The sequence below is a fragment of the Dromiciops gliroides genome, chromosome 4 (genome assembly GCF_019393635.1).
Source record: "Dromiciops gliroides isolate mDroGli1 chromosome 4, mDroGli1.pri, whole genome shotgun sequence".
In the NCBI taxonomy this organism is placed as follows: Eukaryota; Metazoa; Chordata; class Mammalia; order Microbiotheria; family Microbiotheriidae; genus Dromiciops; species Dromiciops gliroides.
In genome coordinates, this window is record NC_057864.1 from 170,545,070 (window position 1) to 170,606,328 (window position 61,259).

At 41.2% G+C, this 61,259-nt stretch overlaps 1 protein-coding gene across 1 annotated transcript; it reads right to left on the reverse strand.

The window, feature by feature from the left end:
• Positions 1-16,998: 16,998 nt before the first annotated feature.
• On the reverse strand, positions 16,999-45,606 carry DGKE (diacylglycerol kinase epsilon). Its single transcript, XM_044000297.1, has 12 exons — positions 45,469-45,606; positions 43,163-43,634; positions 34,457-34,613; positions 32,849-32,968; positions 31,618-31,761; positions 30,738-30,895; positions 28,348-28,399; positions 27,889-28,002; positions 25,950-26,021; positions 24,695-24,822; positions 24,206-24,317; positions 16,999-21,441 (listed from the first exon to the last, which is right to left on the reverse strand). The coding sequence occupies exons 2-12, from the start codon at positions 43,618-43,620 to the stop codon at positions 21,241-21,243; spliced, it is 1,716 nt and encodes a 571-aa protein (XP_043856232.1). The 5' UTR covers positions 43,621-43,634; positions 45,469-45,606; the 3' UTR covers positions 16,999-21,240.
• Between the last annotated feature and the right edge of the window lie 15,653 nt (positions 45,607-61,259).

A 61,259-nucleotide genomic window follows, 5' to 3' on the forward strand; every position in this document is an offset into this window, starting at 1 on the left:
TCAATACTCCAACCTCCCTCTGGGAGGTGCCTTTCATTAGCATAACAAATGTTCTCTCTCCAGCTCCACACCAGTTTGACTTTGCATTGAACCCTACAGAGAAGGGAGTGATGATGGCCTCCTCTATTCTGTCCAAAGCCCTGTCACTGAGCATCCCACAAAGCCAAGATTTACTCCAAAGTTGGGGATAGGGAAGGGGTCATGTAGATGGCATTTGTAATTTTATTAGCAGCTAGCTTAAAAAAAAAGATAATAAACATTTTTATTTAAAGTATTGAGTTCAAAATTTTATCCCTCCTTCCCTCCCTCTCCTCTACCCTTCCCTGAGGTGGTAAGCAATCAGATATAGGTTATACATGTGCAATTATGTAAAAGATTTCCATATTAGTCATTTTGTATAAGAAAACTTGAATAAAAGAAAAAATGAAATAAAGTGAAAAATAGCATGCTTCAGTATATGTTCAATCAATATCAGTTCTTTCTTTGGAGGTGGATAGTATGCTTCATCATTAGTCTTTTGGGATTGTCTTGGATCATTGCATTGCTGAGAATGGCTAAGTCATTCACAGTTCTTGATCGAACAATATTGCTGTCACTGTGGACAGTGTTCTCTTGGTTCTACTCAATTCACTATACATCAGTTCATACAAGTCTTTCCAGGCCTTTCTGAAATCATCCTGCTTGTCATTTCTTATAGCACAATAATATTCCATCACCATCATATACCACAGCTTGTTTAACCATTCCCCAATTGATGGGCATCTCTTTGATTTTCAATTCTTAGCCACCAGAAAAAGGCAGCTATAATTTCTAATTAAAAAAAAATAAAGATAATAGAGACTTGTTGGTTTGGGCCAAGGAAGTCAAGTCATAAATAATATTTTGAAGGAGGATTGCTTCTAGAGTGTTGCTGCCATTGGTATACAGACCTTCCATGGAGCACTGTGTCAGTGGTGGAAGGCAGAGCCATTTTAGCTGCATGGGGATCAATTACTTAATGAAGGAGAATCAAGAAACAAAAGAGTTTTAGTTTGTTAATGAGTCATTGGGACAAGGAGGAATGTGTGTGTGTGTGCTTGCAAGCGATAATGAGCTAGGACCAGAATGTGAGACATCTAGGTTATTATTGGAGCCCATGGAGGATGAGAATCATATAGAATGGCTAGGAAGAAATGAGTTGTAATTCTCACTATTGGAGAGAATACCCACATTGGGTAGATCACAGACCCAAAGAAATAATAAAGCATTTGAGTATGTGTATGTGGGAGTGAATGAGGGGACATTTTTTAATTGAACCTTACAAATGACTTTTAGAAAAGAAAAAGCTGCCTCCCCCCAAACTGGTAACAAAGGTAGAGGTTAAGTGGTGGGGCTACAAATGGTTTTAGGATGTACTGATGAAATTAAATTATTGTCTGTTATTATGTGTGGTACACTGACCAAGGAAAGGGGGATATAAAGAGGGAGAGACAGAGAAAGAAATGTAGTAGGGATGGATTTAAGTGATCAAATTGATCGTGAGGTGTCCCAAAGAATTACAAGACTCAATGACTCATTTTCCCAAGTTTTATTGAAATACTGTGAGTGACCACAGGGAGACCCCCAGGAGGTGTCTCAAATAGGGGGATTGTGAGAAATGGGTTATTGTCTCCTCTCAATGTGGATATGACAGTCAGTCATACTCCCCTGACCTGTTTGTAGGACAAAGGTCTCAGATCCCCTCCTCCCCCTCAGGTTAGCAAGGTCACATGGTTCAAGGAGCCCTGGTCTCAATTAGGTCCTCTCCAGAGTTCTGTCCATATAAGGAAGTTTAAGGTCCACTCCTGAGTTATGCCCTTACAAGGAAGAGGGGTGGGAATACTGCGTTCCAATTAGCTAGTTTTTTGCGCGTAGATTGTAACCCCGACCAGTGATGAAAAAGGGGAAGGTCCATTCGAGTTAGGGACTAGGGTATAAAACAGGGCCTGCAAGTCCCCTTTCTGGGCACCCATTTAGCTGCATACTAGGGTGCCTCTTCGAGAGAAGGAAATAAAAGAGCTTTTGTTACTTTGCTGCTGAGTTCCTGAGAATTATTGAGAAGAGGATGAATTTTTCCCTCACAGGGATGAAAATAGTTATATTTATAGTGAGAAAAAGTAGGTTATCTCCTCATTATCTTAATCTCCTCCTTAAAGAGGTACATGGGAGGTCTTATCCTAATTTGGACTTCCTGGGGTCCTAAGACAACCTCCAAAGGGGGTACCTTTTTCCTTTGAGGTGTGTTTTTGGGGTTTACATGTCATAGGGGATACATTTGGTCCTTTCTGAGCATGTTCCTAAAGAACTTGTCAGACCCAGAGGGTCTCTGTGTTTTTGATATCTCTTTATTTAAGATCTGGTTTCTAGGTGTCCTGTCATCTAGGAATATTAATGGCTATCAATGGTTAATGGTCCCTGGTTACAGTTTTTGTTGATGGTGAGGGTTGATAGGGACAAAGCCTCTTGGTTACTGTAAGAACACAAACCTTAGTTTCTCTATTAACCCTTTTAGGTACTATCGGTAAGGACTCAAGCCTCAGTTTATCTGTTAAATCCTTTTTGCCTCCTCCATTGAGAGAGAGAGAGAAAGCACACATGGGAGCGAGAGCAAGAGCAAGAGCGAAAGCGAGAGAGCGAGAGATCGAGAGAGAGAGAGAGAGAGAGAGAGAGAGAGAGCGAGAGAGCGAGAGAGAGAGAGAGAGAGAGAGAGAGAGCGAGAGAGCGAGAGAGAGAGAGAGAGAGAGAGAGAGAGAGAGAGAGAGAGAGAGAGAGAGAAACAGATCAAGCATACCCATTGCCCCAAACCATCCCTATAAGCAGGGAGGGTCAGTTACATGTAATGCTAAAGCTTTCTTTTTGGAACATTGGAGGACAGAGAGGTAAAAGGGTGTCTTGCCCAGGGTCACACAGCCAGCATTTGTCAGAGGTAGGACATGAAATCCAAGTCTTCCTGATTCCAAGTGCCAACAATGTGCCTCTCTGATGCCAGAAATTACTAGTGCAAAAATAAGAGACTAATTAAATGTATTAAAAATTGAGTGAAAGCAAATTAAAAATTAGAAATATTAAGAACTAATATTTTTCTCCAAAGTCATTTCCAATTTCTAGGAGAAATTCCTTAGATAGTTGGGAGACTTGCTGGGGGCAGAAAGACTTTTCTTAGGGAACTGAATTAAGAGTGATAAACAAACTTAACTCTGGGCTAGATAAGGTCATTACCTCCCACTTATTTGATAGGATTGGTGCTAGGACTTCCTCCCCCCTCAAGAAAAGATTCTGATATTGATCAGATGAGAAGAGATCCTATTGTTTACTCCAGGGGCCCCATAGATCTCTCTTTTTTTTTTTTTGAGGTGACAAAGGCTTTATTTTCTTCTCATGAGAAAGAGGCACCCTAGTGTGCAGCTAGTGGGTGCCCAGAAATGGGGCTCGCAGGCCATGTTTTATATCCTAGTCCCTAGTGAATGGACCTTCCCCTTTTTCATCACTGGTTGGGGTTACAATCTACGCGCAAAAAACTAGCTAATCGGAACGCAGTATTTCCCCCCACCTTCCTTGTATGGGCATAACTCAGGAGTGGACCTTATACTTCCTTATATGGACACAACTCTGGAGAGGACCTAATTGAGACCAGGGCTCCTTGAACCATGTGACCTTGCTAACCTGAGGGGGACCTTTGTCCTACAAACAGGTCAGGGGAGTATGACTGACTGTTATATCCACATTGAGAGGAGACAATAACCCATTTCTCACAATCCCTCCTCTTTATTTTTGACTATTTGGCTCCTCTCATTCCATTTATTGAATATTTCCTCTGCCTTTTGGTCTAAATCTGTGAATCCTATGCTATCTAGGCAGATTAGAGCATCCGATGACCCTTTTTGCCCCTCTGGGCTGTGTTTCTTTCTTGATTTAGACTCAGATTTGGAGAAATGCTTAGATGCCATGGTAAAGAGGGTGGCCAGCTGCACCAACCCACAAGTCCCAGCCCAGTTAGGGGGTAAGGTTGATCTTCCACCACAATACCAACCATAGGTCGGCTCAGGGGAGGATCAGGGATGAAAAAACTACTGAGTTGTTCTCGGTTACTTCCCATGTTTGGACACAACTCATGTTACCCAAGACCAGAAAACCTCTCACCCATCTGGAGAGATGGGCAGGATGGTTTCCTGGGACTCCAACAAAAGTGGGTATGATCTTTTCTGCTGTCCTTTTTATCACAGGGAAGAGTAGCTCTAAATCCCTGCAACTCTTACCCTTTGCCAACCCGTTCTGGTATAATTGAAGGAGACACCAGAACCCCTCCAGGCTAATCTGGACTTAGAATATGGACAGCTGGTCTTCCCAAAGCAATGACCCATTCCATCCGAGCATTTGAATCTCCAAACCCAGTCTCTGTCTCCACTGCCTGTCTCACATCCTTAACTTCACTGGCCTGTAACTCAGGAGTTTCAGGGTTTCCTAATTTCCCTTCTGGACTTGGAGAGGTTATTTCTGGAGTCTTAAAAGGATAGGGGGATATAGGATTCATGAGATTTTCCTACGGGATCAGTTCTTCCTTCAGATGCCCATATAAACAATTCTTTTTTGCTCCTCCACTACTTGTTTGCCTGAGCAGCTCCCACTACCCCAAAATGTTACCTCCCTTCCCCCTTTTTGTACCAGGCTTGGTATATTGTACATTAAAGTCTTTTTAAACTTCACCCTCAGTTGATCAGATTCCTTATTCACAGTCCACTGCTCATGTTTTGGCTCTGGTTTTTCTTCTGGAAAAGATGCCCCTTTTACTTGAGAGTAGTGAGTCCAGTTTTGCCCCTCAGTCCTCAGTGCAATGTCAGTGAAAAGTAACACCAGGAACGGCCCTTCCCAATCAGGCTCCAACTTGTTGCTCTTCCAGGTTCTTATCAATACCCAGTCTCCAGGCTTAAATTGGTGAGCCGGAAACTCGAGGAGTCTGGGCCAGAAGTCCCTTCTGTCAGAGTAAAGAAACAGAGGCAGAGAGGCCAGAAATATCTGAGAAACATGCTTTTCATTTCTATTATTGGGAACTCTGTTTCCCTTCCCAAGTAAGGATCACATATACATTTAAGGCTTGGCATACCTGATTTTCATTAGACCCAAATTTAGGCAAAAGGACTGAACCTCCCTTGAGGGGAAACCCCAGCCCATATTAGGCAACAATATTTTTCTAATTTGTCTCCCAAAAGGGCTATCTTTGGGAATTTTAGGGAGTTGTACTTTCTTCCTTTTCTGTATCACTAGACATGGCATTCCTCATCTTTAATGAACCCTTTGAATTCTTGGGGACCACCCCTGCCTGGTACACTACTTGGCATCTCCTGGTACATTGCTTGGCACACCTGGTGCTTACGGACTCCAATCGCCTGGCACACTGCTTGGCCTGGTTGGCACAACTGGCACCTACGGACTTTAACCACCTGGCACACTGGTTGGCAATCTGGCACTCACGGACTTTAACCACCTGGCACCTTGGCACACTTGGCACCTACGGACTTTAACTGCCTGGCACCTTGGCACACTTGGTACCGACGGACTTTAACCACCTGGCACACTGGTTGGCACACCTCGCACCTATGGACTTTAACTGCCTGGCACCTTGGCACACTTGGTATCGACGGACTTTAACTGCCTGGCACACTGGTTGGCACACCTGGCACCTATGGACTTTAACTGCCTGGCACCTTGGCACACTTGGTACTGACGGACTTTAACCGCCTGGCACACTGGTTGGCACACTTGGCACCTACAGACTTTAACTGCCTGGCACACTGGTTGGCATACCTGGCACCTACAGACTTTAACTGCCTGGCACACTGGTTGGCACACTTGGCACCTACAGACTTTAACCGCCTGGCACCTTGGCACAATGGGCACCCATGGACTTTAACCGCCTGGCACACTGGTTGGCACACCTGGCACCTACAGACTTTAACTGCCTGGCACACTGGTTGGCACACTTGGCACCTACAGACTTCAACCGCCTGGCACCTTGGCACACCTGGCACCTACGGACTTTAACCATCTGGCACACTGGTTGGCACACTTGGCACCTACAGACTTTAACTGCCTGGCACACTGGTTGGCACACCTGGCACCTACAGACTTTAACCACCTGGCACCTTGGCAAACTGGCACCTACGGACTTTAACTGCCTGGCACCTTGGCATGCCTGGCACCTATGGACTCTAACCGCTTGGTACCTTGGCACACCCAAAACCAAGAAAGAGAATCCAGGAACCCCAGAATCCTGCATCCGGAGTGAAAAGCTGTTCCAGTGAGAGATGCCAAGAATGCCCCATGCTGTTTAACATAACAAAACATTCTATGTTACCCTCCTCTACTTCTCTTGAAACAAATTTGAGATGTTAAAACTTCCCCCAAGCCACCTGCAAAAGAGTCCATAAAATTATAATCCTATACCCTTCTAATTTAAAACAATTAAGAATAGAATTTTCATCTTTGTTTCATAAAGAATCTAATACCATTGATACCAGATGCCATGGCCAAATTCAACATTGTGTTTATCATGCCACCTGGGATGATCATGGGGGTTACCATAAAAGAACAAAAGTTGCCAAGCCTCATGGAATACAGTGCAGGGGAAACCCTCTCTCTCACCATGGATAGTTGGCACCTTGTTTGCTCAGATCTGATAACTCAGAAGAAAGGCAATTAATGTATTTAACCCTTAGCAAAATCACAAAACCAATTTACAATAGCGTACAACAACTGCTAAATATTACCGTAATTTCCATCTGTCAACAGTTTACCAATTAAAACATGGAATCAGTTTTCTCAGGATTTTAAAGTAGAATTCTCAAACTTTTTTTTTTTTAACTTTTTCTTTTCTAAGAAAAGGCACTGAATTCACACTCCCCTTTCCCAAGCAAATGAATTGCCTGGGGCTAATGATCTTTGTTAATCTCAGACTCTTGAAGGACCCATAGGCCTCCCCCACCTTTCCCAAGCAAACCCTTTTGTTTTTCTAATGGACCTAGTTTACCGGAGAAGTTTCCTGGAGCAAATTAAAAAGAACCCCCTCCCCACAAAACCAAAGCAAAGGACAGACACTCCCAAAGAAATACTGAGTAACTCCAGGACCACCACCCTTCACTCCAAGTCTCCTCCACCCCCAGGGAAGACAAGATTAGGTGTGGCTGTTGTCCTTGTGGTGTGAGGGGGAGAGAGACATGACCTGAGGGATCTGGAGCTGCCCCTCACCCAAATTCCCACAGCCACCACCAGTGGGGGATGGCCCTCCCCCAACAAGATACCCGTTCAGTCAGATGATGACCCCATCGGACTGAGCCACGCCTCCGCACCATGCTCTCTTCTCATGAGATGAAATTCAGGGACCTCTCTCCTGCCTTTCCCACCCAAAGAAAACATTATACTAAACCCCAATAACATTTTGCTCTATCCTCACAATCCTGGGAGGTAAGCTTTCATTCATAAATTCACCCAATACCCCTGCAAAAGACCTATAGCAGTGACTCCCGACCATGAGCCTAACAAACCAGAACACTGGCTTTTCCTTCCTCCCCACGGCAATCCCTGTTTTGATAAATTCTTACCCCCTTGGTGAGCCTGCTCCACCCTGCGTTTGCGAGGTCTCTGCTGAGTTCCTTGAACTCAGGAGTTGGAGGTGGCCCCCTCCGGGCTCCGACTCCGACCATCGCTGTTGAAGGGCATTGGGAGTGCTGGAACCCGGAGGGCCCCGCAGCTCCTTACATCTTGGTGGAACCTCCAATTGTGAGGGAAAAATCCATCCTCTTCTCAATAATTCTCAGGAACTCAGCAGCGAGGTGACAAAGACTTTATTTTCTTCTCATGAGAAGGAGGCACCCTAGTGTGCAGCTAGTGGGTGCCCCCCCCCCATAGATCTCTTGAGGGGAATGGTCTAGGAGGGACTCAACTAATTTAGAACAGGAATTCAAACTGTATTTTAACATACCCTTTCCTTGTTCAAGATTCTTATAAATATTTTCCCCAGTAACTTTGGGGAGAGAGTGGTGTAGGAGGGTATTGGGAACTATGCCAATTTGGACAACTCCGAGCTAGAAATAGCATGGGTATAGATTAACCAAAAAATTGTTTCTAGCATACTTAGGTCTAAAACTCCTCCGAGTTTTATTATTACAGTTATTATGAGTACTTATATAACACTTTGTATGCTTTACAAATGTTGTTGTTCGGTCATTTCAATTATGTCTGACTCTTCGTGACTATATTTGGAGTGTTCTTGGCAGAGATACTGGAGTGGTTGGCCATTTTTTTTCTCCAGCTCATTTTACAGATGAGGAAACTGAGACAAACAGGCTTAAGTGACTTGCCCAGGGTCACACAGCTAGGAAGTGTCTGAGGTCAAGTTTGAACTCAGGTCTTCCTGACTCCATGTCCAATACTACCCACTGCACCACCTCACATTTTAGTCTCACTACAACTCTGGGAGGTAAGTGTTATTTTTACCTCCATTATGCAGATGATAATATTGAGGCAGACATTGTTGTGGACTATGATACTGAGACACCAAATTGCATCCGATTGTGCCACAGGAATTCTGAGGAAAGAGGCAGACAAAACTAGGATGATAAGTCCAAGATTTATCAGGGGACTTCCTTACAGGAAACGCCCCCCCCCCAACCCACCCCCCCCCCCCCTCCACACACACACACACAGAGATAGCACCTTGCAAGGGATGGCAAGTAGCCAGCAATAGGTCTGTGCAGAGGCCTTGCTCTTAAGCTATTCATGTATTTTCTACCAAAACTGCTTAAAGAGGAAGTCAGCTGAAAAAATGCAGGATGTGCAGGGAGAGTGTGGCTGAAATAACAGGATGTGTAAATGTGTAAAATGTTCAAGCAAGATGGAATTGTCTGCCAGCCATACATCATTCTTGACCTAGCTAGCATGTTTATGAGTTTCTTGCCCCTAATTGCAACCATAATCCATTTAACCCACAAAACTACTAATTGTAACCATGATCCATTAAACTTACACTGAAGTTAAGTGACTTATCCAAGGTCACACAGTTATTAAGTGTGTGGTACAGAACTTGAACTCAGGTCTTCCCAACTTCAGTTCCATCCCTCTAGTTTCAGCAACACATAAAGTTGCCTAGTAATAATATTTTTCTTTGACAATTGGAAAGTGAAAGGAGGAGAGTAGCAGGAAATGCCAAAAGAACCCAATTGTGAGGGTGTATTAAGCTTGACTGTAGTTTTTTTTCCCCTTTTAATTTCCACTTAATTTTAAGTTGTGTTTCCCTCAGATTGTATGGGAAAGATCAGTGTCTGTGTTCAATTGGCTTATTTACAGTGATCCTGTATTCCAATCATAAGAAAAGAAAATGTACTTTATTGGGAGGGTGGGATGGGGCAATGAGAGTTAAGTGACTTGCTGAAGGTCACACAGCTAGTAAGTGGCAAGTGTCTGAGGCTGGATTTGAATTCAGGTCCTCCTGAATCCAGGGCCGGTGCTTTATCCACTGTGCCACCTAGCTGCTCTTGCCCTTGACTCTTGGTAGAGTCTTCCATGTCTTTGTTCAGAGCCTCCTGGCAAAGGGCCCTATAGACTCCAGTGAGATTTGAAGGCATTCCTCTGCCACGGTGGGAATATAGGCTTTAGGGCTGGAAGCAGCACTTAGTAATCAGGTAGTGTGACCAAGTCATTTTACAGACAGGGAAACTGAGACTCAGAGAGGTAAAATTCAATTTGATTCAATACATGTCTTTTGAGGCATCTACTATGTGCTCTCTGGAAAAGGAAATGGAAAACCACTCTAGTATCATTGCCAAAAATACCCTAAATAGGGTCACAGAGAATCAGGCATAACTGAAAACGACTGACTCAGACTTGACACAGGTGTCAGACTCATTACCATCTGGCTTGAATTTCTGCCCTATAAGCAGAGTCAGAGCCCAGGGAAGAAGATGAATGAGGTACATATGATCCAGGGGCACCCAGGGGGCAAGTCAAATGTTTGCTAGGACATGTGGCATAGAGTGAAAGTGGGGCCTTGTCACGGGGTTCCAGCTCTCTCCGGAGCAGGGAAGTGATCGATTTGGCCCAAGGCTAGGCAGATAGCGGGCACTGCAGAAGAGGGATCTGACTATAGGAGACAGAATGTTGCTATGTCCCAGAGGAGAAAGTGGCCTTGAGAGAGAGAGAGACAGAGACAGAGACAGAGAGACAGAGAGACACACACACACAGACAGAGACAGAGAGACACGGAGAGACAGAAAGAGACAGAGACAGAAAGAGAGATGATGATGATGATGATGGAAGACTGATGAGATATGATAGGAGATAACGCATCAAACACTTTGTGAACCTTATACCCTTATAGAAATGCTAGCTGTTATTTTGGTGATGCCAGCAGATAGGTGATTGAGGAAAAAGATGGGCAGTGTGTGTGTGTGTGTGTGTGTGTGTGTGTGTGTGTGTGTGTGTGTGTGTGTGTGTGTAGAGGGAGGAAATGAGTATGAAATATGCCAGAACATAAGGTTTCATTACCATATAGTAGGGGGTAGAGGTTCACCCAGTCTTACAGTGACTGGGGTGGAGGGAGACCCTTAGGCAAGGAAGGGGCTTTTGGCATTGAACCAAGGGAGCAGTATGAGGACAGATCAGTTGGGATGATGCCTGCAAGCATCATTTCAAGTAGAAGGGATCCTAGAGGTCATCTGGTCCTAAACCTTCATTTTACAAATGAAGAAACAGGCCCAGAGAGGTTATTTACCCAAGATCCCATTGGTTGTAATGAACAGAGCTGGGATTTGACATGACATCCATTATAACCTCTCTTCTGATTCCAAATCCAGTATTCTTTCCACTCTATCTCATTTCCATACGGAAGGATGATCACCTTTGTTTCTGGCTCTGACCTGGCCACCAAAGAGGTAGCACACTTTTGTTGTTGGTCAGTGGTTTCAGTCATAGTCAACTCTATGTGACCCCATAGACAAGTTTTCTTGACAAAGATACTAGCATGGTTTGCTATTTCCTTCTCCAGTGTGTCCCCATTTTATAGATGAGGAACTAGGCAATCGGGGGTAAGTGACTTGCTCAGGGTCACACAGCTAGTTAAGTATCTGAGGCTGGATTTGAACTCAGGTTTTCCTGACTCCAGGCCTGGTGCTCTATCCACTGCACCACCTAGCATCCCTGAAGCAGAGAAAACCTAGTTAAAAACTGATGAGGGGGGGCAGCTAGGTGGCGCAGTGGATAGAGCACCGGCCCTGGAGTCAGGAGTACCTGAGTTCAAATCCGGCCTCAGACACTTAACACTTACTAGCTGTGTGACCCTGGGCAAGTCACTTAACCCCAATTGCCTCACTAAAAAAAAAAAAAAACTGATGAGGGTTACATTGAATCAAACCACGGAATTACAGAAATCATAAGGACGACCTTAAAATACTGGTTCTGCTACTTACTAGCTGTGTAAATTAGAATGTCACCTTCTTGAGCCTCCCTTTACTTATTTGGAATAAAGTTTGCATTAAATAATCTCTGGGGTCCCTTCCAGCTCTTAATTCCTAAGGTTAACTCAGAAGCAGTTCATGCCACAGTCTTGTCTCTGCAATTAATTAGTAAATGATGACACTTTGGGCAACTTTGGAAAGGAGGGAATTGGATGGTCTAAGATCTTTTGGAAATTCAAACATTTTATGTTCTTTGTTCTACCCTTTGATGATCCCTTAAAGTTCTGACATTCAGTGGTCTCCGGCAACTTTTCGTGTTCTAATGCAGAATAAGCAGAATGATAATGAGAGAGCTGGGCTGACCTGATTGTTTTGCTAATGTTCAGTTTCAGAGTAGGGAAGGGACCTTCTCTCCTAGTAAGGAAGAACTGAATTGTGTAAATCTCTGGTTAGAGCATCTTGAAGTCTACTCTAAGATATGGCCCAGCCCAAGAATAGAGATTCTGATGAATCATGATATTCATTAAACAAAATATTCTGCTCAGGTGCCACAAGAGGGGGGGCCCAAGAAGTAGGGAGGACCCTTGGCATGATTTTTCTTTATTTACTTTGCCCTATAAAAGTTGGCAGTTTCTTTGCTTCAGGGAGGTTGAGATAGTGAATCTCTACCCCGGGCCAACTGCTCTATTGAAATAAACGGGGGGGGGGGGGGGGGGCGGCGGCGCAGCTAGGTGGCACAGTGGATGGAGCACCAGCCCTTGAGTCAGGAGGACCTGAATTCAGGTCCGGCCTCAGACACTTGACACTTGCTGGCTGTGTGACCCTGGGCAAGTCACTTAACCCCAATTGCCTCACCCCCCCCCAAATAAAAAAAATAAACGGAATCCTACTTCTATCTAAATTATTTGGTGTGCAAGTTTAATTCTTTAAATGAGGATATCCAAGAACCAGCCCCTTGTGACACTAAGGTACCTCTCAGTTGTTCCATTTCTCAACTGTTTCCATCCTTATTTAGGAAGACCTGAATTCAAATCTAGCCTTAGCACTTACTAGCTGTGTGACCCTGGGCAAGGCATTTAACCTGTTTGCCAGTTTCCTCATCTGCAAAATGGGGATAATAATAGCACCTACCTCCCAGGGTTACTGAAAGGATTAAATGAGATAATAATTGCAAAGTACTTAGCACAGTGCCTGGCAGATAGTACATACTATATAAATGTTAGATATTATTATTATTATTATGGAAGATTAGGTGGCACAGTGAGTACACTGCTGGCCCTGGAGTCAAGAAGACTCATCTTCTGCAAATTAAAACAACTCTGAGCTACCACCTGACACCTATCAGATTGGCTAAAATGACAAAAAAAGAAGATAATAAATGTTGGAGAAGCTGTGGGGAAATTGGAACACTAATTCATTGTTGGTGGAGCTGTGAACTGATCCAACCATTCTGGAGAGCAATTTGGAATTATGCCCAAAGGGCGATAAAGCTGTGCATACCCTTTGACCCAGCAATACCACTTTTGGGTCTTTTTCCCAAAGAGATCATGGAAGGGGGAAAGGGACCCACATGTACAAAAATATTTATAGCTGCTCTTTACGTGGTAGCAAGGAATTGGAAGTTGAGGGGGTGCCCATCAATTGGGGAATGGCTGGACAAGTTGTGGTATATGAATACAATGGAATACTATTGTGCTGTAAGAAATGATGAGCAGGAGGAGTTCAGAGAAACCTGGAGGGTCTTGCGTGGGGCTGATGATGAGTGAGATGAGCAGAACCAGAAGAATATTGTACACAGTATCATCAACATTGAGTGTTGACCTACTGTGATGGACTATATTCTTCTCACCAATGCAATGGTACAGAAGAGTTCCAGGGAACTCATGATAGAAGAGGATCTCCAAATCCAAGGAAAAAAAAAAAACTGTGGAGTATAGATGCTGATTGAACTATACTATTTCTTTTGTTTTGGGTGCTATTGGTTTTTTTTTTTCTATTTTGAGGTTTTGCATTACTGCTCTGATTTTTTTCTCTTATAACAGGATTAATGTTATTATGTGTATATATATGTGTGTGTGTATATATATATATATCTATATGTATATGTATGTAGATATATAGATATAACCTATATCAGATTACCTGCTGTCTAGGGGAGGGGGGAGGGAGGGGAGAGAGAAAAATCTGAAATTGTAAAGCTTGTATAAACAAAAGTTGAGAACTATCTTTACATGTAACGGAAAAAATAAAATACCTAATATGTAATTAAAAAAAATAAAAAGCTATGGAATAGGCCATAGCATGTTAAATATAAAGGCCTAATAACAGAAAAAAAAAAAAGAAGACTCATCTTCCTGAGTTCAAATATGGCCCCAGACAGTTAGTTATGTGATCCTAGGAGAATCATTTAACCCTGTTTGCCTCAGTTTCCTCATCTGTAAAATGAGCTAGAGAAGGAAATGGCAAACCTCTACAGTATCTTTGCCAAGAAAACCCCAAATGGGGTCACGAAGAGTCAGACGTGACTGAAAAATGACCGAAACAGAGACTGTAATAATAGCTAGCATTTATATGACCCTCTGAGGTTTGCAAAGATGATCAATGGAGGTACAATGGACTCAATTCTTGCTTTTACTGGTGTGTTTCAGGGGTTAATGCACAAGAAAGTCTCAGGACCCCTAGAATTATCATGCTTCAGCTTTCTGACAATTTTCTATGAGAAGATTCCAGTGAGGATGCTAGACAAGATATCCTGAGATAGATTTGGCTTTCAGTTTGCAGGTGAAGGCAAAGGCAGTTCATTATATTTAGGAATTGATTACAAAGCACAATTCTGTTGCAGGAAGGCTATTCCACATACTTTTCATGTATAGGTTTCTTCTACCAATAACAAATGCTATGAGCAACAATAAGACCAATGAACTTTTCTAATTCTGCTAATGTAATGGACCACTTGGCATCGCCTGTAACTCCCTGGCCCTTGGGAGTTGTACATTCCTGAATGTTTCTAAGCAATAACTCATTAAAAAAAATCCAAAAAGAAGAAATGGGACTTTTCCCAAAGACATGGGTTCCAGAATAGGTATGCAATAGGGTCAGCTCACGGTATAATAATATTTAGTTGTTGCAAGCATCCTCATGCTGCTTGGAGAGCAGTGGTCCATTGAAAAAAGGAACCATCTTTAGCCTACGGATATTGTGGTTCTTCATCTCTTTTGTCATGAACATGGGTCTAAATGAGCCATGTTGCTCATTGCCTTTTAGATTGTCAGCTGTAGAGGCAACTTCACTGATGGACTCATTCATTGTCACTGGAGTCAGAGGAAAGATATTCTTTCTCTGCCTGGAACATTTGTAGCATTTATATCATCAAATTCACTATGTTCAACGTCGGATGAATTGGGTAGGCTATTTCTTACTAGCTTTAAAATTTGTTCATCAGAGTCTTTCAGACATTTTATCAGAAAGGATGCAAGAAAAGCCATATGATCATGACAAACCTTCTGTTGTTTTTTTTTGTTTTGTTTTTTAGTGAGGCAATTGGGGTTAAGTGACTTGCCCAGGGTCACACAGCTAGTAAGTATCAAGTGTCTGAGGCCGGATTTGAACTCAGGTACTCCTGACTCCAGGGCCGGTGCTCTATCCACTGCACCACCTAGCTGCCCCATGACAAACCTTCTGACAGAGAGGTGATGAACTTAAAATGGAGAAAGAACCATACATTCTTGGGCACAGCCAGTGTAGGAAATTTGTTTTGCTGAACCTTCTAGTCTTCTTTTCTCCAGTAACATTGGCTTCCTTGAACAAAGATACTCCATCCTTTGGCTATAGCTATTTTCTCTGACTGTCCCCCTTGATTGGGAGGCTCCCCTTCCACAACTCTGCCTTCTGATCCTTTTCCAAGTGTAGAGGGCAGCTAGGTGGTGCAGTGGATAAAGCACCAGCCCTGGATTCAGGAGGACCTGAGTTCAAATCCGGCCTCAGACACTGGACACTTACTAGCTGTGTGACCCTGGGCAAGTCACTTAACCCTCATTGCCCTGCCAAAAAACAAACAAAAAACCAAAAACAAACGGATTGTACACTTCCTTGAAGGGCTTAATTTACTTCTTGTGTATGGTTGTCACTGGTAGTATGCTTCAGATTTTATGCTCACCATGTGCTTCTTTGCTGTTCCCTGGGCCACCCACAATTTTGTTTCTTTGTAGAGAAAGATGTTCCAAGATTCAAGGCCATAAAGGATTCATCATTGGGAGAATATTGATGTTTAAAAAAAAAAGTCTTTGTTTCAGGACGACTGAAAAGACCGTGCAGTTTCTCAGATACCATTTAGCCCATCCTATCCAGGCCTGGATGCATGTTATAACCTGTGGGCAGTCATCTTCCATTTTTTTCTTGGGTGGCTTTAAGCATCTGATCTCTTTTTAATGTCTGTAGAAATGATCAAGACCAGATGGTAAGGACCCAAACCAGCAAATACCATGAAACAAAAAGCCATTTAATAAGTTTAAAAGGTTGTTAATTCACTTATACTTGACACTGAGATCAGGATCATAGATTTGGGGCTGGAAGAGACCTTATTGGCCACCGAGGCCACACCCCATCCCCCATTTGTTGGATGAAGAAACTGAGGCACAAAGACCACTTACTAATCACATCATATTGTTTTCTATTAAACACATTTCATTCCCTTAGCCTCTCCCTTACTTAGAAAGAATGCTTTGGGCATCTGAGAATAAATAAAGTCAGCTTTTCAACTAAATTTTAAGTGTATCTTAGGTACTTTTAAATTCTGCAGTCCTTCTGCATAGACCTATGAGAACATAAGATACAGGGGCTTCAGACATTAAGGATAAGTACAGCAGTAGACAACTGACTTCCCTAGGGTCACTAAACTACAGTCTGAGCCAGGATTCGAACCCAGGTCCTCCTGACTCCAGTTCAGTGCCCTATCCATTCTAGTATGCTGTTTCTGATCTATCAGTTTATATGTATCTGTATTCTTGTTGTTTAGTTGTGCCCGACCTCTGACTTTGTGGATTTTTCTTGGCAGAGATACTGGAGTGGTTTGCTATTTCCTTCTCCAGTGTGTCCCCATTTTACAGATGAGGGACAGAGGCAAATAGGGGTTAAATGTCTTGTCACACAACTGCTGTCTAAGGCTGGATTTGAATTCAGATCTTCCTGACTCCAGGCCTGGTGATTTATCTACTGTACTACCTAGCTGTCCCACGTATCTGTTAACATATTGTTTTATAAGTATTTGCAAGTCTGTATGTACTGTAACGTCAACTAAATTGGAATTTTCTTGGGGAAGATTGTATATTTTATTTTTTTTCTTATCTTCTTCCTCTCCAGACATGTCACATAAACCTACATCCCTCCTCACCCCCAAAGTAGGTAACCTAGAACTCACCATGATAGACAATGTGCACTTATCAAAGCTATTGACTAAATGAATCCAAATCATTTTGGTTATTTTACCTGTGTCTGTAAAGATGTCAAAATATATCGCAAGACCAAAGTTGTTTTTTTTTAAAGGTATGTTTTATTCTCCAGAAGAAATAAGTAACTCATGCCTGAAGTTTAATAAAATGTCTGAATTCACATTTTTGCTGTTTTACTCATACAACACAACAGTATAGACTCAACATAACAAAAGCAGAATGCAGCAGTTAACTGATGGATAGTCAGTGGTATTTCAATTAAATAAATATATATTAATTTACACATCTAAAAATAATAGAAAACAAATGGATCACTTCTGCACTTTACTAGAACAAAGGAAGAAGGGGTTAAAGCCAGTGCTTTACTACTCAATAAATATCTTAACATTATGAAGTGGCCAATTGACCACTGTTCCAGAGAACCCCAAACAAAACCAAAGTGAAACAAGGGAAAAAATTTAATAATGTAAATAAAAAAAAAAATCAAAGGGGAAGTATAAAACTGGGAAGTGAAAATAACTATACACAAGTTGCCAGTCATACAATATTTTATGTTTTCTATTAAACACATTCCCCTTCTCCACCCTGTCTTAGAAAGAACACTTTGGGTATCTGAGAAAAAAGGAAAGTAATTTAGTCTTTCAAACAAATTTTAAGTGCATCTGATGTCCTTCTGCAGACTTATGGGAACAGAAGATGTGGGGGACACAGGCCCTAAAGGCAAGTACAGTAGCAGGTCTGTCAATTTCCTTAAAATACAAATAAAGCCAAACAAATCATATTCTTGGTACTTGTGTCTGGGAATGCACCTTTACAGAGCTGGGGCTTCTGCTTATTTTTCTTAAACTCTATTATGCCATACTCTTATCTCCTCAGATTTGCCAAAATCTCTAAATAAAGTGCAGATTCTTCCTCCTCTGTCAACATTCAGTGTGGGGGAAGGCATGGAAACTTTACCCCTCTCATTGCTCATTTGGGACAAACAAAAATTATGCATTCAGACCTACATTAATATGAAAAATGATACAGCTTTAAAAGTCATTCTATTTAGTGCAATATCAGAATTTCATAATACATATCAAAATAAAAAAAAGTTTATATTACAACTGTAAAGTATTTCCAAAAAAGGGAATACGTTTTCACTTCAGACATGCTGGTAGTTTCTGGGTTTACATGGCAAAGAGGACTTAGCTTCTGAATCACAGTATTTTACAATACCAAGTAAGCTACTGTATTTCAAAAGACAATTACTATATATTTCTGACAGACCTTAAAACAATAAAACATGAACCACTTTGACTGTAAAAATTTTAAAAAATGTTAGTAAATCCACTGCTAAGGATTAAAGAAAACATTTCAGATAGTAAAACAAAAGCTGCTGGTACTTTAAATACAGATAATCTCTTGGAAAAAAAAAAACAAAACAGTCCGACAACTTAAAAATCAATTTTAAATGACTATACTCCAATTTAACTAAAGCTTACAGCAAAGGGAAGTGTAAGTGCCTCAAAATCTATTTCAAATAACTACACTTATTAGGATTTAGGGATGTATCAAGACAGTGAAAGATGAGAGGAATTTGGATATGTACTAATTTTGTAGAAATGTTCTCTGCCTGAGAAATTATAAGTTGATTTTTTTTAGGAGGGGAAGGATTTTAGAATGAACTAGGAGAGTACATGATGAAGTTTTGTGAAATGAAACATCCCTTGTGATGAAAACACTTCTCCTTAAGACCAGGCTCTGTCACTTTGGACTTTCTCAATCAGATTTTCTGCAAGTGAAATTTACTTGTATATACCTGGCTATATGTCCAAAAACTTAAACATACTTTGTTAAAATAAGACAGGAATACTTTTTTGTAGGACACTTTCCCTCCTTAATACACAATAACATCCCATAATACCTTTCCAAGTATCAAATTTTAAAATGATCACTTGAGCGATGCTAGAAATGACACTGGAAAATGGTATGTCTAAGGAAAAAGAATGAATGGATGAACTATTTAAGATATAGGGCTATTTCAAAATCTACTTGGTGATTTTGCTTAAAGAACAGTTTTTAGAAGTTATTTTATGCAGTGGCTTGACTTCTGACTATGGTTGCTTGAGAGAAAATAACAGATGCAGGACAGTTTTGAATAAGAAAAACATTCAATTAACTAGTTCCTTTGTCCCTACCCTTTACACTACTTCAACCCTGTGCACCAAGCACAGGAAAACATGAAATATGCTAGTGGCCCAGGATAGAATTTTGATTATGGAACAAATCATATGCCTAATTTCATTATACTCATACATGATTACTCTGTTCAAGAAAACACAACAAAACCAAGCAATAAGCCAAACCTGTGAAATTCTACCACTTCCATGCTAAAAGTCCTTCACCAAATCTTCCAATGCTACAATCGGGACTCACTCCTTGAAACTCAGAAGAGATAAAGTTAGGACAAGTGAAAAGGGCACATGTAACTTGCTATCTCCCAAAGACAGTATGGACTGGAAATATCAGTAGGTTCAAGAAGGTGTTTAAACCAATTTACAAATGATATATACACTCATCTTCAATTATTAAAAGAAGCTAGGGGTGTTTGGGGTGTCAGGGGTACATTCCTGATATTTTGAGGCTGATGCCAAAGAGAAACAACCATACCTCGTCTAAAAACTGTCAGGACTTGGTCATGACACAATAGGCTAGAGGGAAAGGTGGAAGGCCCATGGGTTCGCAGTTGGAAGCAGCAGCTGGGGCAAAAGCGCGCCCCCTCCTGGACAACTCTGAGAACAGTCCTTTGGTACTATCCTCTCACAGGAGTTTGCCAGGCTAGACAAACAATACGATATTAAAAATGGTTTACAGATGTATCAGTTATCCGAAAGTCACTTGCCAGTGCTTTTCGTTGTTTTTTTTTTTGAGCTCTTAGGAAGGCTATAATTGGAGAACAAGAATATTTAGGCAAGCTGTGGTCTCCCATCCAAGCAAGGGCCCAACTGATACATTTCTTTTTTTGCAAGGCAATGAGGGTTAAGTGACTTGCCCAGGGTCACACAGCTAGTAAGTGTCAAGTGGTTGAGGCTAAATTTGAACGCAGGTCTGCCTGAATCCAGGGCCGATGCTTTATCCACTGCGCCATCTAGCTGCCCTCCCATATAATAAATTTCAATCCAACAGAAGTAGCTACCACAGTATATTAACTGATTAACTGATATGTGCTGTACAAACAGGCACGTATCAGGCAAATAAATAAGTAAAAAAAAAATATACATATATTTCTCATTTTAAACAAATCATAAGATGTAAACACTTATTCATTGTTATTTTTTAAATGGGAGAACATCAAGAACATAATTATTTCAAGATATCTGAGAATGATAAAAATGCCTATTTACCCCATATGCATTTTTTTCTTGGAACTTGCTACTGCATGTAAAATGCATCAATTATTCTGGTTGGGCAGTGCTTGTTTAACAAATTTCACTTGCACATTTTAAAATGTACCTTCAAATTTCAATGTCTCTTTAAATTACCATCCAGAAGAGAGAAGTGACAAGCACAGATTTCCATGGACAGTGAGTTTTAACAGTGCTCATACAAAGTATCTGATTATAGTCCCAATTCATTCCTACTGGTTTTTGGGCTATAAAAATGTTTCAGAGATTCTGAAACCAAACCCTTAAGTTGGGTAACCAATTAAACTATGGTGATTGGCCAGCTGTCTGAAAATGATCCTGTAGTAAAATTTAAAGGGGCCAGTTTTCTTTAATGGCAGTCTTTGTGGATGAATCCTCTGCCTGCCTGATGATATAGGAATCTTCAGTTAATGAATAAAGTGCAGCCAAGTAGATGGACAATTTTATCAGTGCCTAAGATTTCTTTAAAATTCCATGCAGTCCTAGCTTAAATCAGTGCATTTCCACAAAAATGATAGATATGTTTTAAAATGTTCCAATGCTATGAACTAAAAACTGATAAAGGAAAAGAATTTTATTTCTTCAGATCACACCTTGATGCACATAAAATGTGCATACCAGACATTTGCTACCAGAAAAAAGAATGAGACAGTATAGACTTAAAAGTCTATATCCCTGTCACTGAAAAACATACAATGAAAAAAAAATACATTTTGCAAATGGTGTAACTTCTGTAACTTTTAGTTGAAGAGCATATAGTGAAAGTATTTTGCTAAAACTAAGCATTGAACTTTTGCAAGTAACCTAAAGCTTAGCTTTCTTTAGAATGTTCCCCCCCCCCCCCCCAATTCTTACAGTGCTGACAACATTCTAAAGAAACTGAAGAGCGGACTAAGATCTCTACAGTTGGACTTGTGTAGAGGATCACAATTCTTCATCAGTAGCTTCAGTCTCTTGGGTGTGCTCCTCCTGCTCCGATGTGCTGGAAGCGTCGTCATCAGTCTGCTCCCCAGTAAAACACAGCATCTTTGCTCGTGTCTTATGAGTGATGGTGACTATGCAGGGCCCTTGGGCCCAAGGCTCTCCATCTATCTGCATTGGCATCTTTGAGCTCTTCAAAATCAACTAGATTGGGGGAGGGCGGGGTCAGAATTAAAAAAAAAATAAAGTGATCATTAACAGTCCACAGAAGCCTTTACTAACTAATGCTTACCCAACTAGAGCGAACTGTTCCAATAATAGATGTGTTGATCCAGTCTCCAAAAGGAGGCTAGACAACTACTTGTCACACAGGGAATTTATGAGTTAGGTAGGGGTTGGATGATAGTGTCATAGACCCATGGATCCCTTCTCAGAATAATATTTGTTGCTTAACATTCATAATTAAAGAAAGTGCTAAATTTTAGTCAGAGGTTAGTGAAAATAAAGGTCATATTTCCCCCCTGCCCCCTCAAATTCTTCTGAAATTTATCCACAGATCATCGGAGGGCCCATGGGTCCCAAGTTAAGAGCCCCAGGACTTATGTAAATGTTTTTCTATCCAAACTATACTGAAGAATGATGTTATCTAATTTTTTTTTACTTAGGACTCCTCTAGTCTCTGAAGAGGTGGCTCTTGGCAGCTGGGGTTGAGATAGATGGAAAAAGACCAGGAACTTGGGGAAACGAGAGAGCTAGGGTTGGACAAACAGAAGTTAGGTGGGGTTTTTTGTTTGTTCAGAAGTCTTAAGAAGTAAGTTCCTTTGGTAGTGAAGATTTTGTGGACTAGTGGTTGAAGAACCTTATGGTCCCTTCCAACTCTAAGCTTCCATAATTCTGAGGATTTAAGTCCACAAGAGTTCCATATTAACTTTTGTGCTGCTGTTATTGAGTTGTCTCAATCATGTCCGACTCCTCATCCACATATTTCTTTGGTTTTGGTTTTTTTTTTTTTTGCAGGGCAATGGGGGTTAAGTGACTTGCCCAGGGTCACACAGCTAGCAAGTGTCAAGTGTCTGAGGCCAGATTTGAACTCAGGTCCTCCTGAATCCAGGGCCGGCACTTTATCCACTGCGCTACCTAGCTGCCCCCCATCCACATATTTCTACCACAGGTTTGACCATATCATGTCCTTACTCAAGAAATTTCTGTGGTTTTCTATTATCTCTAGGATAAAAGATAACCCCACGTTTGGCATTTAAAGCCCTTCAGAACGTGGCTCTTGCCTATCTTTTCAGATCCAGGATCCCAGCCACACTGGCTCAGCTGAGGACAGTCCATCTCCAGCTTCCATTTTTTTTTTTTTTTGCTAAGTGTGTGTGTGGGGTTGCTACAAACTTGTTCCTCATTCCCTAGAAAGTGCTTTCTTCCTAATTTCTGCCTCTTAGAAAATCATCCACTCCTTGGCCCACAAGTACAGCCACTGAAACCTGTCTTTTCGATCTCCACATCTCTCCCCCCTGAGCCTTCCCTCTCTTCACACAGCTTCCATCCTAGTTCAGGCCAAGTTCACCTCTTGCCCAGACAACTGCAACAGCCTCCATCCTGATCTCTCCAATTTACCTTTCACATGGCTGCCAAATGGATTTTCCTAAAACACAGGCCTGGCCCTATTATTCTACTACACAAGTTCTAACTGCTTCTTTTTACCTCCAGGACCAAATATAAAGCTCTCTGTTTGGTGTGTAAAACCCTTTCCAACTAGGCCCCAACCTACCTTCCCAACCTTATCAGGCACTTCTCCCCCCTCATGCATGTTACGATCCAGACAAACTGGACCCCGTGAGTGTCCCCCCCACCCTCCCATGACGGTTAACCCCTTTCCCATCTACAAGTCTTTGCACTGGCTGTCCCCATCGTTCTGCCCTGCAGAATGCTTAAAATGCTGTTTTCTTTAAAGCATTCAGAAACATGAAGCCTTTCATAGCCTCACCAGCTGCTGTCCCCCCTCCCCCATCACCCTATTTTTATTTTGTACTTGTTCATATGTAGAAATGTTACTATCTCTTTCAACAGATTGTAAACTCCATGGGAGAAGGGCCTGTTTCCTTTTAGTCTTTGTTTTTTCGTTTGTTTGTTTGTTTGTTTTTTGTGAGGCAATTGGGGTTAAGTGACTTGCTCAGGGTCACACACTAATAAGTGTCAAGCGTCTGAGGCCAGATTTGAACTCAGGTACTCCTGAATCCAGGGCTGGTGCTTTATCCACTGCGCCACCTAGCTGCCCCCTTGTCCCTCCTTTTAGTCTCTGTATTCCCATAGCCTAGGACAGTGCTCAGACTCTCTGGTTCACTTCAAGGTCCAACTACAGTGCTATTTTCTACAAGAGGCCTGGAGGCCTTTCTGGATTCTTGCCCTCCCCCACTCATTCCTTTGCATTTATTTTGTATATATTTCACATTTTGCTTATGTATTTTCTCATGATTTCCCTCTTCATGTTTGTGCTGGTTTTGTTAACTAGAGTGTAAGCCCTTCGAGGTCAGGGGCTGTGTCTGCAGTGCAGGGTAACAGACCCAGTCAATGTTAAGCAGCCACAGTCACTGAGTTAGAACCACCACTTTTATGTTTTCTATCCCATGTTATGTCCTGCCCTCTCCCCCACTCTGCCCCAGGCCTAACCCTGACACCTCCTTGCAGGACAGAAGCCACCTTGGACTCTGAAGGCCAAGCCAGGGGCAAATGGGTAGCTCCTACAAGCTGGAAAGGCCCCAGGGCCACGCCTGCTGAGGCTCTGCTTGGCACCACACAGCATTTCATGAAGGCCAGCAACAAGAGAAGAGAACCCACATCAAAAAAATTACTGAGCCTTCAAGTACTTGCAGAGAGAGTGACATTACTTTAAGAAAGGAATACTTAAGAGTGATCTTAAGCAGTTAAGAAATGAATATGAATAAGTCTATTCCATTATACTCACCCGGACAGTATGTGCCTGTCCTATTCGGACAGGATTAGCCAATTTCACTTGAATTTGAGCACAGTGGAAAGACCCATACACTCCAACTACTTCCAATAACCCATCGTCATGCCTAAAAATGGGAAAAGCAAACAGTGACTATACAAGACTATAAAATAAAGTGCACTTTGCCAATTGCAGTTCAAGGCAATGTCTGATTTTGACAGGCTAGCAACATATAAAATTATATCAACTTACCACTATTATTAATCTACCTCTATTCATAAATAAGATAGACAAACTGAAAAAGAAATCTATAAGGGAAAATATTTTTCAACTCAGGATGGATATAGGACTGGCCCTGGATTCAGGAGGACCTGAGTTCAAATCAAGGCTCAGACACTTGACACTTACTAGCTGTGTGACCCTGGGCAAGTCACTTAACCCTCATTGCCCCACCAAAAAAAAAAAAGCCACTGACAGGGTGGCATGAAGGATGAATTTATATACCTGGCTAGAGGATAAGTCTCATCTCCCATTCCTTCCCACAGTCTGCAGCCGCCTCCCCAGTATCCAATATTGAGAACTATGATTCCTTCCAAATTCGGCAGATCTACTCGCTCACCGTCCAACTCTAGCTTTAAAGAGATACAACATGTAGTGAGTAACTAAGAGATAAACTGCCCCCAGATGTACCTGATTAAGAGTCATTCTTAAAAAACAAAATAAAAAACACCCAAAATCTTTGTCCATAATATATATGGCATAATTACTGTTTATTACGATTATGGGGAGAAGAAGGTGACATGATGGATAGAAGACTGGTCTTGGAGCCAGGGTGACCTGGGTTCAATCTCCACTTCTGATATATGCTGGCCCAACCCTGAGAAATCACAACCTCTAAATGCTCAAGGCAACTCTCTTAGTCTGTAAGTTACAGAGAAAATGCCAACCTGAACCAGCAGAAATCATAAGCCTGGTTCCTATCCCTATCTATAAAGAAATCCATGGGAATTTTCATTGGTATTGCACTGAATCCATTATTAACTTGGAAAAAACTGACATTCGAGAGAGGGAGAGAGAGACAGAGAGATATTATATTTACTACCTGTCTAAACTATCTTTGTGTTAGGCACATGCTTCTAATTGGTCAGGGGTTCCACTTAACACTTGGAATACCCAAACTAGTCTAAGGATATTGCTTGATGAGTTTTACTCAAGATGAATGAGTGTCTGAGGACTATACTTCTTATTGAGCATGCTACAGTAGGGATTCCTTTTGCACATGGCTTGGATTAGGTTAAGTGCTGAGATTCATTTCAACTCTCAAATTCTGTAATATATTTTCTTTGCTTAACTGATGTATAGCTTCAAAAGTTGTACAAGTTTGTTGAGCAGCTATTACGTAATATATGAGGCATGGTCATTGTCTATAACACTAAACACACATGCAATAACCAGAAGCAATTTAAGTCAATTTAAGTATATCTAACAAAGTACCAAACTGTGTAACCACAAAGTACTGTCAATGTTCAGAAAAAAGGGAGATAAACAATAAGAAAAATCTCAGAGGATTACTAACAACTTCTATAGTCAATAAACTTTGTTTACATTTTTTACTTTGTAAAAAGGATAAGTACCCAGATATTTATGGTCCCTGGGAATCTAGATATATTGGGGATGCAAAAACTTTGCATTTTTGGACAGAACTCTAAGGGGGGAAAAAAACCCCAAACCTGAAAAGGAAGGAATGTGAATGTCTTACCTCAACTTTTTTATTCAGATCTTTACATTCTTGTACTAAACAATCTTTGGTTCCATAGAATAAATAAACAGCCTTTGGAAAAATGAAAGAGAACATAACATTAAACATGTGATGAGAACTTTAAATACTAAAACACTACATTAACCTTGCCTCCTTGATGTGTGATGAAAGGGAGGAGACACTATAATAAAAATGTTCTCTGCCATACTGAGTCTCCTCCAGTGTAATTCCAGTTCATCACCACCCTCCTCCCCAGGGGAAAAAACACCCCCCCCCCCAATCAACCCAAGAGGCCTTTCTTAAAAAGGAAAGATTCTGGATGAAGAATTTAAGCATGGCTTGGGATGGAGGAATGGAAAGATGAAATAAGCTTTAATGTATTGTTATGTTTTCTTTAGTTTGGAAGTGCTGGCAAACTCTGGAATGGCAGGTTAAAGGACCACTCTTTAGTAAAACACTAACTAACTTTCCTTAGCTGTTTTGGTGGCTTCACCTTTAAAGTCCCTGAGACTTGTATCCCCAGCGTCTATCAAAGTGCCTGGCACACAGTAAGCATTTAATAAATATTTGCTGATTGAATAACTGTTTATTTTGATTCATTGATTTTCACTTGGTTTTCTACTTCAAAAGGCCCATATAAATTTATGCATCAAACTGTATTTTAAATGAAGTAGCAAATCGCTTCACTCTAGTGAATCTGTCATTGGTTTTGAAGGTAGAGAGCTGAAGTGCTTGAGAAGGTAGGATAATTTGAAATCTTGCAAATACTCAATCACCTTTGTAATAAAAACTGTCAAAAGGGAAGGTTTAAACAGATGGTACATGAATGCAATGGGATATTACTACTGTAAGAAACAATGAATATAAAGAAAAAGGGAGACTTACATAAACTGTCATGTAAAATGAAATAATCGGCACCAAGAAAACAAGAAACACAAAGACTATAGTGATGAAAATGGAAGGAGCTACAACAAAACTATTAAAACCGAATACTCTGGAATTATGATGGCCAAACTTGGCCCCAAAGAAGAGTTATGAGCAAGCACTTTCTTCCCTTTCTTAGCAGAGATGAGACATGGCACATGCTGCCAGGCTTGACTGACATATGGGTTAATTTTGCTTAACTGATGTTTTTCCCTCCTTTGGCTTTGGTGGGAAAGGGTGGGATATACTAGGAAACAAAGGGGACGTAAAAATAAGATATCAATAAATTTTTTAAAAAAATGGTTTTAAAAATGTGTAGCATGACAAAGAAAAATGATTTTGCATTTATTTTGTACATTCTGTTGATCAGGCTTTGAAGGTCATATTGAAAACTTCCAAACAAATTGATTTTATGAGGAAGTTAAAGGAATAATTCTGTCTAATGGCCATAGCAAACAAGATGTCTCTATTTTTACTGTGATATTTTTGTCACTTCAACAAAAATGTTTTTTCCCCCCATCAGTAAAGTAAATGTTGCTTCACCAAAAAGTTCTTTTGGTTAAAATTTAATAGTTTTTTTTTTTTTAGTGAGGCAATTGGGGTTAAGTGACTTGCCCAGGGTCACACAGCTAGTAAGTGTTAAGTGTCTGAGGCCAGATTTGAACTCAGGTACTCCTGACTCCAGGGCCGGTGCTCTATCCACTGCACCATCTAGCTGCCCCTTTTTATTGATTTTTGTTGGCATCTAGTCAGAACAAGTTATGAACAAAATATGCTAACTTTTCACTTTAAATGATTGGATGGTTGTTATAAATTACATTGGACTTGATGGAAATTTCCCCCTTTATTTAAACACTTCATTTGACAATCTCAAATGATCACACACATTGCAGAATGAGTACAAATATTTTTATGAGTTAATTCACTACTTCAAAGGATGCCAAACAAGAATGGAACTGTTTATTTTTACTGTACCTTCAGCAATAAGCAGGAAATGTTATTTTATCCAACACACCTTATTAATAATTCTGCTAGAAAACAGGGATGGCGTCTTCTCACGGTGAGCATGAAAATTTAGTGCCATGAGAGCATCAGGTCCGACAGAAAAATAGTTGTTCATTGTGAATACCTGCCAAAAAAAAAAAAAAGAATAGTAGTACACTGTTCTTCAGCCCAAGATGTCACCCACTCCAGCATGTGAGGATTCAGTCCTCATGCCTACTGAATATAGTAATACTTGCAATGTTTGCTCTTTGTGTGAGACATGTATACACTGAATCACAGAGTTTTAAGGCTGGGGGGGAACCTTTGGGATTGCCTAGTCTATCTTCCTCCCTTTACAGAGCAGGAACCTAAGGACCAGAGAGGAAAGGTGACCTGTGCAGACCACAAAGACAGTAAACTGAGACATCTGAGCAGTGGCTCAAAAACCAACGATCACCTACCGCACATCTCTGAAGAGCACCAACCATACCTTTGGCTTCCTTAAGCTGTAATATCCTCTCTTCGTTATCTGCACCTTCCACCTAAAAACAAGAAAAAGAAATGGCCCATGGTGCTTTTCATCCACAACCATGGAGAAGACTAGAGAGTGAAGCCTCCTCTATTACTTAACACAGTGTCTGAGAAGAGGCAGGAAGGTCACGCATGCTCACTGGAACAACCATGAGCCCACAAACCCTAAACACAACTTCCCATCCCCACTCAGCATTCACACAGTCTCTCTTTGCATGAGAACCATATAGCGGACATCCATTCTGTAGACATGGAGATGTACAAATGACATCACCCAACCCTAGCTGGCCTTCGGTGCTCTCTGACAACCCCCCAGTCTAAACTTCCTGGTTAAAATATTTATTCTAAACCTTGAGTTCTCACATGACCATTTTAGTTCTCCCTGTATGGCTCTGTCTCCTCTTCCAAAGAGTAAGACCATCCCCTATGATGACTGCTGTAGTTTCCTTCCTTTCCCATCCATTTTTCAAAGCTCAGGATCAGTACCTGCTCCTCCCTTCTTCCTGCCGCTTCCACAAAGAGTTACCCCAGCTGGTCCCTCTGAGGCTCCTCCCTCGGCCCCATTCCTTTCCCTTCCCTTCTGGGTAAAGCGGATACTCCTCTGCCCGACTTTTAAAGCAGTCTGGCCCCACTTTGTTTCCAGCCTTAGCTTACACTCCTTGATTTCACAAACTCAATGTTCCAGCCACCCTGGTATTCCTCTTGATGTCTCACATGCTCTTCTATCTCTGTGGCTTTGTGGGACCTCTGAGACCACCTTGCCCAATCGATACCAGGTTGAGAATCTCTTCTACCTTACTGATTAGTGTTCAACCAGTCTCTGTAAGAAGACCTCCAAAGATGGGGAACTGACTACATCCCAAGACAGTTCATTTCACTTTTGGATGGCTTCCATTTAAGATGACATTTTCCTTCCTTCAGGCCTGAATGACTTCATCTGTTGCTCTGAGTTCTGCCTTCTGAAGCCAAACAGAACAAATCTAATTCCTCTTTTTCATGATAGCTCTTTAATTACCTGAGTCGTCACATCCCTATCTTGGGTTCCTCTTCTTTAATTCCTTCAAATATAAATATTCTTTCTATAGAATGGGCTCCAGTCTCTGCTCAGAATGTATTCTATCCCTTCTTTGCTTACTGAAATCCTACTTACCTTTTGGGGGATGTTAAGGGCTAAAATTCTAGCTAAACTGTCTAAAATATCTAATGAGTGGTCGCCAATAAATTATAAGCTTTAGCAAGAGTTAAACTTTTAAGCATTTATTAAGGAGAATAAGAATTTGGTAAAGAGAGAGAAAAAGGCCTAGATTCCTATCTATTAAAGGGAGAGCACATTTCTAGCTCCGCTCTCCACCAGAGTCCAGAGGAAAGAGAGTGAGACCGAGCGCCAGTCTCTTCCTTCCTCCTCCCACTAGTCCGCGTCACTTCCTGAAGCCTGGTCTTGCCCTCAAAGACCTTTGCTTCATGGGCAGAACTCTTCTACAGTAAGTATCCAGCAGGTGGCGTCATTCCAATCGTTACAGGGAGGTGGGGGAGCCGGCACAATGAAGGTTGATTGACTTGCCCAAGGTCACACAGCTAGTGTCAAGTGTTTGAGCCTGGACTTGAATTCAAGTCCTCCTGAATCCAGGGCTGGTGCTTTATCCACTGTGCCACCTAGCTGCCCCCCTACTAACCTTTTTTTTTTTGGCAGGGCAATGGGGGTTAAGTGACTTGCCCAGGGTCACACAGCTAGTAAGTGTCAAGTGTCTGAGGCTGGATTTGAACTCAGGTCCTCCTGAATCCAGGGCTGGTGCTTTATCCACTGCGCCACCTAGCTGCCCCCCCTACTAACCTTTTAAAGCCCAATTCAAAGGGTATCTTCTCTGAACCCCAAGTCTTAACAGCTCCCTCCTATGGATTTCACATAGCACCAAATCTGGAAAGTCTCTAATGCTCTTGGTATGAACCATCTATTTTGGGCTTATCTGTGCTTCTGCCTTTTTTTTCTCCTTAAGTTCCATGAAAGTAAGCCCATGTCTTATTTAAATTTTCCATCTTTCAAGAAATGAGTACAGTTTTTCAATAAACATCTGAATAGTCTCATTATTATGTCTTAATATGTAAAACAATTCTGTGGTACAAAGTTTGCAGCATTTTTGTTCATGTATTTGAAAAAGTATTTTGAATGTACACTTTCTCTTAATGATTCACTCTTTTCTCTCTGGGGTTACTTTTAAACATACTCAAATCTTAATAGTAAGTGTGCCTGGTGTGCTGCTGCTCAGTGCTGAAATTATAGTTTACTTATTGTGGCTAAAGTTCTTTAGATTTGAATGGCAACAATACTCCCAAAGCTCCCTTGTTCCTTACCGATCTAGTTCAACTCCATCTGCTTCCATTACATTTCTTAAGATCTGTGCCACCGGAATTTCACCAGCGTATCCTGCACCCCAGCCCAGTGTATTGGCTAGATCGTTGCCTGTTCCGAGAGGCAAGATCGCAACCTGTGGAATGTACTGTTCTTGTCCCTGGAATTTAGAATGGACAGAGTTTAGGTTTCTTATTAGATTATTTCTAGGGTTGCCATGTTTGACAGAATTCAAAGTTCAAAATGATAAGGTTAATGCTACAAGCCATATCACTGTGCTAAAGTATATACTAAGAAGGAAACAAGGGGCAGCTAGATGGCGCAGTGGATAGAGCACCGGCCCTGGAGTCAGGAGTACCTGAGTTCAAATCCGGCCTCAGACACTTAACACTTACTAGCTGTGTGACCCTGGGCAAGTCACTTAACTCCAATTGCCTCACAAAAAAAAAAAAAAAAAAGGAAACAGGGAAAAAACTTAGAAGACTCAAAATTCACCTGTGTCCTTTTAAACTAAAGCTATTCTTCTATTCTATATCAACACAGCTTTAAATTCCTTTCTCCTTTAATAAATTTTATTAATATAGGATGATCCATATTCTGATAGGAAACTAGTGTATCAATTTCTATATCCCTGACACTAAAGTGGCCCTTTGGGAAGGAGTCCCATTACAGTAGCCTTTTTTTTTCTTTTTTGCTGGGCAATTGGGGTTAAGTGGCGTGCCTAGGGTCACACAGCTAGTAAGTGTTAAGTGTCTGAGACCAGATTTGAACTCAGGTCCTCCTGAATCCTGGGCCAGTACTCTATCCACTGTACCACCTAACCGCCCCTCTAGTAGCCTTTGAAGTCAGGTAGTCTCAGGACCCTAAAACACATTTAAATACCTTGATCTTCATTTCGTCAATTGCATCTAGGACCCAGCCTACGGTGCCATCCCCACCACATACAAGGACTCGGGCAGAATTATCAGGAAGCAGAATGCAAAGCTGCAAGGCCTTGGAGGGGGGAACTTCGGTCAGATCAAAAACCTTTAGAGACAGAAGAAGCACAAAGATGATTTTGTAAATCAATATCTTTCAAATTTGAAGATGACTCACTGACAGTGATTTATATTCATATGTCCAGGTGTGGCTAAAAAGGGTTTTCTTTTGTTTGTAATTGCAGCTACTGATAGGAAATACAATGCATTGCCCCATCCCTGTTGCCCAGATCTTGCTCATAAAACTATGCTATGCCCATGTATTTTTATCCCTATCCTAAAATATTTCAGTTTAGAGATGTGGCTTGTAAATCATGGGCAGGAAATATTTAGAGTATGGTACATATAATTTGGCCGGACACCATGAATGGATAAGGAACAGGGCCCAAAACTGAATCAGAAGGAAAGAAACATATTAGATTGCCTTTGGGAAACTGAACAGGGAGTCTAATGACTCGAAGCTTGTCCATGAAAAAAACCACCACTCACCTTTTAAATTTCAACATTCTTCTAGCAATATCATGCAGCTATAAATCATAAAATGCTACAGTCTGAGAAGAATGAGAGTTTTGGGGCATCCAAAGGGCAATGGAGAGATGCATGGTGGGAATCAGTAGATTGGAACACATTACCAATCACTGCACAGAAAAAGTGGTGCCAAGGATTTCATTAGAAAGATGTATGTCCTGAAAAAGAGGTGGGGTGGCCACAGAGTATGAGAAAGGGATAACCAATGGCAGTCAGCCTGGGAACTCCACTGGCAGCCACCCCATGTCCAGAGATGGAGCAGAGAGGCCAAGCCCTTTGTGGGGGTCTACACAGAACAAGGTGTGGATAAAATTGCTATTTGCTCTGTTAGAAAGAGGTGCCTCACTGATGAGAGCACAGATCCATTAAAATAAAGTGAGTTCAAAGACCATCTTTATAGCTTTGCTGTTATCTGAATGATGTACTTTGGTTTTTCACAACTAAGGATGGCAGCACATAATTACAAGCAAGACTCCATACTCTAAAATTAATCACAGAGTTCCTTTGTACTCATTATTCACATCTATAATGAAATGGCGAATATTTATAAAGGCTAACAGTGTTTCTGAGAACAATAACTTAACAATTAAGACTTTTCCAACAGTTACCTGGACTGGGTTTAGTAGAATCTTAAATTCTCCCAGTAGGGCATCCCCCATGTTATTTCCACTACGAGTATTGGCTAAGATGATTATTGGAGTCCACTGAGTTCCCAAGGATAAGGTTATCTATAGAAAGAAAAACATACAAAGAAATAGGTGTAACAGATAAGAGGGAGTAAGAACTGAATTCTCCATTCCCTTCTATCATAAAACCTGTTCTTTTGAAGTGATCATTGCTATAGTGTGCTGAGAAGTAGATGTAGAATTCTCAGTACCAACACCATAGCATACTAGCATAGCTCTTAGAAGGAGAAAAGACCTGGAATGAACTTCCCAGACAATGAAGAAATCATGTTTTGTTAGCCCTGATAAATGGTTTCCAGAATCTTAGGAATATTCTGAAGACAGTATAGCTTACTGAATCATGAATGAATGAAAAAAGGATTTATTTGGTATGGTACTGTGATAATGAGGTGGCCTGTCTCCATGCTGGACCACTCAAATTGTTAAATTCTTCTGTATTGTGACTCCAAAGCTACCTCCCTCTGACTTTTAGCCACTGTCCTAATTTCTCCTTGGGAACTTCAGGGAATATAGCTCCTTTTTCATACAATAGTGCTTCAAATAGGAAAGACTGCTCTATTATTCTTCTCATTAGCCTCATTATTCTTCCCTTAGCCATCTCATACTCCAGTGTGAACACCCCAGTTAACTTGTTCCTCATGACATGGTTTCCAGACCCATACCATCTCAGTCACTCCTTCCTTCGATGTCAGCACACCTCTTAAAATGTGGCAACTGAACTGAACACAATATATACTAGGTGTTGAAAGGCCACTACAATGAACAGAAGTTCTTAACTTTTTCTGTGTTATGACTGTTATGCCAACAAAAAGTTTTGGCAGTCAGGTGAAGCACATGGATCCTTCTCAGAATATTGTTTTTAAAATGCATAAAATAAAATACATGGGGACTACCTAGGAAACTAACTACATTGAAAATGATCAAAATATGTGTGTGTGGAGGGGAAATGTTCATGGACTGTTGGTTGAGAATCCCTTATGCAAATACAGTAGAAGGTTACTTTTATTTCCTGTGATTTAACCATTTCCCCCCCTTTTCTATTTCTCTTCTTCAGAGATGTATCCCCTATGACTCTAGGTCACAGCTTTGCTCAGTAATTCTTACCTTTGAGCTGATGACAAACCATGATATTTCTAGTCATCCCAAAGAATGTTGCAAAATATCTATTTTTTATAAACATACACATTTGGTAGCATCTGTAGTTGCTAAGAGGGCTAGCCTTGGAATTAGGATGATGAGGGTTCAAGTTCTTCCCCAATATTCACTGGTTGTGGGAACCTAGCTTAGTCATTTGACTTCTAAGTACCCTAGGTAACTCTCTAAGACTCTAAGTTGTTCTGTGATTGTATCTTTCCTAATGAATGTAGTAAAACTTTAAACATAGAAAAGACTGTGGGCATTTTGGTCCTCAGGTTCAGACAGAAGACTGGCCAGGAACTTACAATGTAAAGCCTGATGCTGAACCTTTGCCCTAACACTAGCTCATAGTAGAGCATTTCAGAGAGCTATTTCGACAGGAACTGTAAGTACCTTTCCATAATCAGTTTTTTTGTCCTTACGCATCTTACTGATTTCACTCAAATAACCTGGGGGAATGATGAGGCTTCTGAATTCTCCAAAATCACACTTTTCATCCTTTAGGCTTTCCAAACAATCATCATGTACTGTGTGTTGACACCAAATGCACCTGTGGAAGAGAATATGAAGAAATTAATGGCAGTGACTAAATCTCAAATACTTTCATTGAATTAAATGGACAATTATTATTATTATCATTTTTTTGGTGGGGCAATGAGGGTTAAGTGACTTGCCCAGGGTCACACAGCTAGTAAGTGTCAAGTGTCTGAGACCGGATTTGAACTCAGGTCCTCCTGAATCCAGGGTCGGTGCTTTATCCACTGTGCCACCTAGCTGCCCTCTAAATGGACAATTATTATTGGACTGTTCATCAACTGTGTCTCTCTTCTGATTAAAATAAATCTATTACCAAATTGGTATAAATTGTCACAAGAATTTTGTAAAAACAGCTTCTAAATACCTAGAAATACCTTGAAAATAGTGGAATACCATAGGATGTTTACATGTTTCAACTTTTGTGATACTGAAAAACAGATCAATCTAGGGAGAATAAAACACAGTCAACTTTCAGCTATTCAGTGATGGGGAAGAGATAAGACAAGGTTAAAAACTGACAATTCAGTAAACTTCAAGGTGAAATGAGAGAGAAGTTTACATGCAGATTCTTTCCTAGGTTTGTCACACCTATTGTGACCTAAAACCCTAAGCCATTGGGATGAAGGTCCCAGATTTCCATTCAGAAAAAAGTCACAAAGTAGACTGAACTCTACAAAGAGAGGCATAAGAATCAGTGGTGAAGAAAGGGGGAAAAATGAATGAGGCTTCACTCTGAACATAACTCTCATTTTTTTCTGTTAGAATTCTGGAAACATGAGGTCAGGAGCAGTGCTTTATTGCACATAGTAGGGAACTAGCATTTTTCTATGACCTGAAAAAAGAAACTTGGGAGTAACTTATAGAGCAGCTTTGTGTTTGATCTGAGTGAAAGCAAGATTTGGGCAATTATTGGAAAAGATTTAAGCTTTTTCTTGTAAAATGGCAGTATAATAATACCATTCTATATTTTACTATTATTAAAATGATAGTAGAAGTTTTCGGCCTTCAAACGTGCATAAAATGTCAAACTCTCAAGATTTTTTTCCCTAGTTCATTCTTTTTTTTTTTTTAAGGGAAGCAATGATAGTGAAATTAATCAAATGTGTAAAAGGTACATTTTTTTTTATCTGACATTACTTACTTTCTTTTACCAAAGTATCTATTTCCATAAATTCCTTTGAATAATTATGCATGACAACTTGCTTTGATCCAACAAGCATCTGAATTGCCTCTTACAGGTAAGGTGAGAGGCAATGTGGTTTTAATGCATTGGGAGGGCATCCTGGCAGGCAGCTAATCCTGAGATTGAGCCCTGCCCCTGACCCATTTGGCCTGAATGGCTTTGGTCAAGTTTCCAAACGTCCTGAAGCCCCAATCATCTAATCCTCAAAGACTAAGTTGCTGATTAGTTACTAATGCAACTTATATATACAGATCTAAGTATAAGCAAGATAATAAGGTAATTAAAAACGGCTTCTGGTAGGAGGAAGCACATAATTGTGTCGTAAAGGCAGAGATTCTGATGGGCAGGTAAGGTCAAGGTCTATTCCACTGTGACGGGATAGCCCGGGGAGAGGCCCAGAGATGGGAGGGAGATGGATCAATGGCCAAGTTTGGGGAACAGCAAGTAGGCCCATTTGGCTGGTTGCAGAGTAATATACAATCATACTGGAAGGGTACAGTGAAGTCAAAAGTATGATGGGCATTCAATTCCAGGCTGTGAAGTACTTAAAGGTAATAGGGAGCCAATGAAGGTTCTTGCTCAGAGAGTGCTGTGATCAGGCTTGTACTTTAGGAAAATTATTCTTGTAGCTTGAAGAGTTCATTTAAATTTTCTAAAAGTTTCTCCTAAACTCATAACTATTTATATGTTGTTCTCAATCTTTTCCCACGTATTTAAAAATTAAGACCCATTCCTCTCACCTCCTCCCCACCATATATCTAACTAGAGCTAGAAGGTCAAACCTTACTATGATATTAGTCTGATATAATTAGTATAAAAGCAGCCACCAATTAAAAGCTCAAACAACTAGAGACAGTTGTGCATAGAGTGCAAATCTGGCCATAGACACTACTAGCTGTGTGATCTTGGGCAATTCACTTAGCCTTTATTTGCCTCAGTGTTCTCATCTATTAAATGGGGACAAGAATAGCACATACATCACAGGATTGCTGTGAGGATTAAATGAGACTATAGTTATAAGGTGCTTAGCATAGTGCCTGGCACATAGTAGGCACTATATGAAAATGCTAGCTGTTAATATAATTAAATAATATGTTAGTTCTATTTCCAGTAATTGAGGAGCAGCATGGTGTAGTGGATAGTGCTGGATCTGGAGTCAAGAAGACCCAGGTCCACATCCTGCCTCAGACACTTAGTAGCTGTGGGACTCTCTGCAAGTAACTGAACTTCTCTGGGCCTCAGTTTCCTCATCTATAAAATGAGGGGGTTTGGACTCTATGACTTCTTCTTCTTCTTCTTTTTTTTTTTTAAAGTGAGGCAACTGGGGTTATGTGACTTGCCCAGGGTCACACAGCTAGTAAATGTTAAGTGTCTGAGGCTGGATTTGAACTCAGGTACTCCTGACTCCAGGGCTCTATCCACTGTGCCACCTAGCTGCCCCTGACTCTATGACTTCTAAGGTCTCTTCCAGCTTGAAATCTATGATCCTATGATGAAATCAAACCCCTAGATCAGTTCTAGATTTATCTACAGGTCTGAAGAAGGTATAATGCCAATAATATCAGTGCCAAGCAAATGATATTTTCTTGCATAACTTTAAATTAGTAGTAGCCAAATCTCTAATAATTCAATACTAATTTAGTTACAATTGCATACAAGCTTCAAACTCTCTTTCTGTTAACTCATCATGGGAATGAACCAAGGAAAGAAAAAACTAAAAGAACAGGAGGATACAAGTGAATATAAGGCCCAGGTTGACTTTTAGTTGCTGAATCCTAGTATCAATGCCAGGTGGAAATTGCTTATGACCGTCATTCATTTCCACAAATACATTAGCACAAGGAAAAGGAACTCCTGGCAATGCTGTTTGTTCTTTTGTCTAAAAATAACTACCAGTTTACATTACACTGCTCTTCCTGAAGAACACTAGAAAAGAATTTGGCACATTTTTCTTGATTCAAAAGCGAGTACTAATAAATGAAATGTTAAAAACATTTTAATTGTAAACAAATGCAAAATTAAAGAACAAACCAAACAAAGGAGGCCAATTAAAACCACTTTTTAGGACAGGGAAAGGGAATCTTTTCTATGAATTTAAAGGCAGAAATAATAAGCTGAAAGACATTGAAGTCAAAGGCAACTGAAAACTTTTCCCCTTGGAAATACTGCCATAAGTGTTTTTGGAATTATACAAATAAAGTGGTTAAAATGTCCATGATTTAACTATGAGTCATATAATCCAAAGATTTCACTTTAAAAAAGAAGAATATATTGAATTTAGAGAAGCATGGAAAGATTTATATCAACTGATACTGAGCAGTAAGCAGAACCAAGAAAACAATCTATGTATAACATTGTCAGAAACTTTTGATGTATTAATCAGTGTTGGTGATTATTTTTTCTCTTCTTCCTCTTTCTCTTTTAAAAAATAGACTTTATTTTATGAGATGACTCTTTGGAAGATGGAATAAGGAGGGAAAGCCAAATATATAAATAAAAAAATGTATTAAAAAACCAAATAAACAACAGAACATTGCCAATTGTCTCTGCCTATAGAAATATTTCCTCCTAGATGTCTGGCAGGCAATTTAATGTACTCAGAACAAAACTGATCACCTAACCCTGAAATCTTATCTATCAGTAAACTCAAGGGTACTATCTTCTCAGTGACCCAGGTTTTCAATCTTTGTTTTTATTTTGTTTTTTTTGGCGGGACAATGAGGGTTAAGTGACTTGCCCAGGGTCACACAGCTAGTGTCAAGTGTCTGAGGCCGGATTTGAACTCAAGTCTTCCTGAATCCAGGGCCAGTGCTCTATACACTGTGCCACTTAGCTGCCCCCTCAATCTTTGACTTTGACTCCTCCCTCAATGCAAGTCAGCTGCCAAACTGTGTTGATTCTTCTTTACCTACCCACACAGTTATCACCCTAATTCACACTCTCACAATGTTTCTTTTTTTTTTTTTGGCGGGGCAAATGGGGGTTAAGTGACTTGCCCAGGGTCACACAGCTAGTAATTGTCAAGTGTCTGAGGCCGGATTTGAACTCAGGTACTCCTGAATCCAGGGCCGGTGCTTATCCACTGCGCCACCTAGCTGCCCCCTCTCACAATGTTTCTATGGGACTACTGCAGTGGGATTTGCTGCTTCAAATCTTTTGCCTCTCCAATTTCACACTACACAACGCCACCAAAATATGCTGCCTGAGGGACAGGTTATCATACAGATGGCTCTATGTCCTCTATCTCTATCCCTAGTCTGTTTTGTTAGCTCTAGTCAAATATCAACAAATGCGTACTGGACACTTCAAACAGTATGTACTACAGACATGTCAAACCATCACTTGAAATCTTTCCGCTCAAACACATCCCTCTTCTTGTCCAGGCTACAAATTCAAAACCTTAGTGCCATCCTCAATACCCCACTCTTACTCATCCAACCCATCTAGTCAGTTGTCAATCAAGTCTTTTGAATTCTCCCACCAAGTTATGAGTATCCATCTCCTCACTATATAACCTCTTGCCCCAACCACTGTAATGTTTGGTTTACCTGTGGTCAAGTTTCTTTCTACTCAAGTCTACCAAGCTGTCAAAGTGATTTTCCTTTGGTTTGAGCCTGATCAGGTCACTCCTGTAGTCAAACTTCAAGGGCTCTCTATTGCCTCTAGGATCAAACATAAGTCCTCCAGTTGGTCTTTTAAAGCCCTTTCCAGTCAGCTTATAACCTATCTCTGTTGTCTGCCTCATTATATATCCCACCTCTTCCCACACTCTGTTGGCTTTGTTTCTGTTCTTTTTCCACTCTACTCCATCTTCAGTCTTTAAATCTTTATGCAGATCCTTCCCCATACCTGGGAAACTTTCCTTTACCTTGGCATCGCCAAAGTCCTACTTTCTTCAAGACTCAGCTTGAGAATCACCTTTTTACACGGAGCCTCTCCTGATAACTCTCAGTGGCTCTTTCCCTAAACCACTTTGCATTTATCCTGTATACATCTATATAGGTACATGCTATTTCTTCCAGGGGAATGTAAACTTTGAAAACAGTGACCATTTTTTTCTTTGTGTCCCCAATGCCTGGTTCTAATGACAGTTGATCGATTGTCTTTGCTTCTCTAGGCCTCAGTTTCATTATCTTTGTATCTGTATCCCCTGTGCCTAGCACAGTGCCTGGCACATGTTGTTGGTCAGTCTTTTTTCAAGTTGTGTCTGACTCTCTAACACCGATTTGGGGTTTTCTTGGCAAAGATACTGGAGAGATTTGCTATTTCCTTCTCCAGCTCATTTTAAAGATGAGGAAACTGAGGCAAATAGGGTAAAGGGACTTGCCTGGGGTCACACAGCTTAGAAACTTCGGGGGCCAGATTTGAACTTAAGAAGATGACTCCAGGCCCAGCACTCTATCCACTGGCCACCTACCTGCCTGGCATACGGTATCTGCTTAATAAAAGCTTATGGACTGATTAAGCAAATAGGTTCAGGGTTAGCAGAAGGAAAACTTCCTTGTTTATTTAGACCTAATTGGCTATCTGACTTCACAGTAACATTTAAAAGGGCAATGATGAATCATTTGGTTAAACACTGTTTATATTACTAGAACTATTCTTTAACCTAAAATTTTTGGCAACTTGCTTCAATTTGAAGGTATTGCCTTAAGGATCAGATATAATCAAGCTGAGAACTAATTTGGTCTGTTTCAGAGGGTCTAAATATGTATTCCCTTTATTTCATGTTCTGAACCATCTCACTCTTATAGAAGGTCACAGTGACTACAACTCTCACAAAATTCTTGTCTGAAATAAATCTGCCTAAACATTAATAAATGTGCAGCCCTTCCAAGCAATGTAGTCTTTCCTTCAGGGAACTATAAACACCTAAAGGATGAAAGAAAATCTAATTAGAAACAAACCAGGCTACTCAGTGACCTTTAAGAATAAATCCTTGAAAAAGGAACCACTATTTGCCAGTAATTATTAAACACAGACAACCAAATTAGACAAAACAAATTTGCTTTTGTTAATTTTACTGGATGAAAAATATTCTAGAAGAATCAACTTCCTTGAAAAGGGGGAAAAGATGGCAATGAATTTAGGATGAATCCTAAATTTACTAGGGACAAATCTACTCCATATTAAAAAATAAATGTCCAGTGTAAGAGCCTTAGGTTTGCTTGCTATGTAGAATCCCAAATTAACTATTTTATTCATTATGCTAACCTAATCAGTTGTTTGTCAGCTGTTCAAGAAAACTATTGTATCTAATTCTGCTCAGAGTCAAAGACGGGGAAATATCACAACACTATTTGTGACTACCTTCTTTATAACCTAATCCCAACCCTCTGGAATCAAAGCTTGCCTACAAGCAGTTGTGAAAACCATTTCAAGTCATCGTTAATCTAGCTCTCAATGAGAATAAAAGGATAAAGTATAAATAGAATACCAAATCCGAAAAGACAGAGACTATACAACTGTCCAGATATACCTCTCCAAAAGCTAGCACACAAGGCTGCAAATGTCCTAGGACATGAGAAGAGGTTTTAAAAATAAACACAAAAACCAGATTCTGAAACTTTAGAAATGTCACTGTTACTAGTAGTATACATAAACTGGCCTTCTTATAGAAAATCAGAAAACTAAATGAGCATTAGGAATGTAATACAGTGTGCCTGCTCTCACAAAATCTTGTAGCTCAAAGGGACCTTAGTAACCATATAGTCTGACTCATACTTGAATAAGCACCCCCTAACCTTATCAGACAAGATCTCTTCAATGAGAGGAAACCAACTGCTTCCACTTTTGGATACCTTTAATCATTAGAAAGTTATTCTTTGGGGCAGCTAGGTGGCACAGTGGATAGAGCACCGGCCCTGGAGTCAGGAGTACCTGAGTTCAAATCCGGCCTCAGACACTTGACACTTACTAGCTGTGTAACCCTGGGCAAGTCACTTAACCCCCATTGCCTCACTAAAAAAAAAAAAAAACGTTATTCTTTACTGTAAGCCTCAATTTGTCTCTCTACAATCCTATCTATTCTAATAAGAGTTGATACTTAAAAAATGTTTAAGGTTTGCAAAACACTACTGTACTATGATCTTAGAATGTAAGAAACCACATGTTCAGGAGAAAGATACTTGTTCATTCTCTCCTTTTTCCACTCTTAAGTTTCTCTTATTTTTCTTTCTTTCTTTTTTTTTTGGTGGGGCAATGGGGGTTAAGTGACTTGCCCAGGGCCACACAGCTAGTAAGTGTCAAGTGTCTGAGGCCGGATTTGAACACAGGACCTCCTGAATCCAGGGCCAGTGCTCTATCCACTGTGCCACCTAGTTGCCCCCCCTTCTCTTATTTTTCTAACCCTTGCTCAGCATGCCTAGGTTGTAGAAAAGGCAAGAGCAAGAGATACAATAGGAGAGAAGATTCTCAAGGGCAGGGACTGCTGCAGTTTTATCTTTGAATCTTCAGGGCCTAGCTCAGAGCAATTGTTTAATAACATCTGTTGAAATAATCTGTACAGTTATTATTTTTTTTTAGTAGAGGAAACTCAGGCTCAGGGCTATCAAGGGCCTTCCCTGTGATCACACAACTAGTATCTGAGGCATGCTTTGAACTCAGATCTCTCCTGACTCTAGTCCAGTACTCTTTCCCACTAACAAAGATGTTAACAACCTTGCTGCTTCTGGTAAAACACTAGAGGAGGAGCTCTAAGCAAATTTACTTATAGGCAGTTATGGTAAATTACTTTCACTTCTCCTTTCTGACTAGATTCAAAAAAATCAAACACCGGTACAGAAGAGCAATGAAGAATAAGAATGTGATTAACTAGCACCAGTGCACAAAATTCATTACAAGGCCTTTTTTGCTTAGTTGAAGTCACTAATCATTAAAATGGTGAAATCTGTTCAGCAGACTTAAAGATCATATGTTAAAAGAACCATTTATCCGTGGCCTCCCTAAGCAAATAGGGCTGTCAATAACATCCATACTGGGCCTCTCAAGAACTTTAAAGTGCTATCTAAGAATGTCACCTAGAATATGGTGGTTTTTTTTTTAAAGCTATGTGGTGACTAGTAGACTTCTGAATTAGGAATAAATCAGTTTTACAGTCCTGAGTAAATATTTCATATTTTTCTAACGCCATTCCCCCAACTCTTGCTCTAGGGCTGAAGTGGATGTTGGAAGCATAAGACAGACTATGCATTCACTGAATGGTTCCCTTATTTGTCACTGCAGTCCATCGTCAGTGCTGGAGAGATGAGTCATACACTTGATGCTAATTAGCCGGCTTCACGAAAGCAGCCAAGCCAGGAACATTAACTGAGATCAAAGCAGGCCTCCACATCTGCTGTAGGCCATCATCCTAACCCTGTGACTTCCAATTGCAATACCTGTAATCGCAGAGCTTGGGTTGGTTACCACACTGCTGCTTGCAAACAAGGCAGTAACTGCAGAGAGGGACATTGCCACGGATCCAGTGGTGAGGCATGTTGTTCTGGTCAACCTCATCACCTTTCAGCATGATCTCTTTGCACTGGAACCGGCGATCTGCTTTCTTGAGGCAGTCTTCATCGGTGCACAGCCCACAACAGTTACAGAAAGCACCCTGAAGGATGTGCTGGGAGCACATGCAGCAGTAGGTCGGTTGGCTGAAGAGGTCTGTGTCCCGCCAGTCATGTTTGCTCTTTCGGAAAATGTCTCTCCGGTAAAGCTGCCTCCGGGACCTCTGGAAGCTACACCACAAGGTGATCAACACTGGCACCAACACTGAGCAAAGAGTCCACAGGATCAAACTATTATTAGCAAATACAGTAGGAGGAGTGAAAAATGGATGACTGTTCCTTTCCATGTTTTCGGTTTATGCTTATAACAAGAAAAAAAAAATAAGAAGGATTAAGGTTAGTTTTTTTTTTCCCCCCTCTCCTCTTTCATTCTATACTCGATACTTTAGGGGAACATGGACTTGAGTGGCCACCTAGTCCACCCCTTGTGTTTTATAGCTGGGTAAACTGAGGCTCAGAGAGATTAGGCAATTTGCCTAAGGTCACACAGGTAGTAAATTAAGCTGAGAGAGAATTTGAAGTCAGGCCCTCTGGCTCTAAAGCTAATATTTTTTCTAACTATACCAAGGGGCCATCTGTCACCCTACCTGCAGTCTCCACTGCTGCAAACAATTATAATTTTCCTCTCTGACTTTTCTGAGATGTCTTACTGCTCTTCTGCCAGTACCGGCCAGGAAACTCTGACAAGGAAGTTAAATGAAAAACAGCTCACCCCCAAACCACCTTGGGTCAAATTCAGCATCCCTTCCCTCAACCCTGCTCCCCCTCACTCCCCTAAAAGAACTCCATGAAAAGCAGTCTCTTCTCATCTCAGTACCTTCTGACTATTATCTTGGCAAATCTTTTTCATGGGGTCATGGGATTTAGAACTCTGATATCAACTAGTCCAGCCCAATCATGTTATTTCTTTGCTCAGAGACAAGGGATCATTTCTTAGCTATGGCTTTACCTTCCCCAATAAAGACAACAACCTGGAAACCCTGAGCTGTTCCTCTTCATGAACAGAGCACAGAAAAGGAACAGGATGTCCATGCCAGCCTCTCCTCCCTCCTCCTCATCAGAGGTCATTCAGCCTGGGGGCTCCCAACCTCTTTTATTTCCATACTCCACCTTCGGTAAACCTCCCCCTAAATTCAATTCAATACAAAAGGAAATAAATTCTAGAGTTTAGCAAGCATATTTACAATAAAAAAAAAAGACTTTCCCTCGCCTCCTAATTCAATGTTCAGTCTGCTTCCTCAGAGGGTTCGACTTCTGGCTCTAAATCTAGGATCCTATGAAATGCTAGAGATTACCGTGCATAGATGAGAAGGAAAAAAAAAAAAGCACGTTCCCATACCTCCAATTCAATAATCCGTCTCAGTTTCTATACCGGTAAAAGGGGAGGGGGAGGGGGAAGGTTGGATCTGATGTTCTCTCTAAGGTACCTTCTCGATCTCAATCTAAAATGCTAAGGTAATCAAGGGTGCATATTACATGCACATGCATGTAAGAAAACGTAGCCATACCCCTCCTAATTTAATAACCAGTCTCTGTTTCTACATCTGTAAAATGAGGGAGGGTCCCTTTCAGCTCTAAATCCTCTAGGATCCTTGGGCATGCTACAGTTTACTATGTATACGGAAAACCTTTCCAAGTCCACTAATTCCTCACAAAAGACTAACCATGAATATACGTATACGTATATATGGGTAATATATAATATAGGTAATAAAACAGATGAAATGCAATAGGATAATACAGTTAATTGCTAAAATATTCCCCACATCCCCCTGACATGCTTCCCCTGTGTATCCTACGTTGGAAACTCCTAATCTAGTCTAACCCCAACCCCTTTCATTTTGCAGATGGGGAAACTGAGGCCCCGAAAGAAGGTAACTGCCTAAGGTCCCACAGAAGGTGGCAGTGTCAGAATTTGAACCCAGGTCCCAAACCCCGCCGCCTCCCATTCGAATTCACAATCGAAGTATCGGCTTTCTGCCGGGCTCTGGGGATACAGGGACAAAAAGGAAATAGCTGCTTGCTTCCCAAGTGAGGGCGGGGGCGAGCCTCAGTTTCCCCAAGGGAGCAAGGCAGGGAATGGTCTGCTATTCCCGATTCTAAAGTCTGATTCTAACCCACTCGCGCTCTCCTACCTGTTGGGGCCGGAGGCTCGACCGCTCCCGCCCTCGCTTCCTACCGGGCTCACTCGCTCCCTCTCGGCCCCTGCGGGGCGCGAGGGGCTCGACAAGCGGAGCCGGAGCCCGGAGGCGGGGGCGGGGCCAGGGAGGTACTCAGAGCGCAGGAACGGAAGTGGCATCACGGGGGCAGGGTGATTGTGGAGAGTGAGCCGATCATTGGCCGGACAGTCTTGGGCTCGTCCTAGGGGCGGGGAAAAGGGTGGGACTTGAATGGAGGGAGGTGGGGCCCGAGGGCTGGGGGCGGAGTCTAGGGAGACCAGATGGGCGGGGAAGAGAGGAGAGGCGGGAACTTAGAAAGGCGGGAGTTCGGGGTGGGACTGAGAAGGTGACATCATCGCGGTAATCAAGCGGAAACTTCTTAAGGACTGGGGCCCCGCGTTTGTTTGTTTTTGTATCTCTAGCCTCCAGCACAAAGAAAGGCGGGGTGGCAAAGTAGCATTGCTCAGTGGGTAGAGTCCTGCACTCGGAGCTAGGAGGTCCTGGATACAAATCCCTTCTCTGACACTTACTAGCTGTGTGACCCTGCGCAAGTCACTTAATGCATAGATGAGAAGTCATGCTGGCCATGGAGTTAACAATGAGCTTCAATCAGTTCTCTGCCGCTCACTTTGCTGAGTGATCCTGGGCAACTCACGTCAAGTCAAGCAAATTAATTAAGCCTTTACTTCATACCAGGCGCTGAGATACAAGCACTAGGGGAGCAAAGAAAGGTAAAAGACAGTCTGCTCTCAGGTTGCTCATAGTTTAATGGGGGAGACAATAGGCAAACCACCCAGTACAAACGAGCTAGATCCGGGATAAACTGGAGATAATCCACAGAGAAGGCATTAGCGTTAAGTGTGACAAGGAAAGCCTTCTTTGAGAAGGTGAGATTTTTAGCTGGGTCTTGGAGGGAGCCAGGGATGCGGTGGAGATGAGGAGGGAGAACATTCCAAGCATGGGGGGGGGTGGGGACAGTGAACCTGCACTGGAGTGGAGAGATGGAGCGTCTAGCACCAGAAATAACACGGAGGTTCGTGTTACCGGATCTGGAGTGTGGAGGGGTGAAAAGGATTCAAGAACACTGGAAAGATGGGGCAAGGACGAGGCTTTGAACACCTGAGGGGGCTAGGTAGCCCAATGGATGGAGTGTTGGGCTTGGAGTCAGGAAGACCTGGATTCACCTCCGTTCTCAGTTACTTACTAGCTGTGTGACCCTGCACAAGTCTCTTTAACCTCTGCTTGCTTCAATTTTCTCTTCTGTAAAACAGGGATTGTATAGCATCTGCCTCACGGGGTTGTTGGCACATAGTAAGTACTATACATAAATGTTAGCTATTATTAGCTATTATAGAGAGTCATTTAACTAGAATGCTGGATCCATTGTTCAGTCAGCAGGCATTGAAGTGCCTACTATGTGCTAAGCCCTTGGGGGTACAAAGGGGAGACAGTCTCGTCGAGGGGGCTAGACTTGGAGTTGGGAAGACCTGGGTTCAGTCAGTCAGTAAACATTTATTAATTAGTTACTAGGTGACAGGCACTGTGCTAAGTGCTGGGGATACAAAAAGATCTAATGAGGCAAAAAACACCTATATAAAGCAAGCTACATATAGGATAAATAGGAAATAACAGGGAAGGCAGTGGAATTGAGAGGGGCTGGGGAAGGCTTCCTGTAGAAGGTGGGCTTTTAGTTGGGATTTAAAGGAAGCCAGGGAGCTCAGTAGTCACAGATAGGGAGGGAGAATGTTCAGGGCATGGGGGACAGTTGGAGAAATTGCCTGGAGCTGAGATATGTTGTGTCTTGTTCAGAGAACAGCCAGGAGGCCAGCATCACCAGATGAAAGAGTATGTGTTGGGTAGTAAGGTGTAAAAAGACTGGAGAGGCGGGAGGGGCCTAGGTTATGAAAGGCTTTGAATGCCAGACTGAGAAATTTCATTTCATTTTTGCTCTTGGAGGCAATAGGAAGCTACTGGAGTTTACTGAGTGGGGTGGGTTGATGTGAGTGGACCTATTTTAGGAAAATCACTTTAGCAGGTGAATGGAGAATGGATTGCAGTAGGGAGAGGTGTTTTTCTGTAAAATATGAGGCAGGGTTTTCAACTGAGAGAGTGGGGTTGGGGAAGCCATAGGAAGTTTGAGGAGGATGTAAAATTTTGGAAGAGCTGCTGTGCAGGGTAGAACAGTGAGTTGATAAGGGAGGTGTAGGAGGATTGCCTAGCAGCAGAGAGGGCCCCGAGGGATTCAGATCTTTCCTCTTATATGCTCTTACTAGCTGTATGTCTCCCCGGGGAAATCCTTTGACTAGAATGCAGGACTTGGAGTTAGGGAGACCCAGGTTGAAATCCCACCTCCAACATTTACTAGCTAAGACCCTTGGCAAGTCATTTAAGTTTCTCTTAGTTAGGGTCATGCAGTTATTAAGTGTTGGAGGTGGGATATGAACCCAGATCTCCCTAACTTCAAGTCCAGCATTCTAGTTAAATGGCTTCCCTAAGAGTTACCCAGTGAGTAAGTGTCAGAGGCAAAATTTAAACCCAATTCTTCCCAAGTTCAAGCCCAGAATTCTAGCTAAATGACCTGCCCACTGTCATGCATATATAGCATATATAAGCCTCACTTTCCTCTGTGATAAAGGGGCTGGACTAAATAGCTTCTAAGGTCCCTTCTAGCTCTAAATCTATGTTCCTTCCTTCCTTCCTTCCTTCCTTCCTTCCTTCCTTCCTTCCTTCCTTCCTTCCTTCCTTCCTTCCTTCCTTCCTTCCTTCCTTCCTTCCTTCCTTCCTTCCTTCCTTCCTTCTTTCCTTCCTTCCTTCCTTCTTTCCTTCCTTCCTTCCTTTCTTTCCTTCTTTTTAGTGAGGCAATTGGGGTTAAGTGACTTGCAGAGAGTCACACAGCTAGTAAGTGTTAAGTGTCTGAGGCTGAATTTGAACTCAGGGAGTCCTGAATCCAGGGCTGGTGCTCTATCCATTGCACCACCTAGCTGCCCCTGTTCTTTTGATCTATGAACTTTTTTGAGTCTCAGTTTCTTCATCTGTAGAATGAGGATAATAATACCTCACAGGATTATTGTGAGGATCAAATGAAAAAATGCATGTAAAGTGCTTCAAAGAACTTAAACCATTTGTATAAATGTCATCTGTAATTAATAAAAATCATCTGTTCTACCCAAGTAAGAGCAGGCTTCCAGGAGTATATGAAATTTTTTTTCAAATATACATATTTTAGGAAAGGAGACAGATTGACTTATTTGAGAAATTTATTGATCCAAGTATAAGCCACATTCGCTCTCAAATCTGGCATGTATAAGACTTGGGTGTGATCTGTAATCTGGCTCATGGTACCATAGATACCCTTTAAAACTCACAAATCTCCCCAGCAGAGCATCTCTGAAGATCTTTTCTTGCTCTTAATTCTACGAATTGTGAAGGGTAGAATTAGTAAGAACATCTTCCTCACTGTCCCACACACCCTCTGGAAGAGACTGTGTGGGGATGCTTCCCCAGATGGTTCTGTAAGAGAAGGGAGGCACTCCCTGCCTTTATTTTCCTAGCAACTCCCTGCATCCCTGCCTTTCAGAGGTAGGGATCTTACCTCAAGAGTCATCATTACCTTTCCCATCCTCTACCTGGTCCCTGATTTTTTTTTTTTTGCAGGGCAATGAGGATTAAGTGACTTGCCCAGGGTCACACAGCTAGTTAAGTGTCAAGTGTCTGAGGCTGGATTTGAACTCAGGTCCTCCTGAATCCAAGGCCAGTACTTTATCCACTGTGCCACCTAGCTGCCCACCCTGGTCCTTGATTCTAAAGAGGTCTCCAGGAGTCCCTCTCCCTAAACAATGTGCAATTTGGCCCAGGCCTGAGCTCTATTCTCTAAGGTAACTAGGTGGCCCAGTAGATAGTATGCTGGACTCAGAGTTAGGAAGACCTGAATTCATATCCTTCCTCAGATACTTACTAACTGTGTGACCCTGGGCAAGTCACTTTAACCTCTGCAAAATAGGGATAATAATATCATTTACTACCTTTTGAGGATTAAATGAGAAGGGATATATATATATATACATATACACACACACACACACACACACATATGCGATCATCACCACCACCACCATTTTCTGGTTAAATGATGAGATAGTGCTGTCTGCAGATACAAAGATGAGTCCTTGGGATTCAGTGGATATTAGAGAAAAAGGAGAGAAGAAGGGAGAGGGGGGGAGAGAATTGGACTTGGTTGATTCCGTGGAGCCACTGGATTTCCAAGACTTGCACTGGGGCCAGGGAATGGTCCAGAAGTAGAGAGACAAAAGACAGACAAATGGGGTAGGGCAGAGGTAGTGAGAATGACCCCTTTGTGTTAGTTTTAGTTTGAAAAGCCTGTTTATGTTCTGGGGGAACAAAGGAGTAAGTCCTCTTTGCATTCAAAACTAGTGAAAAGTCATTCTTTTTCATGCATGACTTTGTGTATTTTTCCTTTCAAAGAGATTTTATTTGAGAGGTACAGCCTATAGATTGGAACCTCTTAAAGTCAGACCAACATAGTAATAAAGCATATGACTGCAGGTCAACAAATGTCCATGTATTGTCAACATGCCAGGGCCTAATGTGCAAAACCATACAGCCTAGCCCCACTTCCAAACTCTGACCCCTTACCTTCTATGTTCAGAGATTAAAAGCTGGGAAGGCCGTCAGAAGTGATTTGTCAAATCTTGTTTTACAAACAAGTCAAATAAGTTATAGTTATTAGAAGAGACTTGCCCGGGGCAGCTAGATGGCGCAGTGGATAGAGTACCGGCCCTAGAGTCGAGTACCTGAGTTCAAATCCAGCCTCAGACACTTAACACTTACTAGCTGTGTGACCCTGGGCAAGTCACTTAACCCCAATTGCCTCACAAAAAAAAAAAAAAGAAGAAGAAGAGACTTGCCCAAGGTCACTCCAGCAGGAAGAAGTAGAGCTGGCATACTGAACTGGGGTGCCTCTGATGCTAAATCCATCATCTTGTCTCCCTTGCCACATTGCTCCTCCCTCTTCCTGTGTCAGTTTCCTCTACCTTTACGGCTTCAATGCCTGCCAACTGGCCCAGGGGAAAGGGTGCTTGGGTTTGGAATAGGAGGGTTTAGGTTCTAATCCCAGCTCTGCTACTCATTACCTGTGGGAACCTAGTCATCCCTCTTTGCTTAAGTTTCCTCATCTGTAAAATATGGATGACCACTGAATGATCACAAAGGTTCCTTCCATGGGGGCAGCTAGGTGGCACAGTGGATAAAGCACAGAACCTGGATTCAGGAGGACCTGAGTTCAAATCCGACCTCAGACACTTGACACTTACTAGCTGTGTGACCCTTGTCAAGTCACTTAACCCTCATTGCCCCGCCAAAAAAAAAAAAAAAGTCCCTTCCACATGGTCTTGTGGTTTCTTATGGGGTCAGTCTGGTAGGAAGTCAGAGTCAGACTAATTTGTGTTTAATGTTTCCATCAAAGAGAGTTATAGTTTCCAACTCCCTTATTTTAATTTTTTTTTTTTTTGGTGAGGCAATTGGGGTTATGTGACTTGCCTAGGGTCACACAGCTAGTAAGTGTCAAGTGTCTGAGGCCGGATTTGAACTCAGGTCCTCCTGAATCCACAGCTGGTGCTTTATCCACTGCACCACCTAGCTGCCCCCCAACCCCCTTATTTTACAAATGTACAAATGAATAAACTATTAAAAATATATTCTACAACGAAATGAGGGAAACTGAATGGTCTAAGGTCATACAGCTTAAATCTGTTACAATATAGCAAGCATAGATAATACCTGGTATCTCTTTAAGTTCCTTAATATGTAAAATCATTGAAAAAATATTTAACCAAGTTAACAGACATATACATGTATGTATGTATATATTTATGTATGTATCGGGAAGCTAGGTGGCATGGTGGATAGAGTGCTGGGCCTGGAGTCAGGAAGATTCATCTTTATGAGTTTAAATCTGGCCTCAGATGTGTGACCCTGGGCAAATCATTTAATCATCTTTGCCTCAGTTTCCTCATCTGTAAGACAATCTAGAGCAGGAAATGGCAAACGACTCTAGTATCTTTGTCAAGAAAACCCTAAATGGGGCCACAAAGAGTCGGATGTGACTAAAAAAGCAACTGAACAACAACTAAATTTATATCTATCTATGTTTACATGGTGTATATATAGAGACACACTCAACATACACATACACACACAGAGATGGATAATATATGGCATAGGGAGGGTGACATGATAGGACCTGTGTTTTAGGAAAATAATGTATAGACTTTAATAAATCACTTAGATACTTATAGCAATCACATACACACACACACATATATATATATATCACTCACTGAATATATATATGTATATATATTTTGTTTTGTTTTGGTGAGGCAATTGGGATTACGTGACTTGGCAAGGGTCACACAGCTAGTAAGTATCAAGTGTCTGAGGCCGGATTTGAACTCAGGTCCTCCTGAATCCAGGGCCAGTGCTCTATCCACTGAGCCACCTAGCTGCCCCCACTAAATATATTTTATCCAAAGTACGGGCATGTACACTGTATGGGGCTAAAATTCTAGCTATACTGTCTAAAAATCTAATGAGTGGTTGCCAATAAATTAGAAGCTTTAGCAAGAGTTTAGACTTTTAAGCATTTATTAAGGAGCATAAGAATTTGGTGAGGAGATAGAGAGAGGCCTAGATGCCTACATCCATCTATCTCAGGGATCCAGCATTTCTAGCTCCCCTCCCCATGAGGTCCTAACAAAAAAGAGAGCCTCACCCCTTCTTCGTCCCACAAGCCTCCTGTCTAAACCAGAAACATCAAACATCACTTCCTGAAGCCAAGGAACTGACTTTCCAAGCCACATGGCTTGCCCTCAGACGCCTTCTCCTCATGGCAGAGCTTTCCTACAGTATGTCTCCAGCAGGGGGCATCACTCCAATTGTCACAACACCCTTTCATAGGGTCAGTGCTGGAAGTCACCTTAGGAGCCATCTCCACCATCTTCACCACACTTCTTATTTTACAGGTGGAGCTATCCAGGCTCAAGAAGCCTAAAGTGTCTTTCTCACTATTACATAGACAGCAGGTAGCACAGCCAGGCCTCCAATACTCTCCGGGGCTCCTTTTGTTACACCAGTTCGGAATGAGGTAGCATCTCAGTGTAGTGACATACATCGAGGGAAGGATTTTATGATGTGGTGCATAAGTGCTGGCTCTTGAATCAGACATCCTGGGTTCATATCTCACCTTTGATGCTTATTGGGCAAATTGCTTAACCTCTCTGGGCCTTGGTTTCCTCATTTGTAAAATGAGGGCAATGTATTAGGTGATCTCCAAGATCTTTTCCCACTCTAAATCTATGATCCACCTACATAGATGAAATTATAGCTCTTTGAAGTACTTAGCTATAAATTCTATAGAGAGAGTTAGTGTCATTCATCTTTGTAAAACCCCCACAGTACAGTGCCTTGCCCATGGTCTATTTGCAAGGGGAGTGTGTGTGTGTGTGTTTTGTAGGAGGAGTGCTGAGGAGATGTCAAGTGGGATGAGAGGACTAGGAGTGACTTATACGTTTGAAAGGAACAAGATCTTATTTCCCTTTAAAACCAAGGATGGCAGCTGAATGAGACAGTGGATAGAGTGCTGGGCCTAGAGTCAGGAAGACTCCTCTTTCTTAGTTCAACTTTGGCCTCAGATGCTTACTAGCTGCGTGATCCTGGGCAAGTCACTTAACTCTGTTTGCCTCAGTTTCCTCATCTGTAAAATGAGCTGGAGAAGGAAATGGTAAATCACTCTGGTATCTTTGCCAAGAAAACCCCAAATGAGGTCATGAGAGTCAGACTCAAGTGAAATGACTGAACAATAACAAAACCAAGAACGCATATTTATAGGAAAACCCTATTATCAGCCCTGCTCATGATTCTTCACATTTGGAAATACTGATTAAAACACACCCCTCAATACATTACACCTAAAGAATGCGCTGTGACTTGGAAGTGATCAGACTGGCAGTTGAGTATGGCTCATGGGTTCAGGCTCATTACTTTGTAATTGCAATGCTAGCAATGCTACCAAGTGCTTCTGAATAATGGATTAAATGGCAGCTGATATGTATTTCAGAACTGGCAAAAAGACGCCTCTTACCCCTCAAAATACTATCCCTTTTCTGCTTGCCAATACCGGAAATTTTGCCACTAGAGATCGTTTCTTTGGCTTGGAAACCCACAGATTTAGGGCTTGAAAGGGACATTAGAGGTCATCCAGTCCTTGATAGAAGAAACTCAAGTTTAGCAGAGTGTTGTTATTATTGTCATTTGGTTGTTTCGGCCACTTCTGACTCTTTGTGACCCCATTTGGAGTTTTCTTGGCAGAGATACTGGAGTGGTTTGCCATTTTCTTCTCCAGCTCATTTTACAGATGAGGAAACTGTGGCAAACAGGGTTAAGTGACTTGCCCAGGGTCACACAGCTAGTAACTTGTAATTTGTCTCCAATCACAAAGGTTTGGAAGATCCAGGACTTTAACTCATATCCCCTGACACCTGATTTTCCCATTACCCTAAATTGTCTTTGTGTTTAAGTCTTTACTTCTTACAATGCATATATCCCCAAGAAGTAGAATACCTTAATTCTTGGTGGTCAAGTTTTGCCCTGAGTGCAGTTTATTAGGGTGGAAAGAGGAGAGGAGGCTGGGAGCATTTAATATACTTTCTCTACTTCAAAGTTATAATGAGGTTCTAGGTCTGACCTTAGCCTTATGTTATAAAGCTCAGATGGACTATAGACATCTTGGGGAAGGTGTGGGAGATGAATGGAGGTAGACAAGGGACTTTAAAAAAATAACAAACATTTTGATTTATAGTTTTTTTTTTTTTTTTTTTTTTTTTTTTTAGATATTTTATTTTTTCCGTTACATGTAAAGATAGTTCTCAACTTTTGTTTATACATGCTTTACAATTTCAGATTTTTCTCCCTCCCTCCCTCCCCTCCCTCCCCCCTCCCCTAGACAGCAGGTAATCTGATATAGGTTATATCTATATATATCTATACATATACATATAGATATATATATACACACACATATATATACACATAATAACATTAATCCTATTTCTGCATTAATCCTGTTACAAGAGAAAGAATCAGAGCAGTGATGCAAAACCTCCAAATAGAAAAAGAAAAGAACAGCACCCAAAACAAAAGAAATAATATGGTTCAATCAGCATCTATACTCCACAGTTCTTTCTTTCTTTTTTTTTCTTGGATTTGGAGATCCTCTTCTATCATGAGTTCCCTGGAACTCTTCTGTACCATTGCATTGGTGAGAAGAATATAGTCCATCACAGTAGGTCAACACTCAATGTTGATGATACTGTGTACAATGTTCTTCTGGTTCTGCTCATCTCACTCATCATCAGCTCACGTAAGACCCTCCAGGTTTCTCTGAACTCTTCCTGCTCATCATTTCTTACAGCACAATAGTATTCCATTGTATTCATATACCACAACTTGTCCAGCCATTCCCCAATTGATGGGCACCCCCTCAACTTCCAATTCCTTGCTACCACGTAAAGAGCAGCTATAAATATTTTTGTACATGTGGGTCCCTTTCCCCCTTCCATGATTTCTTTGGGCAAAAGACCTAAAAGTGGGATTGCTGGGTCAAAGGGTATGCACAGCTTTATCACCCTTTGGGCATAATTCCAAATTGCTCTCCAGAATGGTTGGATCAGCTCACAGCTCCACCAACAATGCATTAGTGTTCCAATTTTCCCACAGCCTCTCCAACATTTATTATCTTCCTTTTTTGTCATTTTAGCCAATCTGATAGGTGTCAGGTGGTACCTCAGAGTTGTTTTAATTTGCATCTCTCTAATCATTAGAGATTTAGAGCATTTTTTCATATGGGAATAGATAGCTTTGCTTTCTTCATCAGAAAACTGCCTGTTCATATCCTTTGACCATTTCTCAATTGGGGAAGATTTATAGTTTTAAGTTACAATTTTTATCCTTCCTTCCCTCCCTCCCCTTCCCCTCCCTGAGGCGGTAAGCAATCAGATATGGGTTATGTATGTATGATTATGTAATATATTACCATATTAGTCATTTTGCATATGAAGACTTGAATAAAAGAAAAAATGAAAGAAAGTGAAAAATAGCATGCCTCAGTCTGTGTTCCATCAATATCAGTTCTTTCTTTGGAGGTGGATAGTATGTTTCATCAATAGTCCTTTGGAATTGTCTTAGATCATTGTTTTGTGGAGAATAGTTAAGTCATTCACAGTTCTTCATCAAACAATATTGCTGTCACTGTGCACAATGTTCTCTTGGTTCTGCTATCTTCGCTATACATCAGTTCATACAAGCCTTTCTGAAATCATCCTGCTTCTCATTTCTTATGTGTTGCTTTTTTTTTTTTTTTTTTTGGTGGGGCAGTGGGGGTTAAGTGACTTGCCCAGGGTCACACAGCTAGTAAGTGCCAAGTGTCTGAGGCCGGATTTGAACTCAGGTACTCCTGAATCCAGGGCTGCTGCTTTATCCACTGCTCCATCTAGCTGCCCCCCTTCTCATTTCTTATAGCACAGTAATATTCCATCACCATCATATACCACAACTTGTTTGGCCAATCCCCAATAGATGAGCATTCCTTTGATTGCCAATTCTTAGACACTACAAAAAAGAGCTGCCATAAATATTTTTGTCCAAATAGGTCTTTTTCTCTTTTGGGAGATGTCTTTGGAATATAAACCTAGCAGTGGTATTGCTGGATCAAAGGGTACGCACAGTTCTATAGCCCTTTGTGCATAGTTCTAAATTGTTCTCCAGAATGGTTGGAACTTTTCACAACTTCACCAATTGGTGGATTAACTGTCCCAGCTTTGCCACATTCCCTCCAACATCCACCATTTAAAATTTTTGTTATATTTGCCACTCTCATAGCTGTGAGGTGATACCTCAGAATTGTTTTAATTTGCATTTCTCTGATCAATAGTGATCTAGAGCATTTTTTCATATGATTATGGCTAGCTTTGATTTCTTTGTCAGAAAACTGCCTGTTCATATCCTTTGACTTGTATTTTTTAAATAGAATTTTATTTTCCAAAATATATGTGAAAACAAAATTTTAACATCAATTTTTAAAAAACTTTGTGTTCCAACTTCTCTTCCTCCCCTCAAATTTGATTCAGTTCTCTATATAATTGAGAAATGAGGTCTTTATCAGAGCTATTTGTTTCAAAAATTCTTTCCAGTTTTCTGCTTCAACAAGGGATGTTTTGAGGCTCAAATGCGATAATGGATGTGAAGTCCTTTGCAAACCTTAAATTGCTATATAAATGCCAGCTATCATTATTATTATTAGTCTCCAGTCACCAAGCCTTCAATCTGGTGATAACTCCCAATCTCTTGTATTGTACTCCTGCTGAGCCAAGTGGTGTTTATAGAGGAATACTGGGTGGTACTGGCAAATATTTAACATCAGGGCAGGAGATAGGTGTAATGATTGACTGGAATACTGATGTAAGTATAGAGACAGATTGATCTGGCACTGTGAGCATCTGAGAGTAGAGGGCCACCAGGCTGCCTACAAAGGGGCAAAGTGGACCAGGCTGGAAAAATGGATCAGGTTTAAAGCTCCCATGTTGATTAGTAGTGGGATCAGGCCCATGAGTAGCTACTGACAAGATAGGGTTAAAGAAAAAAGAAAATGGGATCCATGTTTATTGTTTGATCATAGTTTTCGGGAAGTCTATAGAGTCTTAAATGATCTCTAAGAAAAAAGAAAAGAAGAAATAAGAAATAAGAAAAAAAAGGGAAAAAAAAGGCTGAGAAACCTTTTACCCAGGTCAATTGTTTTTTTTTTGTTGTTGTTTTTTTTTTTAGTGAGGCAAATGGGATTAAGTGACTTGCCCAGGGTCACACAGCTAGTAAGTGTTAAGTGTCTGAGGCCAGATTTGAACTCAGGTACTCCTGACTCTAGGGCTGGTGCTCTATCCACTGCGCCACCTAGCTGCCCCAGGTCAATTGTTTTTGATAGTAAATATCTTATGTTTTTTTCTATTTCCCCCTCCCCCCAATCTTTTGAATTTGTTATCTTATGGAGTAATTAAATTCTGTAGGCTCCCTTCTATTTTTCAGGGAGTCTACTATGTTTCCATCTTCTATTCAAGATGATTAATTCTGTTTCTGATTTTTTCCTTAAGAGTTCTAATTTCATTTAAAAAAAAACCTTTTTGGGGGCAGCTAGGTGGCACAGTGGATAGAACACCGGCCCTGGAGTCAGGAGTACCTGAGTTCAAATCCGGCCTCAGACATTTGACACTTACTAGCTGTGTGACCAAATGGGGGTTAAGCAAGTCACTTAACCCCCATTGCCCCGCCCCCCCCAAATCTTTTTGCTTCATTTATTCCAGAAATTTTTGTAGTCTTTGTAGGAAGCATTTTTAATCTGTGGCTTTGCTTGAACTTGGTGCAGGATTACTTTCTTCTGCATTTACTTCTTGAGTTTCTCTTAATAATATTTTTTTCATTGCATTTGGTATTCTCTTCTGTTTACTCATATTAGCTTTTTCGTTTGGACTTTGTGATAGAACCAGATTCTGCTCTTTCCTGTAAACCTGGATGGGCAGACGTTGCTTGGTCCTGTCCCCCTCTGTAGTCTGAATGCTGTTCCCCACTATTGCAGGTTGCTGGTGTGTTTGCTTCCAGTTTCTTGGAAGGCTCCAGGTGCCTCTAAGTAATTACTGCAGTTCTGGATCTGGTAGCTAGGGATAGACTACACCCTTTGCTCAGAACCCTGGCTTCTGGGTCCATCTCCTAGTGGCCCAATTTGGCTTTTAGCTTTGCCCTTTCTTTATTTCCTTCTCTTTGTACAATCCAAATCTGATGTGCTGTGTCCCTGATAGGTCCCTGTCGCAGATTGCTCTGCTCACAGGCTTCCTGCAAAGGTCCCTACCAGGTCCTCTTTGTCAAACACATGCACACATACACGTCTTAATTAAAGTGTCATCATGGTGTAGGTTTCCAGATAAACCAGTGGACCATAAGCCCTAGCAGATTTTATCAATCTGGATAAGCCTCTGAGCAGAGTCCTGCCATTAGTCTATGTCTAAACCAGATTAGCTCAATACAGAATAGTTTACCATCAGGAGGTTGGTCACTAGGTGCTGAATTCTTTGGCTAAGGAAACCCATGAAACAAAGAAAACTGTAAAACAGTCTTTAGCCTCAGAAGAGTAGTAGAAACGTGGGCAGAAGACATTAAAGATCATTTAGTTTTTAGGTGATCTATAGACATTAACTTGACTGTTGGTATTCTAAATGAGAGATCTATTTATCTGTCTCACTATACTTAGTTCAGTATTCCAATGAATCAGCCTACTATTGGAAGAATGGAATTGTATCAATATTGATATTCATGCTATAAAGGAAACCAGAAGATAGAAGTTACAGCTAAATAGAAGGATGATCAATCAGTCAGTCATTCATTAAATATGTATTAAGCTCTTACTCTGTGCTAAGCACTGTGGATACAAAGAAAAGCAAAAGACAGTCCTTGCTCTCAAAGAGCTCACAGTCTAAAGTGGGTAGACACCATGCATGGCACTCTGTATGAACAAGGATAGCTCTCTGTTTCTCCTGGGAGAGACAGATAAAAGAGATGGAAGAATTGTTTTTAATTGTGCATTCAAAGGTAACAAGAGACATCATTTCATGGGACTTTCCTGATTCGTCATGATGAGCTCTTGAAAACAGGTCTCCCAAGAAGAAAATTGTTTATGAGTCAACTTAGGATCATATATAGATCTAGAGATGAAAGGGCCCTCTGAGACTGTCTAGTCCAATTGCCTAAAGAGGATGCCTGACTCACACCAAATCACGCAGGTTAATAAATGCCAGAGTCAGTATTTGAATGTTGTCCTTCATCTCTAAACCCAGTGCTCTTAACACTGCAGTCCACCCCTCCCCTGCTTTTGCAGAGAACGAGGAAGTAGAGAAGTTCTTGGATAAGAATTGGATAAGGTTTTCTAAATTAAAGCCATTTCTATTTTATAACCATTATCATTGTTTCCTCTGTTTCTGAGCATCATCACTCTCCTTCCACGTTGTTTCCTCTTCCCCCTGTACTTTGTTTAGAGCTTTGTTGGAGTGTTTCTGATTGGCTAACTTCCCTAATGGTTATGTCCAGAATGTTCTATCACCTCATTGCTGCCTCCTGGCTTCCTTCAAGTCCTGGCTAAAATGCTAGCTTTTATCAATCCCCTTTAATTCTTTTTTGTTTTGTTTTTTTGTGGGGCAATGGGGGTTAAGTGACTTGCCCAGGGTCACACAGTTAGTGTCAAGTATCTGAGGCCGAATTTGAACTCAGGTCCTCTTGAATCCAGGGCCAGCGCTTTAACCACTGCACCATCTAGCTGCCCCCAATCCCCTTTAATTCTAATGCCTTCACTCTGTTGAGTACTTCCCATTTATCTTGTAGATGGCTTGTTTGTACATAGTTCTTTCCATGCTGTCTCACTCCTTAGACTGGGAGCTCCTTGAGATCAGGGAATATCTTTTGCCTTTCTTTGTAGCCTTAGTGCTAAGTGCAATGTTTGGCACATCATAAGCACTTCATAAATGTTTATTGACAGGCTGAATGACTGACTGAAGCAGCTTTAATTTACTTTAATATTCAATGACTTCAATAAAAAGGAGGGGAGAAGAAGGATGGCAAAAATTGTGTTGGTAAATATGCTTCAAGATTTAGAAGCAAGAGTCCGAAGGTTGCAGACTCCCTAGAAGTTTCATTACCATATACCATGAATACATTTTTTCAAGAAGAGAGTGGGGAGGTGGACATTGTGAATGTTGAATTTTAAAATGTAGGAAATGATTTGTTATTGACATGGGAGTCACACACAAATCAATTACGGTTATCTGTGTACAGTTAGACCATTAACTTGTTAGAGCAGTGTTCAAGATCAATACCAAATTATAAGAAAGAATAAAAATGTGAAGACGTGAGATATGATCTATATAAGCAAGCTATTGATGCTGAAAAATGGGAAATGGATAAAAAGGACATTTACATCTACACAAACCATTTATATAGATTATCACTCTTTTCTCAGAAAGTATGATCCTTTATATATCATTCACTGGAATGAAGAGGCTAGAAGAGCTTAGTTATTGCCTGTGATCTCCTTGCGAAAAAGGGAGCTGTGGTAGTCAAGGCCAATTCTGATTTGGAACATGATTGTGCTTTTAAAAAGTTAGGGAGGGGGGCGGCTAGGTGGCGCAGTGGATAAAGCACCAGCCCTGGATTCAGGAGTACCTGAGTTCAAATCTGGCCTCAGACACTTGACACTTACTAGCTGTGTGACCCTGGGCAAGTCACTTAACCCCCATTGCCCCACAAAAATAAATAAATAAATAAAAATAAAAAAAGTTAGGGAGGATGATGGCAGAAGATTATGAGCAATATCACCACACAGAACAGTGAGAAGTAGTAGATGGAAGAATATTTATAGAAAGTTTGGCACTGGTCCCCAAGCTAGATCATCCTGAGTGCGTTTAACTGGAAGAAAATGGAAAATGTCTGTGCAGATTTCTATAACAAACTTTTCCCCTATCAATGACAATAGAGTCACCACAATTGAATTTTAATCTCGTAGCAGGAATGTCATTTATGGAAACAAAGATGAGAAGGGCACCTGGACCAGACCAATTAACAGAGAAGAGCCATGCTGGAAGTGACACCCTTTGGAGGTTGTT

Bases quoted from the DNA above. Each gene is read 5' to 3' on its own strand.
- DGKE (XM_044000297.1), bottom strand. From the start codon at position 43,620: ATGGAAAGGAACAGTCATCCATTTTTCACTCCTCCTACTGTATTTGCT. The intron at 34,614-43,162 runs GTATTGCAATTG...TCTCTTCCACAG, and splicing joins CCCAAGCTCTGCGATTACAG to GTGCATTTGGTGTCAACACA. The intron at 32,969-34,456 runs GTACTTACAGTT...TTCTTTCTATAG, and splicing joins AAAAAACTGATTATGGAAAG to ATAACCTTATCCTTGGGAAC.